We start from the raw sequence: 72,089 nt of genomic DNA on the forward strand, positions 1-72,089 counted from the left end.
TAAAAAAAATTATCCTCTTCTTGTCTATTCTAAGCTGTACTGAACTGTTTTTACTGTAGTTATCTGCTCCTTCTTCCACTTCCTATATGTCCCTTTTTCTTTTAAAATTCAATTTTTTAATATTTAAATGCTGGATAAATTAGCTGTGCTTCTACACACATATGTGAGAGATAGGAAAGAGAGAGAGAGAAGGGATGGATGGATGAATGGTTGGGAATGAAAGGTAGTATATTTTTGTTTTGGGGCACTTTTGAACAGATATTTGGAGCTTTCTTCAACATATACATTACATTAAGGAATGCAGGCCAGTTTCTTCTAGTTGCCTGAAAGTCTGACTAGTTTGATCAGTGTCATTATTCAATTCAGATCTTGTTTTAAACTACTATCAAATGTAGCTAAAATTTTATCAAGCTTGCTGAAATCAGACTGACTGCTACAGAATTACATTGAGGTAGATTGTATGAATATTTCCAATGCACTGCTTTACTGCATCAAAAATAATGCACAATGACATTATTTGGTCAGCTCGGTTTTATTTGCTGTGGAGGCCATTCATTCTCATGGATGCACAGGCAGAAATAAATAGCAACTGCTGCTCCAAATTTCTGCATTTTAATCATAAACTCATTCTGTAAACTTAGTGAACCTGAATCAAAAATCAAAATCAAACACATATTTGATTTAATGTTTACATCTCCCTCTTCTTTTACTGCATACTTAAATTAATTCCTGGAGTGGTTTAATGAAAACTGCTTGTCCCCCCCCAATTTCCTTGAAAAATAAATTTTATGGGATTAAATAGCAGCCAGGACAACAAACATCCATTTATTTTATTTTGTTTTGTTTGAAGAACACTGCATTTCCAAAGCAGCATAATCCCATGTAGTGGGATATATATTAAAAGTAAATGTTGATCAGTATTTTTTAAAATAATAAGTAACCTGTGATTTCTTAAAGTTTAGAAACTATAGATATTGTTTGTTCTGATCATATATAGCAAATATAGTAAATGCTACTAACATGTCACAACATGAGGAATCACTGACAGAGCAAATGAGATTTATTTGTAAATTAAGATTAGAACTGTTAGAGGGGCAGAAAAGCAAGCGCTTTCTAAAAAAATTCCTAACACCAATGTCATTTAATTAGAATGGAAATAAGATTACCATTCATACAGATTCAGACATAAACTTAAAATAGTGCCCCAGGTTTGCTAATGGTCCGTTTGAGAATGCCAAATGATCCAGCACAGCATAGTAGCATTACAAATGACTAAACAAACACTTTAGTGAATTTCAGAACTATTACTGCCTATCCTAGAGTTAATAGTTCCATCCATTTGATTTTTGAATTTGGTTGTTGAAATAATACCATCTATGGAAATGGAATTATAGTTCACATTTCTGAATATATATTAGAGTCAACCTTGTGCCCCCTTCATGGATCATTGCCTTGTCGCGGCGAAGGGGCTTGCGTAACTCAGTGAAGCCATGGTCTATACCGTGCAGGGCCACCCAAGACGGACAGGTCATGACAGAGAGTTCTGACAAAATGTGGTCCACTGGAGAAGGAAATGGCAACCCACTCCAGTATCCTTGCCAAGAAAACCCCATGGACAATGTTAAAAGGCTAAAAGATATGATGCCGGAAGATGAGCCCCTCAGGTCGGAAGGTGTCCAATATGCTACTGGGGAAGAGCGGAGGGCAATTCCAAGTAGCTCCAGAAAGAGTGAAGCGGCTGGGCCAAAGCCGAAAGGACGTTCAGCTGTGGATGTATCTGGAAGCGAAAAGAAGGTCCGATGCTGTAAAGAACAATATTGTATAGGTACCTGGAATGTAAGATCTATGAACCAAGGCAAGCTGGATGTGGTCAAACATGAGATGACAAGATTGAACATCGACATCTTGGGAATCAGCGAACTGAAATGGACAGGAATGGGTGAATTTAATTTGGGTGACCATTATATCTACTACTGTGGGCAAGAAACCCTTAGAAGAAATGGAGTTGCACTCATAGTCAATAAGAGAGTGGGAAAGGCAGTAATGGGGTACAACCTCAAAAACGACAGAATGATCTCAATGCGTATCCAAGGCAAACCATTCAATATCACAGTCATCCAAGTCTATGCCCCAACCACTGATGCTGAAGAAGCTGAAGTTGACCGCTTCTATGAAGACCTACAACACCTTCTAGAACTAGCACCAAAAAAAGATGTCCTTTTCATCATAGGGGATTGGAATGCTAAAGTAGGAAGTCAAGGAGTAATCGGAATAACAGGCAAGTTTGGCCTTGGAGTACAAAATGAAGCAGGGCAAAGGCTAATAGAGTTCTGTCAAGAGAACAAGCTAGTCATAGCAAACACTCTTTTCCAACAACACAAGAGACGACTCTACACATGGACATCACCAGATGGTCAATACCGAAACCAGATTGATTATATACTTTGCAGCCAAAGACGGAGAAGCTCTATACAGACAGCAAAAACAAGACCAGGAGCTGACTGTGGCTCAGATCATGAGCTTCTTACTGCAAAATTTAGGCTTAAATTGAAGAATGTAGGGAAAACCACTAGACCACTCAGGTATGACTTAGATCATATTCCTTGTGAGTACACAGTGAAGGTGATGAATAGATTTAGAGGATTAGATTTGGTAGACAGAGTGCCTGAAGAACTATGGACGGAGGTCCGTAACATTGTACAGGAGGCAGCAACTAAAACCATCCCAAAGAAAAAGAAATGCAAGAAAGCAAAATGGCTGTCTGATGAGGCTTTACAAATGTGGAAAGAAGGAATGCGAAAAGCAAGGGTGAAAGGGAAAGATATAAGCAACTGAATGCAGATTTCCAGAGAATAGCAAGGAGAGATAAGAAGGCCTTCTTAAATGAACAATGCAAAGAAATTGAGGAAAACAATAGAATGGGGAAGACTAGAGATCTCTACAAGAAAATTGGAGATATGAAAGGAACGTTTAGGGCAAAGATGGGCATGATAAAGGACAAAAAAGGCAGGGACCTAACAGAAGCAGAAGAGATTAAGAAGAGGTGGCAAGAATACACAGAAGAACTATACAAGAAAGATCTTAATGTCCCTGATGTCCACGCTGGTGTGATCACTGACCTTGAGACAGACATCCTAGAGAGTGAAGTCAAGTGGGCCTTAGGAAGCATTGCTAACAACAAAGCTAGTGGAGATGACAGTATTCCAGCTGAGTTATTTAAAATACTAAAAGATGATGGTGTTAAAGTGCTGCACTCAATATGCCAGCAAGTTTGGAAAATGCAACAGTGGCCACGGGATTGGAAAAGGTCAGTTTATGTTCCAATTCCAAAGAAGGGCAACGCCAAAGAATGCTCAAACTATCGCACAATTGCACTCATTTCACATGCTAGCAAGGTTATGCTGAAAATCCTACAAGCTAGGCTTCAGCAATACATGAACCGAGAACTACCGGATGTACAAGATGGGTTTCGAAGAGGCAGAGGAACTAGAGATCAAATCGCCAACATTCGCTGGATCATGGAGAAAGCACGAGAGTTCCAGAAAAATATCTACTTCTGCTTCATTGACTATGCAAAAGCCTTTGATTGTGTGGATCACAACAAACTGTGGCAAATTCTTAAAGAGATGGGAGTACCAGACCACCTTACCTGTCTCCTGAGAAATCTGTATGCGGGCCAAGAAGCAACAGTCAGAACCGGTCATGGAACAACCGATTGGTTCAAAATAGGGAAAGGAGTACGACAAGGCTGTATACTGTCACCCTGCTTATTTAACCTATATGCAGAGTACATCATGAGAAATGCCAGGCTGGAAGAATCACAAGCCGGAATTAAGATTGCAGGGAGAATCATCAACAACCTCAGATATGCGGACGATACCACCCTAATGGCAGAAAGTGAAGAAGAACTAAAGAGCCTCTTGATGAGGGTGAAAGAGGAGAGTGCAAAAGCTGGCTTGAAACTCAACATTAAAAAAACTAAGATCATGGCATCTGGACCCATCAATTCCTGGCAAATAGAAGGGGTAGAAATGGAAGCAGTAACAGACTTCATTTATTTGGGCTCCAAGATCACCGCAGACGGAGACTGCAGCCATGAAATTAAAAGACGCTTGCTCCTTGGGAGGAAAGCTATGGCAAGCCTAGATAGCATATTAAAAAGCAGAGACGTCACCTTGCCGACAAAGATCCGCATAGTCAAAGCTATGGTTTTTCCAGTAGTAATGTATGGCTGTGAGAGCTGGACCATAAAAAGGCCGAGCGCCGAAGAATTGATGCCTTTGAACTGTGGTGCTGGAGAAGACTCTTGAGAGTCCCCTGGACTGCTAGGAGGTCAAACCAGTCAATCTTAAAGGAAATCAACCCTGATTGCTCATTGGAAGGATCGATAATGAAGCTCAAGCTCAGATACTTTGGTCACCTAATGCGAAGAGAGATCTCTTTGGAGAAGACCCTGATGCTGGGAAAGATTGAAGGCAAAAGGAGAAGAGGACGGCAGAGGATGAGATGGTTAGATAGCATCACTGAAGCAATGAGCATGAAACTGAGCAAACTCAGGGAGGCAGTGAAGGACAGGAAGGCCTGGCGCAATATGGTTCATGGGGTCACGAAGAGTCGGACACGACTTAACGACTAAACAACAACCTTGTGCTGATTAGAGCCAAAATAAAGCCATTGAGAAGTAATTATTTGCAAAATACAGAGGGGGTAACCTGATTCAAGTCCACCTTCTGCCACAGAAATTCTCTGGGTGATTCTTTCTTTCAGCCCATCCTATCTCAGATGCTTGCTATGGTGGACCTAAAATGAAGGCTGATTCCCATGTAAATGGCCTTGAATATTAAGTTAAATATGGATCTTAAATGAGTAAACAACAACAACAAATTTGATAGGCAACCTGTATCACTTCAGATGCTGCTGATTACAGCTCTCAGGCATTCTTAGGAAACACGATCCATAGTGAGTAAGAGGGAACTGTAGCTCAGCAACATTAAGGATGTAGAGTCAATGTGCCTTTGATAGACATGGAATGTTGAATCTTGGACCTCTTAGAACATTTCAGAGGAAGATATGTAGATTTGTATTCAGGCACAATCCATGCTGCATTGTGGTGATTTTTGAACAGCAATTAGTTATTTCCCTTCCATGAAGTATCAGTGCCTCAGTTCATGGAACAATAGAATACTTCTTATAACGGAAGTTGCATCAAGGTTACAGTGACAGGATGCTTTTTCCCAATAGATAAAGCAGGATAATGGAGTATGACTTTTTTTGACTGGCCAGAGGAAATAAATAGGCTTGCATTGCCAAATCAAAAATGAAAAATGAGATAATCTCTTTTTATTGTTGTTACATAAAATGGTACTATAATCAATCAATATGATCAAATGATATTGTTAGTTGTAAACTGCATTATGAAATGTATAGTCACTTGGTCAACTAAATGTTTCAAGTTCCAAAAGGACAGTACTTTGTGATATGTAAATTTAATAGAGAGGATTTTTTTTGTCTTCTGCAAAATAAGAAAATGCAAGAAATTCTACCATAGCATAAAATACCAATAGTAAAATACATAGTTATAAAATGCCAATTATCTGTAGTTGTCTTACAGGTGGTGTAGCCATAACCTGTGGATATTGTTGGGAAAGAGCAATGTACCTGCTTAATGTTATTAAAATCAGGAGAATTTTAAAATGTTTGGGTCGTACTCAATGAAACCCATCCTATAAGCAGAATGGTTTCCCTCACTTTAATAAAGGGGAATCAATTAATTAATTAGATTAAGGCACTACCACCTCAACTCTGGGAGGCTCACAGCATTATTTCTCCCTCTCCAGTTCCTTGTATTCCAAGAGTCCACTGCATGATATTTATAGCAGATTGGATAGGAGAGGGATTGGAGGAAGAAAGACAGGAAATGTCTCATTGTGCAACAGAAATTCTTCTTGCCAAATCTTAAATTTTATCCAGCTTAGGGTTCTATAAGTACATATTTTTCACCATCCCAGGATTAAGCAACAGGAGCTCTACTTAGCTGTGTCAACAGAAAGCAGAAGGGTGAGGTGTTATCCAGAAGCAATAATGCTATGACTTAGAATGGTCCACTTCAGAATAATATCATTCCCAGCACCAAGTAAAGACAGTACAGTTTTATTCAGAATTGCTTTTTGAAATTCTCCAAGTTGTGGGCAGAGCAAAAATTGAGTAAATTATTTCTTCAAAGGAAGGAGAAATTCTCAAACAATTTATCAAGGGCAGATCCTTCGCTGTTACTGAAAAAGCTCTGTGGGAAGTGTTTTGCCTCTTGGCATTTATATGTAGCCTTGGAAGCCATGGAGGCTACAGACTGCTGGAAAGAGGGTGCTAAGTGAAAGATCTGACCTTCACACATACATACACGCACACACAATCAAACCCACTGTTGGCCACCTTGTAATTAAGGGCAACACCACATAGTGCCCCAAAGAATGTCACCCAAATTCTTTTCTCCTTTGAAAGAACTGTTAAAGCAAATCTGTGATTAAATTGGTTGAACTGGTTGAAAAAAAATAGATTTTCTCTGCCTGACATCAGATTAGATTGATTTTGCCAGTATAGATCCAAGACTGTGCATCACTGAAAAATAGCTGAGTGGGCCTGTATTTAGTTTAGCATCAGGAGAGACTGAGGGACTGGGAAGGAAAAGACAATTCTATTTTCCTCTCCTTGTAGAAGAAAATTGCCTAAGTTGATAGAGGAAGTTGTTTATTTCTAAGACTGAAGACCCTAAGATGATTGTCCAGGAGAGTATATTGCTCAGTAATACTTGTGTTCTGTAGAAATACCACAACTGTAGAGCTTTATTTCCCAAAAGTATTTCTCAGTAGATCCTGTTCAAGTCTGCTTTTTTTTTTCTTTTCCTGAAACAAAACATGTATCCATAAAAAGCTTGGGAGTAAATATTGTATTCCAAATCAGAGATCATTGTATGTCAGCAGTAAGTTGTTACATGCTGCTATTTTCATCCCCCCCCCCCCTCAAACTCTCCAGCCAGACAGATGGTCTGGGCTTATTATCTGCTGATGCCAGGGGTAGGGAAGACAGACAACTATCATCAGATTTCCAACCCTTAATTGATTTCATTTCAGGATACTGGATATGATGTTTCCTTTCCTGTGAGCAAGCACTCTTATTATATTGAGAGAACGTTTTCTAGAAAGCCAGGCTGAATAGATTGTTTATGTCATATAAACTGTTTTTGTGGCAAGATCAGACTTGCTGGTATAACTAAACAAACTTACATACCAACGATTGTGAAATATTAACTGGACGAAGGTCCAATCTCTTTCAAATATTATTTGGGGAATAAGTTCAGATTCAGAATATTCATATCCTACTCAGAAATTAGTTTTCCTCCTCCCATCCTCCGTCCCTCCATCCCTCTCCCCCCCCCCAAACCAATAGTCAAAAACGTAGCTATGGAAGGATGACCTGGAAGAACACTTTGAAGGGTTCAAAATTGGCTCCATTCTGACTCTAGATGAATGCATGTTCTAGCTTTGAATAGTAAGATGAACTTCTCAGCCTTGGTCTCTTCACCAAAGGAAACAAGGTTGGGAAAAGCATAAACTATCTCCAGGCTGTTTTTTGTTACATGAGATGCAGCCTCAGAATTTGAACACTGCCAGGATTCAGGAGGTGCTTAAGCACTGCTTTCTGGCCTGTATTTCCAGCCATCTCCCTTTTCCCAATACTGATTTCAGAAGTTCTTGTATCTTTCATCTTAGGTAAGAAAGGATTTAAGACTGTTGATTGGTAAACCTTCCAGCAGATAAAGCGTTGTTCTCCTTTATGTGTATGGGTAGGGCTACTAGATCTGCGCTGCAAATTATGGGCAACCGTTATATAAGAACAAAGAGATATAGAAAATTCTAATACTTTGATGCTATCTGGTAGTCATCCAGATTTTGCAGTCTAGCTCTGATTAGTCCTATGTATGGGCTTTTCTCCACTGCTAAATTTGAAATACCATCCACACATCCTTGAACTGGCAGAAAACGGCGGTGTAGTAGTTAAGGGACTACGTTAGAAACCAGGAGACCGAGACTTCTAGCTCCACCTTAGGCATGAAGCCAGTTGGAAGCCTTTGGACCAGTCACTCTCTCTCAGCCCTAAGAAGAAGGCATCCAGGCAGTCACCAGGAGTCAAGACTGACTTGAAGGCACCCTCACCCCTTTACTTTAGCACTGGTTCTGCTAAGGGTGACTGAAGCCTGTTGTAGTCATCGGATAGGCAATGACCTGGTGCTGTGGCATGAAGATGATATTAGGGCATGTTTGTGTTGCAGTTAGATACAGGTGAGAAAGATCTTATAGTATGTATATGCATAAAACCAATAGACAGATACAAACATATGTAATGAAAGATGCTAAAAAGACTTGTTCATAGATCTCCAGCATCTCATTTTGTACAATCCTGAATCAAACTGATCTTTTTTTCCCTGACACTACTGTATTGGACATGATCCAGAAAGAACCTGATCTTCTGTCCCTTGGTTCATTTCAGAAACAAATGTGGGAAAAAAACTTCTCAATAGACAGAATCTGGGAAGGGAAAACTAGGAAAGCAATACAATTTCTTGTTCATCTTCAGGGAAACTTTCTTATTCTTTCTCATTCAGCAGTACTCAAGATTCATGTCATATTTCTTTTATTTAGCTAGCTACTACTGCAATTCTAATGTAATTCCATTGCAAAGGGTCAGTCTGGATGACTATAACTTAGAATTTGATCATGGTTTCTCTAGGAACATCTGCTTGATGCTTCCATCTTTTAGGCTTCAAGTTAAATCTGTTTTACTTTACTAAGTCTGAAATGGTTGATTGTTTTATTGCTATTCTCTCACAGCTTTCCTTTTAGCATGCCTTTTATAGCTTGGTCCTGGGAGTATGTTTTCATTGTTTTATTGTTAATTTGATGTTATATTGGAACTCTTATGTGCTGACAAATGGAAGTACTGTACAACCTTTGGGGAATTAAGGGCAGCATGTGAGTCTTCTGGAAGGGAGAGGGGAGATCCATATTGGCAGTCCAAAGGGGATATAGTCAAAGCAGAAAGTGGCCATGCCATTTTTTTCTACTTTTATAATTGTATTGCCAATCATCCATGTTTTCCTATCATACCCAGTCTCTAATTGGCTATATTAATTGCAATCTACCAAAAGTTAGCAGTTACAAGGATGTAGTAGAGTTGTACAATCAAAAGTTAGCAGTAACAGAAGAGGGAGTAGAGTTGTACAAAAAAACATGCAGGGACACCTGGTGATGGCCCATGGATTACAGGTTGGTCACTCTTATCTTATAGCTATGTGACTCCAATTGTGAATGAATTAAAAGTAATGGGAAGCCAACAATGGATCAACAGTTTTAATCAGATAAATCCCCCATGTGTTAAATTAATATCTCTTTAGAAAGGGAAAGATCTTCTCACATTGAGCTTAACTCCTGACGCCTATAAGGGCATGTTGCTATAGTTTTCTTGACAATAATATGGAAATAATTTGCCGTTGCTTTCTTCCAGGATGTTTTTCTATATCCCAGCCTGGTCTACAACCTTGGGATTTCTTGATCATCTTCCATCTAAGAATTAACCAGGTCCAATTCTGCTTAGCTTTTCTGAGAACAGCCAAGGATAGCTGAGTGATGCCACTGACCAATAAATAGCTAAAGAGATGCTTTTTCTTTTATCTTCCAAGCAATGTGTTACATTTTACAAACGGCCATGTAAAAGACTCAGATGAAATCAGCCTGGGAGTAGGGAAGTTTTGGAAGCACTGTTTCAAGGAAACCGCAATCCTGAGGGAAGCTTGCTACTTGGAAGCAGAGTGTACGTAACCAGATATGGCATTAGAAGAGACTAAGTGTGGTCACTCTGTCAACATGGACATTGGATCACCAGAACTTCTCTGGCTTTGAATAAAAGACCATTTTCTAAAAAGGAGGGATTTGTGTGCTTCTTTCACTTCTTCCTTCAGAAGAACTCAGAACAGTGCATATAGAACAGTTTACACATGATGGTAACCTCCTGTCTTGGTAGTTTACACATTTATGCTTGCCTAGGTCTCTTAAGATTATATGGAGTGCACTTCCTTTCTATAGTCCTAAACTTGTTTTTATCTGTTCCTGACCTTTTGAAATGCCCACTCATGTTGGTTGTTTATCGCTGCGTTTGTTTTATGAGTGAGAGGTTTGGGAAGAAAGCTACTTTCTGATAAGACTCTGCAAAGCTGTAATGAAAGATCATTCCAGATATTACAATATTTGATGATTTAACTAGATGTGTTTATGTTTCAGTTTGGCTCACTTTATCCTAACGTGCTGTAGTAAAGGAAGTGTTTCTTTAAAAAAAAAAAGATTGGCCATTAAAGCCTCAATCTTGGTAACTATGATTTTTTCCCATTCTCTTCTCCTTTAATTTGCTTAAATTTAAGCTAGAATAATTACCTGCAGCAACTATATCTTACGTAGGCTTCAGCCATAGGATCGGTTTGCTCTATAGCACCTACCTCTGTTATTTCTTGCCTTAATAAATAACATGAGATCTAAGTAGGGAGTTAATGTAAATTATTGATAAAATATTGATATTTTGAATATTGATAAAAGTCAAGCTCAATCTTGATGTCTTCATGGTCCATATATTACAGAAAAAAGTTTGCCCTGCTCTCTTCCATAGGGGTAGACAATCTGGGGGGTTCCTGATATTGCTGAACTACAATTCCCAGCACTCTTAGGAAGCGTGGTTTATTGTGAAGTATGCTGGAAGCTATGGTTGCATAACACCTGGAGGACCACTGTTTGCCTATGCAGTGTGCTTGTAATTTGATTTGAAAAAAATCTTTAGCATTTAGGTATTGCTTTGTTATAATGGCCAAATATTTACTTGTCTTAATGTTTCTAGTAATCCACCTAACTAGAAACCAGAATATAGAGAGAGAGAGCATTCCAAAAAGTAGGGGTGAGGCTAGGACAAAAGCTAAATTTTATTTTATTTACATTTAAATTAATTTAAAATTATATTTAGTTGATATGATTGTTCTTCCATCCCGTATTTCTGAATTTTCTTGTTCCAAAATTATAACATGGTAACTATTTTTGGAAGTCTTGTCAGTGCTTTTCCCATGGCTAATGTGGCTCTGGGGAATCAAACTGAGAACAAGACAAGCTCTGAGCTAGCTGTTGTCCATCGTGTTTCACCCTTTTTGATTGGAACACATGCCAGATGTTGAAAATGTTTTGTCCGTTGGAAAATCTGGAATTTCTATTTCTTTTGAATCCATTAATATCAGAACATTGCAGCTGTGTTTGTGACATCATCTAGAAGTATTGTGCTGCGGAAGGAAAAAAAAAGTTGAGGGCTTAGCAGCGATCACCTTACATCATTACTACAGCCCATGTTTGAAGATGCAAAGAAGAGGTGGTAATTCCTTTTACATTTGTGCACCATAGTTAAACATACGTCGAGCACAATATGACTTATCTTGACATTCATTAATGCATGAGCTAAAGACACAGATATGAATATTTAATGACATTTGGAAAATTCAGTGCTTTACTCTCACCACCCTCCACTCCAAATATGGTAAAATACATACACCAGGTAAACATAATTAAGCTTACATTTATTGAAATGGTACCACCTTTCACATTTGAATTATATACAATATACTTCTGCATTCAGACGGGGGACAGGTAGTGAACTCAATTCCCTTTACATCTTTTTTAAAAACACCATGAATTAATACTGCCTGAAAATATGTAAGAGCCAATGGTAGTCATCATCTGCCTACACAGATTGAGACACCCACTTTGATTTTGATAATAATAATAATAATAATAATAATAATAATACTCTTCCACTTAATTACATGATTCTAAACATGTTTCATTAGAATTAGCTTTTTGAAGTGAATGCTGCTTACTTTCTTTAATACAGAAAGCAAAGAATAATGAATGTGTTTTCTTAAGCTTGTGTATGGACAAATGGAGATTCTATTATTTTACCAATAGAAGCTGAAAGACTGTAAATGTTTAGGATCTCAGTCCAAGGGAGAAGAATTATCTCTCACTGTATACGCTTACCTGTTACCTGAATGCAGGTGTATGGCATTGTTCTGCCTTGGCCTTTTGAGTTCTTCAATTTGTCCCGAGGCTCCCCAATGACCTTTTACTTCAGAAAGGGAACTTAAATACCAGTGCTGCACTAGAAGTGGGGAACCTAAGACGAAAGGTTCAGAAGACAAGGAAGAGAAGGGAGCAAAAAGCTGGCTTTGCACTGGACCCTGTGCTTGTTTTCTGTATATCACAGAGAACACAGTGAGGGACAGGCTCATTCCAGCAATAAATAAAAGTCCAAAGCTCCATATATCAAAAATAGCTTGTCTAAAATGATTTCCCTTCCACCATCTCTAACTGGTGCCCTTCAGATGTGTTTGATTCCAACTCCCAGCATTCTTGGCTTTGTGGAAATGCTGGATGTTGTGACCCCTACACATCTGGAAGATACCAGGCTGGAAACAGTGATCTACACAATGTGAATAAAAATGGATCAGCATGTTATAATGCAAAGCCATAAAAACAAAGGTCAAGTATGACCAGCCCTGCAACTCTGCATTAAACTTTTTTTACATGCTGCCAAGTTCATTGTCTGGTCACTAACCCATTTCTCTGTGTACATATGTACATTTCTTGCTGACTAGGACATACGAATAGGCAGCGGTGGCTAGAGAGCTCTTGCAGTGAGTGTTAATTTAGTGCATACTGTACATTTTCTTCATGGCAGTTGTGGTTGCCATTGATAAAACTGAAGGTGATCATGGACTGATGGTTGGTGCTCTTGAAAGATGTCATCGGTGTGGTACTTCTGCCTGTACTCTGGGATCGAATTAGAAGACGGGCTTTGTAACAGGACAGCTGGTGGTTAAACTGTTTCCGAAAACTTTTGCTGAGCAAGTACAAGGCAAAAGGGTTTATGCAAGAGTTAATAAATGCCAGGATTCGAGCACAAAGAGAAGTGATAAAGTGCAGGACAGATGTATCCACCTCTGAATAATGGTATGACCGATATAAGTAGATGATATGGTTAGGGAGCCAACAGAAAGCAAAGATACAAACAAAAACTAGCACTGTCTTGGCGAGGCGTTTCCGAGATTCCATCTGAAAAGAGAAAAGGAGATGTTAGGTCAACAACACCGAAGATAAGATGGGACCCTATGTTTAGTTTTAGTTATCTAGACAACAATACATGAATGTTCACATTGGCTTCCACTTCATGGAAAAGTACTCCTGATTCATTCATTTATTTTCTTAAAGAATAGCTTCTTTTCTTTTGAAACTGATCATTCTAAATATATTTGCAAACTAATCCTATTTCAATTTAATGATAAGACCATGAATTGGATGGGATGCATAGAACAGCAGCGTTATGGTCCTTCAGATCATCCCATTTAATGATGCAGTTTGTGAAATTCTTTGTTGCTATCCTATCACAAAGATAAAATCCAATGAAAGAATAAATCTTGGCTGAATATGCACAGTCTGTCCTCATTTAGTGACCGCAATTGATTCCAGTGAAATGGTCGCTAAGTGAACCATGTGACAGAGAGATAAAGAGAGAAAGAGATGCTGCAAAGATGGTTGCTGTCATCTCATTTAGATAAAGTTCTCTCATGCAGCAACCCCAGAGTTACTCTCACTCCCGTGTATGTTGTTGTTAGGCGCAGAAATTTGGTCGTAAGTGTACACATTGGTTGGGAAATGATTTTTTTACTACCATTTATTATTGTCATATTTGTGAATGGTCGCTAACTGAGGTAGTCCCTAAGCGAGGATTGGCTGTATTCATGGTTCACATATAAGAGACTCCACAAACATTTGATCTTCTGTAACAAGAGCAAATAAATATTTTGCCCCATGATATTAGTTCTAAGCAAGCTTTGTTAGTCTAATATTTGTGCTTGCCTACCCACAATACTCATTTTTTTCTTCTCCTTTCCCCACTGCATGCAGCTGCTACCAATTGCCCTCAACTTGAGACCAATGTTGGGTTCCTGGATTGCATGCATTTGCATGGCCACTCCAGGCTGTCCAACCACAGCTGCCTGGTTCATACTTCAGCTCAAGTCCTGTGCTACTATGTGGTCCAGCCACATCAGAAAATAGGAGGAGCTGAAAAACTAGAAGGGAAGTTCTGCAGGTTTGATTGGGGAAGCAAAAGCAGAATGCCTGAGGCTGCTCTACAGAGATGTCTCCTCCTTGCTTCTCAGTCAGATGAGCAGGGAAAGGGAATCCTAGGAAAGGGGGTTTAAAGAATTTTTTTTATATATCTACTACTCTTAGTTAGTTCTAGTTCTTAGCTAGATGTGTACAAATATCACTTTGGTGTGTTAATGAATGCCACAGCCACTTTTGCCTCCAGCCCCATTCACCACTACTTAAAAGTATTATCTCAGCACAGCCTTTTTTGTAGAGCTCTTAGGGAAAGAAGGACGGCTACATACCCATCTTTTCCCCTTGTCTGCTCATTGGGCTATTTAAAACAGATCTTTTGGTAGCAGAAAGCAATCACTAGGACTAGAGTACTTCCACCATGATGTCTTGTGCTACTTTGGGATTAGCTCTGGATCCAGCTGTTCCCATGATATTGTCTGTGTTTGGGCACTGAGTCAATTTTCTTCTGGCTCTGAACTAGTTTACCTGAAGTGACACAATAAAGGCCCTGCAGTGGAGGCTACATCACTCCTTGCCACGACAATCCTGGGTGATCACTACAAGGAAGAACCCAAAACAAGCTGCAGTGGAACTACAGAAACATCATCTTCACCCAGGGCTACTAGAGCATAGCATTAAGTGCCAGTCATAGTTGAAGTACTGTGAGCTACTGAATCCATAGGTAATTTCACAGAACTCTCATGTGGGAGCAAGTGTGAACCCTGCCCACTCACTGCATTCTAATGCTAGTATCTCTCCAAATGATTGCTCATGTGCTGCTTCACTGATCACAGCCGTCTGAAGTCCCATCCAAGTATTCATGTTGTATAGGAATGTGGCTTTTATCACCTCTGTCTTTTTTGTAGGACCACTCTGTAGTGTAATTATGTAGGCAGAGGCCATCATCTGACCCATGCTACCTTTTGAAATTAAGGCTCCATTTTTAAGTTTGCTAGTTAGGCATGAGAAGCAGCCATGTTTTCTGCATTAAATCTCATTTTATGCTACAAGACCAAATTCTAACCCTCATGTCAGTCCCTTATTGGCTTTTATTATACAGTATGCTAAGCTATTCTGCAAGGGGCAGGATAAGTGTAGATCAGCATGTTTAGTGATGGCAACCTTTGTCAACCTGACACAAACTAGACCGTTATATCAAACCATAATATGATTTAGTATCTTTTCCACCTACGCTTAGAGTGTCCTGTGTGGTGGCAGCTTACCCAGCCAGTGTGCTCCCAATCATGTTTTCATAATGAAGAAACTGTGAAAAAGCCACCCTGGTCACTTACAAGTCTTTGCTAGCCATTTCCCAACATACAGTATGCTAGCTATTTCTTGAAGTCAAGCACTCAAAACTATTTTTACATATGGCTTTTATGGTATTTATAGGCACCATGAGCAATTACTGCCATAAATGGTTCTACCTTTGCCCTGTATCCACTCAAGTACATACGATGCAATCATGGTAATTTTGATCTTCATCTCCCTCTTGTTTTAATCTGCTATTAAAGGCCTAACAGCTTTCTTTTGTTCAAGGTTGCATTTCCTACTCGTCATTGTATACTGCACTGCCCTGGACAGTACTTTGTGGTCTTGAACAAAAGAATGCTATTGGGGATGGGGTCAGCACTGAATACTAAAGAGGCTCCCTTTCAGCAATTCAGAGTCACTTCAAAGGATGAGTGCTACATGAAAAGATCTCTATCGTCATAAATTTCAGGGCTGCAAAAATCTCCCTTTTCCTTTTAAATTTCAAGTGGTACTGATCTGAGATATTATATCCTCTTCTGCTAGCCATCGAAATATAACTATTTCTGAAAATGGTCTCATGTGAGAGGGAAGTACTATATACAATTATGTAAATATCCCTGGATATGTTACAGGATGACAATTTCATCATTGCACAAGAGAGACCTCGCTCTTTCTCGTCCCACCATCATCAAACTGGCCTCTTCTCTTCATGCGTGAAGTATTAACAGAAATGAATATTTGTGAATTTGGTGCCTTTACAGCATGATCAGCAGTAGACTTATGTAGCTGTAAAGAAATAAAGATTCTTCAGTAAAATGGGCAAAAAACCCCACACCTTCCATTGAAAGCATTTCTGAATGGTAAGTTGACTCTCTTAACCTATGTGCACTCTCCCCCTTAACTAAGAACAATACCTGGAACCAGCTGGTTAAACAAATAGGTATAGAAAGAAACAATTTTTAAATTGTTTTAAGCAGGCCAAAAATATGTAAGTAAGAAAAGAAAACATGCTAGGGATTAGCCATCATTGGTAGAAATAACAATGTAGAAAATCTGTAGCAGCCTACAGTATCCAACTTTTTGTAATTTTTTTTTTAATTAACACCTACATGAAGTTATGGAATAATAAGGTTGTTATGTGTGGGAAGTTCACAGCTCAAAACATGCTCCCTAGTCTCATATACATTGTATAGAATGGCACATTAGCTTTTTACTACAGCTATATCTTTCTCTGCAATTGGCCACCATGCTGTCAAACATTGTCACAGACTTTTAGTCTTCCAAATGCATGTTCCACCACATATTTATAGCAGTTAAAAACAGGGTGATAGATGATCTAATTCCGTATTATCCATATAGCTATCAAAGGGCTTCATAAGCCAAACATATATTGTTTAAATAATACCGGACAATATGATGGGGGAATATGTGCATGCTACTAAATGTGATGGCCATATTTATAGACACAGAAGCACTGAAATTCATTAGTTCATATGGAAGGACATATTGAAGATGAAAGCATTGTGGTGTTTCCCACTCCAGTATTTGCGAAGTGACTGGAATGACCCACAGCCTTTTGTTTAGAGGAAAAATTAGAAAAATCTTTCTAATTAATGCACACTTAACTCTTCCATATAAATGATACATGGCAATCAGTCCAATGCAAGTGGAAAACTAATTCGTTTACAGTCATCAATGAAATGTAAAGTAAAAAAGCAATGTAAAAGGGAGGGAGGGAGGGAGGAAGGAAGAGAATTTAGCAAGGAATGCAAATGTGATTTTTCTGCAATTGCAAGTATAGTTCTTGGTGGTAACTTCAGGATTTATGCCTGGAGGGTTGCAAGAATTTATGCCTTGCAACTCCACCATTAGTAGAGATGAGAACAGAAGAAAGGGCTGTGATGATAGCTTACAGACTCATCACCCTCAGACAGAAAAATGCTGGGAAGCTGCCAAGATAGTATTGTTCATTCTAGTTTCCCCCAACACTGGACAACTCATGATTGTCCGCCTGGAAATAGTGGTAACCCATTTTCCAATAATCACTCAAGGATATTGGATATTGGCCGTTACATCACTATAAATTGCCACTGGAATGTTGGACAGACAAAATCAGCAATATCAAACAGTATTTTCCTTGTCATTCTAAAGTTCTTCTTCCACATCTCATCATCCCATGCATCCATAATGAAAACCTGGTAGAAGTACCAGAACCATAGAACAAAGAAGACAGTGCCCATCCCCATTCTCACTGAATGAATGGCTTGCTGGTCTCCAGAACCATTCTATCTTGATTGTTGCATGACTGTTCAACCACACAAGGAAAATATGAGCATGCTTCTTCTGCTTCTCATCTGTCTCTCCAAATGGCTCAAAGCGTTTTGGAAAACTGCTAGAAACATCACAAACTACCTAGAGTCTCTGGGAGTAGGCAGCATATAAATGTAATATGTTGTTGTTGTTATTATTATTATTGACAGCAATGTGAGTCACAGTTTTGAAGGATGCATGGCTAAGTGCAAATGACAAATGCAGAACTGTTTTAAAAAATGGAGGGAGAATTAGATGAAGTGGTGGGAAGGAAGAGGATCAATGATTAATCATTGGACTGTACCCACATTTTCATCCATTTTCCATATTAAAATCCTCTGGGGGGAATGAAACCAAGGATAATACTATGAGAAATGTATATATCCACTAGATAGGTAAACTATACCTAGCTTAGAGCAATCCAAATAGGTTAAGAATCAAGCATAGGAAGCATATTGTGGTAAAACTCTATATCCATTTGGAAGTGACCTTGTTCTTTATTGAAGGCTTGTGCCCTGAAAATAGGACACTGTCTTCCCCAAAATGGTGCCTCCCAGTGTGTTGGGTGGTTACCTATGCTGGCTGGAATAGTCCACATTAGGAAGACAGTTCAGAACCCCAGTGGAGATGAATAAACTATGCTGAGTTTCTGGATGCAGCACACAGTTTTCATATTATGCCATTCTCAGTTTGGAGTTGGGTAGTTTTGATTGTGTGTATACCATGTGTCCTTGTAAATCAAATAGGACATACCTGCTTTCTAACCTGAATAGTTCCTTCCACTGGTAGATTGTAAGCACTCCGAATCAGATTTTTTGCGATGAAATAATAGTATACTGAAATAACAGATAGGGGGATTATGTAAAAGATGAGAAAGGAAGCCATGGACTGAATTTTTGGATGAAGTTCATTGGTAAGCGGGTAAGGCGTGCAACTAATAAACGTTTTATTAGTGCCCCTGTCATAGAAAGGACGCAAGTCTGAAAACACAGCCTCTGGAATGGCAAGCAGCATGGAGAAAATCCAGATCGTGGCAGCTTTCAAACAAATCTTCAGCAGGGCATGTGAAGCTTGGATGTCCATTGGTCTCACTATAGCTTTATACCTAAAGACAAGAGAAACAGTCCTGTTACTGACCAGAAAGGAGGATTTTTACTAGGACAGATTCATGTTGAGTAGTGTTTTTTTGGCGGGGGGGATGAGTACTATTTTTGCAGGAAGAAGGTGGTTCCTTGTTAAAACAGCATTGCATCTTGTGCTGGTTTCCTCTCCCATGGCTCTGAATCAACGCTGGATTGTAGTATCTTGTCTGTTGGACATGAATGGTGGCCATTCATTTAGAAAAGTACTAAATCTCCCCATGGAAACTCTGCAGAAGTCAAACTAGAGATGATGATAGTATCTCTAAAAGTAATTAATACACATATTTTTCGAAAAGTAAATTAAAAACTGCAGGAAACTCCTGAGCTGCAAGAATGAGGAGGGAGAGTTACTCCTTTCCTTTGCCATAACTATTTGCTTTGGAAGGAAAGCTTCTGCTCTTGTCAGTGGAACTTTCCTTCCATCTGCATACAGCAGTTTAGCATTTCCTGACAAGAGAAAAAAATGTTTCTACTCTATTCTTGCTCTTTGAGTTCTGCAGCTGATATTACATTTTGCTAAATGTGCATATTTATTGTATGTATGTTTAATTTTGCATCTGCATTTAATCCCCAGGTATGCCAGCTAACACTTTTCTGTTTCTCACCCAGTTTCCTTTCATGTTTGAGTTACAGTACCATATACTGCATTGTAACTGTTGTTTCCTCAATTATTTAGAAGTACTTAATTTTGCTAATGACTTAAGTAAAGGAGAAGTTCCCTAGGGAATTGGTCCCAATTATGACACCAGTTAATCAAAACTTCACTGAGGAATTTTGTGAAAAACGTAAGCTGTTGGTGGCAAATGAAGCAATTTGCTCTTTGCAACAAAATTCTCCAGTATTTATATATTTATGTTTAATCAATTCAAGTTGATGAAGGAGCATTAGCTTTAGGAAATACTTACAGAGAGTTCCAGGTAAATTTTCATGGATGAAGTGCACTTATGTTTTTATAACATAGCTAGAAGTTGGGTATGAATGTTCTCCAGCAATCTGCAGTTCCCTGGTCTTCCACACTTAAATTAAATTCCATTCCATTTTTTAATGTCAATATTACAGTCACTGCTAAAGGGGGGTTTGGCTATCCTAGTTCTCTGCCCACAAATTTGGTAAAGAATTTTGAAAAGTCATTTTTTGTGTTCAAAATTAATTTAGAACTGCCAGTTGATGTTTGGAGACCAAAGAGAAAGAAAGAAGCCTGCTTCTCTATTTTGCTCTTAATGCTACTGTCATATTTTTGGTAGATTCATGTATCTAATGGTTATGATAACTACTTTCATTGCTTGAGGTTGGAATCTATTCTCTTTCTTCACAAATTGATAAAACACTGTATGGCTATCATGTTCACAGTTGTTAATCAATGATATATAGTGCCTCAAAATGTAATTTTCAGGGTCTGTGATTATAAACACCTGGTGTTGTCAACTCAGTTCATTAGGCAAATAGTTTTTCATAATGAAATGTGGCATGCACTATATAAAAAATGCATTACTGTGGAATTCAAGGTAGCTAATTTAAGTCAAAATGAATCTGTGATGTTGGAACAAGTTTGTGTTGAGCACATCTTGGTCATTGTCAAACCACAGATTCATTTATGTTTGTTCTACATGGCCATTCTTTGATAAGAAAATCCAATATTCTTAAAATGAATGTCAGTAGAAAATTAATCCATCCTGTTGGAACCAATAGCACGTGAAAGGCTTATCTGTGATTTTATTTTGCTCATTTTCATTAATCCAGAATGTTAGTAAAGAAAAACATGCAGCAACTCAGATAAAGCTATTTTTAAAAAGTATACAGTGAGCAATAACTTTAATTAAAATTATTTATAAGGAGGCTCTTGTTGTTAGAAAGAGAATGCCCTTCTGTCCCATCACTAAGGTAAGAAGAGAACATGACTGTATGAGAACAAAAATATTTTTTTCCTATGAAAACACAGAAATTATTACAATGGCTTTTATTTATACACATTTATAGCAACATCTGAGTAAGAGTAATCTTGTCATTTGAAGTTTGGAGGAACGTGGGTACAAACTGAAAGTTATGAGATCTGTACGCAGACATCTGTTTATGCGGTTCTTTAAGATTAATTTAAAAAATAAGATGCCAATGCTCTGGAAAGCAGCAACCAAAAATTAGAGATCTCTTTCTCTTCAACCATCCAGAGACTGAACTTGTTGACCCTTAGCTAGATCTTTGCTTTAGATCAGTTCATGGCTCTTCTTTTTCAGGACTAACATTATTCTTGGCTCTGTTTCTTCTTCACATTGGTTTAGAAAATGGGAAAAAGAAACAGAGGCAAGAATAATTTAGCAACTGGATGATCTACCACCAGATGAAAACAAGAAGCTTTTATATCCATAAAAATGAAAAAGACTATCTACAGCAGCAGCATATCTGTATCTGCACATCTCAGGATTTACTATAACTTGTTTTGTAATGAATCTCAGATCTATGTTTGAGAGATGTCAGTGGGTAGATTGAAGATGATGAAAGAGAAGCAGCTAGCCAAACTCCTCATGAACTCTCACCGAACCAAAATAACCTATGTTAGTGTTTATATGGACATTCCAGATTAATTTAGAAAAGACCAAGCATTTTCCTAAAATAAAATAAAATAAAATAAAATAAAATAAAATAAAATAAAATAAAATAAAATAAAATAAAATGCCACCTATGGCAAATTATTCATTTCTTTAGTCTAATACAGCCTAGATGGAAGGACAGAGTTTTCCATTTGCAGGATTCTCTTGTCTTTATCTGTGCATCTATACCTTTAACTCTCAATCTCACTCTCTCAGTCACACACTCTCACATGCATACGTGTACACATACATACACACACACATTTACACTCAATAAAAGCTCAGTGGTTTAGGAATTGGGTTTTATCACATGTAATTGCTGTTGACACATCTAAATTAGGCCTATGTGCCCAAGCTTTACAACTAGCTGTAATCCGATCCCCATCTACTGGTTTCATTTCTTCTGATTGCTGACATCTCTTCAGGGTTTCAGGCAATTTTTTTTCCTATTACCTAATGTATTCAGGGATTGAATGTGGGATCTTCCACTTTGGGTTCTCTGAGCTTGGTTCTTTGCTTGCAAATGTTTCATTACCTGGCTAGGTAACATCTTCAGTTCTGGAATGGGATGGGGTTTGCTCGCTATTTATGTGCTGTGGCCTGCCTTGCCAGTGCTGGTGGGGTGGGGGTTTTGTTTTGCTCTTCTGGTAGTTCTTTGATTGGCATGTGTTTGCTGCTTGATTGTGTGCCTGGTGGTAACTTTTGCTGATCTGGGTGATGATTGCTGGTGAGGCAATCTTCTGGTCTTTTGTCTCTTTTGAATGGTATGAGAATTCTTGGAAGCTTGGTATTCAGACAAGGCAGCAATTAACAGACACATAAACAGCATCTACACACTATTCAAACGAGACAAAAGACCAGCACTGGCAAAGCAGGCCACAGCAGATAAATAGAGAGCAAACCTCATCCCACTTTAGCACTGAAGATGTTACCTAGCCGGGTAATGAAATGTTTGCAAGAAAAAAACCAAGCTCAGAGAACCCCAAGGACTCCACAGTTCAACCCTGAGCTATACATATTCACCTCTATTGATCTTCCACTTGTCAGCACATGCTAAACCACTGAACCATAGTCTGTTCACCCCAGCCACGTGGGCCCATTATACCTCTTGCTTTTTGTGCTGGGGTGGAACTTTCATGGAATTGAGAACTTGGGCAACTGAAGATGCACAGGAACTGGAGATTCTTGTTCTTTGTTTGAGGTATCTGTCTTTAGATAAACAATCATACCTGAATTGTTTTCCATGAAATTACCTGCAAAATGTTTTTTGGATCAGTCAGATCAAGCTGGAATTAAAGGATGCTTGAGGCAGAAGATGCCTGCTGAAATCTTGAACATGACCATCAACTTATTTTTTCATTTATGTGATGGATAATTTATCCTAGCAATGAAATTCTTGTTTTGTACTGCCTGTTCCCCCTCAACTATATTATTTAACTATCTGTATTAAATACAGATTAACTCATACAAAGAACAGAGGAGTAGACATGCTCAAATCTATAGGATTAATTTACTTGATGCTAATTTAAATCCTATGGTTTCTATTGAGTTACTGTAAATATAAGTAAGCCTGAATGTAGTTCTTTGTCCAAGAAGATTTTTTGGGGATATTTCTATTTATTTCTTCAACTAGTTCTTTATTTTGGTTAATATCGAATCATACATTATTTTAATGGTCACTTTTTAGGTGACCATCAGCAATTTTTTCAGATACCTAGAAACTCCTAAGTTTTTTTTATAATACTTCTGAAAAATATTTTTTGAAAAATAGAACACAGAATTTTCAGCAAGCAATTACTGTTTGTCTTGAAATAAATCTTAGGTGGATTCACATGGCTGCAATGTAATATAGCCTGAATGCATATTCTTCCATTTGCTTCCTACAGTAAAATGATGCAATCGCTTTAAAGAGGAAACCTTAAGAATTGGTTAAATCAGTTTGTGCTAAATCAGTTTGTGCACACTCTTGTGCCAGAGTGTGATGTCATAAGTGAGTTGTTATTTGCCTGAACCAAGATAAGAAGTTGCTACAGCAACCATTAGTTCAGAAAACAACACAAAACATCCAGAGTAACGAATGATCAGTACTGAGTATCAAGTTTAGCAGTGACAGAGAAGTATAGTTTTTAGATTCTCTTCCTAGACCAGCAAACTGTCAGAAATATACAATAAATGTAATTATTTCAATTTAATCTTTGAAGTTCATACAGTATCACATTTTTCCAATTATTTCATAGTCTTGATTGTATGGTATGATTAATGTAATTACACTTCTGTTACTGTTCTCCACTGCTGTTACTGTTCTCCAATCAACTTTATCAAAATATTTTCTCTCAAAAGTGATAACTTTTAAAGCCATTTGATAATGAGGTTGTAGATAGCCAGACACTTTGCCTCTCAAACTATCCATTAAATTGGTTGTAATTAAATCACAGCAGAGTTTCAGCACCCAGCCTATGGTAACTGATCTTGGAAAATAAAGCAGAAATAATGATTTTCTAAAAAAAAAAATTCAGAAGAATGATCAACAATTTCTGTACTTTTTTTTCATGACGACAACACCGAAGTGTTTGTGTAGTCATCAAAAGTTGAATACAGCTTGAAAGGGACCTTATTTTTTAACAAATCAGTGGGATTTACTTCCAAAATATGCTTAGTCTTAGGAACTTTCTGAAGGCCATCTAATGTGATACCATATTTATTGGGGGTGGGGATCCAATAGCACTCCCTCTTTAGTGCCTCATGACCCACTGATCACAAGTATCAGTGGGCTGCAGATGCAGAGTTCAACATCTATTCTCTTTCTCTTCTTTGTCATTCCCTTTGCCAGCTCTTTGTCTAAGAGACTTCTAATATCAAGTTGCTTACTTCTGCCTTTCCTCCAGGCATGCAGACTTCTTGATTCTCCTCTTGGTAAGATGTACTTAGCTAGTGTTAGGCTTTGTCTGTTATGCATTTCTTATAAATAAATCTCTCTGTTATAAAGCTTGCATCATTAAATGTTGCTCAGGTCAGATTCTTGTTTTCAGGATTGCTCATGTATCCCACAGGATGCTTCCTCCTCCAGCAATATTTTAGCTCAGATTCTTTCCCCTTCCCCACTTGACATCACACAATATGTAGACGTTGTCAACATTACATGGATTTTATTTATTTATTTGAAACCACGAACCTTTTTTATTTTTGATTTATAAATCTCACTGGATCCATAAATTTTACCATATCTCTAAGAATAGTGAGATATGAGACACAAGAGATAAATAATTTTTATCACACAACACTAGATTTTTTCCCAACAAGATGGAACAGAAATGCTAACAAGCACAGTCCAGAGTTCAAAGGGACATCACACTTGCTGGGCCACAACTGACTATGAACTCCATTTTATGCTTATCCCTGTACATGTAGACACATATCCACGTAATATTTTTTGTTCTTATTTTAAAAGAAACTGACCACATATTTTCTTTACAGTAAAATGGCAGGCACATAAGGGCTCCATCATGGTATGTTTTTCTCAGCATAAAAAATACAATGAATCAGCAAAAATTCTGAATACAAAACTAAAATATATATTTTAGAAAGCTAAATGAAAGAATAGATGCTTTTTCAAAACCAAACAGAGTGAGGAAAATTCAGAACAGATTGGTTTTATGTGAGAAAATTGTATAGAAGATGCCTAATAAATTTGTAGGTTAGGAAACAATGGTAGAGTTCTTAGCATGTTAAAAATTATTTGTGGAAAATGTGATGGACTTAAATAATAACTGGACATGTGTGACACCAATATGGAACAGATTTAGATTGAACAGCACTGCTATGCCAGAATAATCTGTTTGCTGCAAGAACATCATTTAACAAGGCCTTTGCCCTCTCAGTCTAATGAGTAATTTAATCACTGTGACAAGCCACATGAGCTAATAAATTCAGCATTGTTCTCCAGCAAATAACACACAAAAAAGGTCTCCCTAAAGTAAAATTCTTAGTATATGGATGTTCTCTTATCCTACCCAATATTCCAATTTGCATCGCTCATGGATGGCAGGACATTATCTCAATTAAAATAAAAGAGTCAGATTTCTAAAAGAAATCAAATTGTTACCATAGGTATATAAATATAACATTTAGAAAAGCAGGATTTCGTTTGGGTAACATATGCAACCAAGAAATACCTTTACTAAGCTGGAGCATTTATTCATGAGGTGGGAGTTGGGAGGGGGGCATTTTTAATTAAAGAATGAAACTATAGATTGCAACAAAAATAAATATGATATCCTGCAATTGGAAATTTCATAGTGGCAAATGCTTTTCCCGGGTTATCATTACTTGGAAAGTAGTTAAAAGGACCCAGGTATACTGATATAAACATTACATCTCCTAGAACAGGAGATTGCAGCAAATATTTGCATTACTGGAGACAAATGCCTTTTTGACTGATGCCTCTAATGAAAATATCCCTGCACTTGGATAAGCACTATTTGTAACTGGGTAAGATTCCTTATTTATGGTTGTTACAGTCACTTTACACCCTCTGCTTAGGAGATGGGATGACCTTAAGAGGCTGGAGAGTAGGGACTGAGCAGATTAACCAATCTAATTATAACACCACTAATGGGTATGGTGTGTTATAAAGTTCAAAAGGATGAGTGTCTGCCCCAAGGAGTTTTACAGCTTCAAATTCGATACAAGGAGAACTACAGAGGAAGGAGAAGGAAAGAGAAAGAGGCAAAGCAATATGTGGCCTGCTTACAGGATGAGTTAAAGTTAGGCAAAAAGGGATAGGGAGTGTAAGGCTGCTAGGAAAATGTAGATTTTGTAGGAAGGAAGGAAGACAAGAGGGACCACACGGGATTCCTAAGAGGCCATCTAGCAGCAGAAGCAAAGGTGATGGCAGTCCTTGCTCCTTCCTTCCTTCCACATGGCTCTGCTATTACAGCTCCTATTGGAGCCCTCCCCATGTGTCTTGCTCTCCTAAAGGAGCAACCTCCCATGCCTGTGGCCCCCAAGGTGGCTGCCTCTGCTTTCACTCTTTGCACACAGCTGAGGGCAAGAGAGAGCAATAGCTGTGCGCAAAGCTGTGTTTGTGGACAGCATGTTGATTGATTATGTGCCATCAAGTTGTTTTCAACTCCTAGCAACCACAAAGATAGATTTTTCTCCACCTATCTTTGTGGTTGCTAGGAGTCTATCCCTAGCCTGTTCTTTCAAGTTTCCCAACATTGCACTCATCCCAGCGTAATTGAGTCCATCCACCTTGCTGCTGGTCATCCTCTTCTTTCTTCTTCCACCTTTCCAAGCTTTACAGCCTTTTCCAGAGAGCTATGTCTTCACATAATGTGTCCAAAGTAGGATAATTTGAGCCTGGTCATTTGTGTCTCAAGTGAGAACTCTGAGTTGATTTGTCTGATGATCCATTGGTTTGTTTTCTTGGCTGTCCGTGGTATTCTCAAGAGTCTTCTCCAATACCAGCATTCAGAAATGTCAATACTCTTGCTATCCTGCTTCTTCAAAGTACAACTTTCATTTCCATGGAGTGTCACAGGGAATACCATGCCTTGCACAATTCTAATCTTTGTAGGTATAGACACATCACAGCATTTGAATGTTTTCCAAGGCCTTCATGGCTGCTTTACGAAGTGCTAGTTTGTGACATATTTCTTGACTGCTTATCCTTTACTGTTGATGGTTGATCCTAAAAGGCAGAAGCCATCCACCACTTTAATATCTTAATTGTCAATTCTAAGGCTGGTTGTTCTACCTGTTGTCATTAGTTTGGTCGTCTTTATATTTAATTTTAGTCCCATTTTTTTGACTGTGCTCTTTGACTTTTAATACTAGGGCTTGTAGATCCTGTGTGTTTTCAGCTATCAGAGTAGTGTCATCAGCATAGCACAGGTTATTGATGTTTCTTCCTCCAGTTTTAAAACCACGCTCATCTTTTTCCAACCCAGCTTCCCGTAATATATATTCAGCATATTGGTTGAATAAATAAGGTGAGAGTATGCAGCCTTGTCCCACTCCTTTGCCAACCTGGAGTCAGTCTGTTTCACCATATTCTATTGCACTGTGACTTCCTGGCCTGCATATAGGTTTCTTGTGAGGACATTGATATTCTGGGATTCCCATTTTTCTGAGCACTTTCCACATCTGGGGAGCAGAAGGCTTTGAAAAGCTGATGATGGTGGAGTTGGAAAAGCCAAGAGGACAGGCAGGGATGTATCATGGTAGAGAACAGAAAACTAAGATGACACATCTTTGCACTTAGTAGATTTATCTATTTATCTAGTAGTAGTAGTTGGAATGGCATCCCTTTCCAGTTCTATGATTCTATGAGATTAGTAGGCTTTGAAGAGAAAGTCAAAGACCTTGTGCTAGAAAGCAGTATAGAGACATAAGGAAGGCTGTCACTGAGAGTAAAAAGACAGATGGAGACTGCTGAATAGATATGAGAAGGTCCCAGCAGTCCTGGATGAAACATTAGATTAAGGGGGCTGCAGCTCCTTCCCTGGTAATTAGCCGACATTGCTACATAATTACATAGAAATTAAAGGCTGAAATAAGGCAAGGAAACATAGCTTAAACTAGTTTACACAACTCACTACGCTTCTCCACACCTTTCTATCCTTGCAAATTGTTCTTGCTTGCACCACAACTAGACAACTCTTCATACATTCCCTTTGTTCTTTAACCTTCTCATATCTCTCCTTTTCAAAATGTTAGCAACTCCATCCATCTACTTTCTTGTTCTTTTTCTTCCTCTTGACCCATTTATTTTTCCTTCATATATTTGTTCTGCAGTTGAATTCTCATTCATTCTTTTTCAGTGATCAACCAACTCAATGTACTCATTCTGTACGTACAGCTTTCAGACAATAAAACAGAGAGTCTAGAACAAAAAATAAATGGCAAAATATACAAGTAAAATTCTGCACAACTATTTAGTGAGGGAATAAAGCCTGTCTTCTGCTATTTTTATATTATGTTTTTAATTATTTTTTCTTTTTTTTAAGTATTTATACTTAGCTTTATAGCCTGAAAAGCTACCCCAAAGTGTTTACAACATAATAAAATGGGTCTTGTATTCAGGCTTAAAATCTAAATAAAAGATGATATAAAGTGAAAAGCAGATGGAAAAGGAAAACATGTACACTCAGGCACTAATTCTGAATGTCTGGATGCTCTAATGACTAGCTAGGATAAAAAAGAAGCTGCTCAGAATAACCTAGATGTGTGAAGCACTCATAAAATATGTATTATTGTTTGTGCAGCTGTTGGGTTGATTCTAATTCCTATTGTCACAGATATGGACTGATCATTATTACCATAGCAGCAATATTCATTGGCTATTATGGTTATTACTGTTTCATATTCAAAGGCCTAGGGATGATTTGGAGCAGGTATGGGTGTGAGTGTAGCATCTCTGTGCAACTTGCTAAACCAGCACAGATGCTTGAAGATGCAGTTTTAAGGAGCTGCAGACATGCAGTGAGTTCACTTTCCAGTGGACTCTGAAGCACCCTTTTGCCTTTGAACCCAAAGCACTGTACAGCCCTATTGATTTTATCTGCACTAACTATTCCTAGTACAATCTGCACAATGCATCGTAGGCATTTTACAGTATGAACTGAGAACAAGTGAGAAAGGCTACAAATGGTAGAAGAATGGGCATGAGTGAAAGGTCATAAAGTTGCAAAGAAAGGGAAAATGGGGGGAACCCAGTGAAATCAAAAGAATTTGTCATCTGTAGGGAGGCATCATATAAGCCCCAGAATATTATTTCTCAGTAATATTTGGATTCTAAAAACTTAAAATCAAAACATTACTGATAAATAATAATCTCTTCAATGAAATTTAGTTAGGTGTTGCAGTGATCCTGCAGTGCAGGGAACTTATCACTGCCTTATATGGGGAGTAAAGTAAGTTTAAAAAAAACTTTTTTGTTGTTGTATTTTTTTCACTTTTATGTGAAAGCACCTTTATGTATTTTCTCCTTTTTTTGGTAATAAAAAATAATAAAAATGTAATAAATAAGTGCAGATGGCAAACGATTGACTGTTTATAAGTTGTCAGCTTTGCTAACTTTGGGGTCTACTCTCCTGCAGCCATGATTACGATGCGCCCAGCCATTGCTGAAGTAGTATAAAGCCTATTCTCATTACTGTTATACTGGCACAGTGATGGTTGGGTGACTCTAGAAGATACTATAAGTTGTTATTGGGGAAATGACTTTATATACATGACTGGAGAATAATCATATTCATTGTATTTAATTTTAATTATATTTCAGTGTAGTTGAAAAGAAATTAGACACAGCTTCTGCTCTGGCCATGCTCACTATTTTTTGGCATAAAGCCACAAGCAAATCTCCTTGGCCCTGGTCTGTGAGATACTTACTGGGTGACAGTCCAGTCTGCTATCCGATTTGTTGATACAAATAAATACATAAGGTAACGTTAAAGGCTACAGGGCAACTCTAAGAAAGAAGATAGAAGGGACAAATAGAAGAAAAGACATATTTAGACTGCAGTTGTATATAAATGAGGAGACACACTGCCCACATTGAGCTAGTCTATAAGTACAGAGGGAGTAAACACCTCTACCTCAAATCAAATGCAGTGCCACTTACAATACGTCTAAGGTCATAAGCATAAGGTTAGTATTAATACTGTGTCTGTATTGCTTTTCTAATTTTCCAAAGTTTTCTGTCCTTCAGCTACACAAGAGTGCTTTGAATGTATTTTGCTGGAATTCTTAAGCTTTCTTTCTTTCATTTTCTTTACTTTTTTTTTTAATTCCAGGGAGCAGAAAGTGTTTTCAATGCACCCCTCCTAACTTCTCATGCCTTCTGACTAGGAAAAGCAAAAATTCAACTGGAGAAGTTCCTTCATGGTGGCTTCCCTTGAGATTTAACAGACACAAGGGAAACCGTGAGGCTTAAGAACCTTGGAAAGATATTAGCACCCGGGGAAAACAACCATGCCCACTCTTTTCTACTTTGAATTTAAGAAGTTGAGAAGGTTCACTTTCCATGAGAATTTCACTGAAATCCTCTTCACAAAAAAAGACCAACAAGCTATAATCCTAGCTGCTACAACGTTAATTTGTAATGATGATCATACAGAAGCAGAAGTCACTAGTCAATTTAATTTTTAGAGTGAGCTACAGGAACCAGTGTCCATCTTCAGAAATGAAATGTCCCCTTCAGATTATTTATAGGATCAGTTTTTAAATGGTTCTGGGTGTATCTTATGTCTTTTTCACAAAGACATCAGCATGGACTGAAAGAAATAGGTAATTGATCAGCAGTGGATCCCAATATGCTCACATATCTTCCCTTTATATCTGCCTGTCTTTCTGAGCCAGGCCTCCACTCAAATTTCAGTTTATTTAAGTCCAAAAGAGGCCCCATAGACGTTACTTCAAAATAAATGTGGGTGGTTGCAGCCCCACCCCTGCTCAGAAAAAAAAAAAAAAAAGGACAAAGATGAGCTGGGCTGCTAAGAGCATCCTTGGGAGTTAGTGGTAGCAATGGGGGCTGCTGGGGAGAATGTCAACAGTTTGCCTTCTAATATTTGAGAGATTTGTGACTCTCCGTGTCCTTGAATATCTGGGCATGATCAGGTATTATTTGCCACGTCACTACCTATGTTATGCTCTCTGAAATTCAGGTATGAAAAGAGTTGTCTACAACTAATTTTAATCTCTATTATAGCCTTACAGGAGAAAAACAGACATCATCCATTGCACTACTCCCATTTCTATTTTACACATTGAGAAACAAGTGCATAGAAAACGTACTATTCTAGGAACAGAATGTTCTAAGGAATGGGGGTAGAATTTACTGATTTCCCCCATCCCCTGGGAAAAATGCTTATACCTACATGTCTGGGTGTCTCTATTACCTTTGGATCATTTTATCCAAAGCAGTGTATCAGGTTATGTGTCTTTCTTTTTCAATGTGTATGTGTGTGTGAGCGTTTATGTCTCCTGAGTGCTATTTATTTGCTCTAAAAGTGAAGTGATAAACAAGATCTTAAGCAGGTATGTTAGTTTCCTCTCACAGACAAAAGAATGGCTTTTGCTTCTCAAGAGTATAGAATATGATTTTCATTGAAATAATAGTATGAAAACTATCTCTGCATAACAGATGCATAAAATAGCTTCCTTCTCTTTCTGTACATCTTTAGAGTTGAGAGCTAGATAAGAGAGATCATCATGGTCCACCAGGGCCCTTTATGACCTTGATTCAGCCACGGTTCAAAGTGAGATTTCCAAAGACAAGAAAGGAGAAGTGGTAAGATGTACATGTTCAATTCAAGCTCTGTCATGCTATGGTTTTGTGGAGAAGCCTGAATTTCCATGATTCTTCATAGGTTTTGCCTGAATGGCCATCTCATTCCCTGTTAGTCAAAGAAAACACCTGGCTGCTTTGGCTCTCTGAAATTCCAATCATTCATGTGAACTGTCTGGCATGTCCAAGATTTGGCTTGGCAAACCAAGGCTGATATATCATTTTTACCACTAGCTTGTTAAAAGATTACTTCTGCATCTAATGGTGGGTGCATCTGCTTGAAGCCGAGTTTCTTGCAGTTGCTAGAAACTTAGATGCCTGCTAGAAACTTAGACAGCCACAAATGTAAACTCTGGTTTCACCGCTTTTCTTTTCTACTTAAAACTGTCTTATTCTAGAAACTATTCCTTTCTCTAATTACAAGATTGTTGTACTTAATTTAATTTTCAGCACAGGAACCATAATATCCAACAGCCTGATGACTTTTTATTCAGCCCACCTATAGGGCTGCTAAATATCTTTGGTATTATTTAAAGCCCTTCCCCCAAAAGAATATAGCTTCCGGGAATTATTTAATTGCTTGCACTTTATTTAATCATTTTTATGCACATGCACAAAAAAGAACATTCATCCTACTTCCCTAGTTTGAATCAGATGGAATAATATAGATAACTGTTTAGTGCTGGAGAGTTAAATAGAATCAGAATTAAGAATCAGAAATAATTCTACACCAATGGGAGGCATATGGTTGCTTCTGTGTGAAAGTCACCTTTGTGGTATGAGAAGAAAAATTGCTTTCCTTTTGCTCTGCTCCAGTTAGGAGCCATGTAGTCCAGTAGCTTAAGTGTGGAGTTAAGCCAGCTTGAAATCCCTCTTGCAGGTCCACGCTAGCCTAAAATGTGGTTGACTTCTTTATCTGACTTGTTGTATAAACCCAGCCAGTGTGGTTACCGGAAATGCGGGCAGTAGAGAAATCTGCTATGTCACATTCAGTTAACCAAAGTTTACCTTGTTCTGTTGTGTTCTTATCCTCATGTATTTCTTAATAAATCTATTTTTTTTTTACTACAAATATAATGAAGCTCTCAATGGTTTTTTTTGGGGGGGGGGTTGCCACTTTTGGGAGAACATTCAGTATAAAGATAAAAATTTAAATTCAACAAAGAATGCACATTATAAGAGTAACTGAATTTACTTTAAAAAAAATAAACATGCAACTATCTAAAATAACAACAAACTAAACAGTCAAATAAAGCATCAGCTTCCTTGGGAGGGTGACTGAGGGAATTCTGTGTTGAATGTTGGTACTCATTTTGCACTGATGCCTGCTCTGTGTTTGTTATTTGCTTATGTATTTGTTTGTGTTATTTATCTGTAATTTAGATTTCTAAGGCCATCCAACTCAACACAGTGACTCAGGGCAGCTCACAAAGTAAACGAACACCATCGTACATTAAACCAGAAAAAAAGATAAAAAGGGGTCATAACAGGGGATCAGAGATATACCATAAACTAATCCACATAGTACAATCCAGATGGTCACACATTCCAGGCTGTGCCAGGGCCTGTGAAAAAGCCAGATCTTCAAGCCCCATTTAAAGAATATCAGGGTGGAAGCAGCTTGATCCTCTGAGGGAGATGCTCTTCTAGAGGGCAGGTGCTGCAACACTGGTTTCAGAATTCACTTGTTTCCTTTATTTCCTTCTCCTGTGGGCCTCTGACTTTGCTCTTGTATGAGCAATTCTTTTCCTTTAGCTTTCTTTCCAGATCTTTTTGCTTTTTCTTAATCATCACATCAGAGTGATGGCTGGTGTCCAATGGCCATGACACAGAAAGATTGTTTTAAGCTTGAAAAAAGATACTTGCACTTTCGTATATTCTACCCAATCCTTCCTGATTTTTTCTCTTTCTGCTAAGCAGATAATGGAACAGTTGTGAATGACGAAGCTTGGGAAACCAAGGGTAAATCAACATGAATATGACAGGCATCGTTACAAGAATTATGCCACAACAGTTATGGAAAAAAGGCATTGGGTCTTATTCCTGATATGGAAAACTGCATGGCCAAGTTATCTGTGGGACTGCCTCCCCCTGAGGGTACCTGCTCCTTCCACCAGGTCAGATAGGGTGGGCATGCTCCAGGTCCCTTCCCTTAAATGTTGTCATCTAATGGGACCAAGGAAGTATACCTTCTCAGTAGTGGCCTCTCCTGTGGAACACCCTCCCCTAAGATTTGGCAGGGTCCCACCCTTCTGTGCTTCCAGAAGGCCATAAAAAGCTGGCTTTTCCCCCAGGCACAGAGATAGGGTGAGGCTGGACAGCTGTTTTTTGGATTTTGGATATGGGTTTTTTTAATTGTGTCTCTCATGTTTTATTGCCGTTGCTGTGAGGTACCCAGAATGGTACATAGGATGGGTGGCCATAAATAAATAAGAAAAGAAATTGCAGCAAAATTTCAGAGTTTTGGAAAATACACAGCACACCAAATCCAGCACATAGTTCATGGATTACCCATTCCTGCCTAAATTATCAAAGGCTTTTAATCCCATCACAAGCACCATGAATTGGGCTAGAAAGATGATTGGTATAGCAATTTCACCCCTTCATGGATCATTGCCTTGTCATGGCGAAGGGGCTTGCGTAACTCAGTGAAGTCATGAGCTTTACCATGCAGGGCCACCCAAGACGGACAGGTCATGACAGAGAGTTCTGACAAAATGTGGTCCACTGGAGAAGGAAATGGCAACCCACTCCAGTATCCTTGCCAAGAAAACCCCATGGACAATGTCAAAAGGCTAAAAGATATGACACCGGAAGATGAGCCCCTCAGGTCGGAAGGTGTCCAATATGCTACTGGGGAAGAGCGGAGGGCAATTCCAAGTAGCTCCAGAAAGAGTGAAGCGGCTGGGCCAAAGCCGAAAGGACATTCAGCTGTGGATGCATCTGGAAGCGAAAATAAGGTCCAATGCTGTAAAGAACAGTATTGTATAGGTACCTGGAAGGTAAGATCTATGAACCAAGGCAAGCTGGATGTGGTCAAACATGAGATGACAAGATTGAACATCAACATCTTGGGAATCAGCGAATTGAAATGGACGGGAATGGGTGAATTTAATTCGGGTGACCATTATATCTACTACTGTGGCCAAGAAACCCTTAGAAGAAATGGAGTAGCACTCATAGTCAATAAGAGAGTGGGAAAGGCAGTAATGGGGTACAACCTCAAAAACGACAGAATGATCTCAGTGCGTATCCAAGGCAAACCATTCAACATCACAGTAATCCAAGTCTATGCCCCAACCACTGATGCCGAAGAAGCTGAAGTTGACCGGTTCTATGAAGACCTACAACACCTTCTAGAACTAGCACCAAAAAAAGATGTCCTTTTTATCATAGGGGATTGGAATGCTAAAGTAGGAAGTCAAGGAATAATCGGAATAACAGGCAAGTTTGGCCTTGGAGTACAAAATGAAGCAGGGCAAAGGCTAATAGAGTTCTGTCAAGAGAACAAGCTAGTCATAGCAAACACTCTTTTCCAACAACACAAGAGACGACTCTACACATGGACATCACCAGATGGTCAATACCGAAACCAGATTGATTATATACTTTGCAGCCAAAGATGGAGAAGCTCTATACAGACAGCAAAAACAAGACCAGGAGCTGACTGTGGCTCAGATCATGAGCTTCTTACTGCAAAATTTAGGCTTAAATTGAAGAATGTAGGGAAAACCACTAGAGCACTCAGGTATGACTTAGATCATATTCCTTGTGAGTACACAGTGAAGGTGATGAATAGATTTAGAGGATTAGATTTGGTAGAGAGAGTGCCTGAAGAACTATGGACGGAGGTCCATAACATTGCACAGGAGGCAGCAACTAAAACCATCTCAAAGAAAAAGAAATGCAAGAAAGCAAAATGGCTGTCTGATGAGGCTTTACAAATAGCTGTGGAAAGAAGGAATGCGAAAAGCAAGGGTGAAAGGGAAAGATATAAGCAACTGAATGCAGATTTCCAGAGAATAGCAAAAAGAGATAAGAAGGCCTTCTTAAATGAACAATGCAAAGAAATCAAGGAAAACAATAGAATGGGGAAGACTAGAGATCTCTTCAAGAAAATTGGAGATACCAAAGGAACGTTTAGTGCAAAGATGGGCATGATAAAGGACAAAAAAGGCAGGGACCTATCAGAAGCAGAAGAGATAAGAAGAGGTGGCAAGAAGAACTATACAAGAAAGATCTTAATGTCCCTGATGTCCATGCTGGTGTGGTCACTGACCTTGAGTCAGACATCCTAGAGAATGAAGTCAAGTGGGCCTTAGGAAGCATTGCTGACAACAAAGCTAGTGGAGATGACAGTATTCCAGCTGAGTTATTTAAAATACTAAAAGATGATGCTGTTAAAGTGCTGCACTCAATATGCCAGCAAGTTTGGAAAACGCAACAGTGGCCACGGGATTGGAAAAGGTCAGTTTACGTTCCAATTCCAAAGAAGGGCAATGCCAAAGAATGCTCAAACTATCGCACAATTGCACTCATTTCACATGCTAGCAAGGTTATGCTCAAAATCCTACAAGCTAGGCTTCAGCAGTACATGAACCGAGAACTACCGGATGTACAAGGTGGGTTTCGAAGAGGCAGAGGAACTAGAGATCAAATTGCCAACATTTGATGGATCATGGAGAAAGCACGAGAGTTCCAGAAAAACATCTACTTCTGCTTCATTGACTATGCAAAAGCCTTCGATTGTGTGGATCACAACAAACTGTGGCAAATTCTTAAAGAGATGGGGGTACCAGACCATCTTACCTGTCTCCTGAGAAATCTGTATGCGGGCCAAGAAGCAACAGTTAGAACCGGTCACGGAACAACCGATTGGTTCAAAATAGGGAAAGGAGTACGACAAGGCTGTATACTGTCACCCTGCTTATTTAACCTATATGCAGAGTACATCATGAGAAATGCCAGGCTGGAAGAATCACAAGCCAGAATTAAGATTGCAGGGAGAAACATCAACAACCTCAGATATGCAGACGATACCACCCTAATGGCAGAAAGTGAAGAAGAACTAAAGAGCCTCTTGATGAGGGTAAAAGAGGAGAGTGCAAAAGCTGGCTTGAAACTCAATATTAAAAAAAAACTAAGATCATGGCATCTGGACCCATCAATTCCTGGCAAATAGAAGGGGTAGAAATGGAAGCAGTAACAGACTTCATTTATTTGGGCTCCAAGATCACCGCAGATGGAGACTGCAGCCATGAAATTAAAAGACGCTTGCTCCTTGGGAGGAAAGCTATGGCAAACCTAGATAGCATATTAAAAAGCAGAGATGTTGCCTTGCCGACAAAGATCTGCATAGTCAAAGCTATGATTTTTCCAGTAGTAATGTATGGCTGTGAGAGCTGGACCATAAAGAAGGCTGAGCACCGAAGAATTGATGCCTTTGAACTGTGGTGTTGGAGAAGACTCTTAAGAGTCCCCTGGACTGCTAGGAGGTCAAACCAGTCAATCTTAAAGGAAATCAACCCTGATTGCTCATTGGAAAGATTGATAATGAAGCTCAAGCTCAGACACTTTGGTCACCTAATGCGAAGAGAGGACTCTTTGGAGAAGACCCTGATGCTGGGAAAAATTGAAGGCAAAAGGAGAAGGGGAACGGCAGAGGATGAGATGGTTAGATAGCATTACTGAAGCAATGAGCATGAAACTGAGCAAACTCAGGGAAGCAGTGAAGGACAGAAAGGCCTGGCACGATATGGTTCATGGGGTCACGAAGAGTCGGACACGACTTAACGACTGAACAACAAAATAGCAATTTCAACATGGATACATGCGGGAACTCCTATATGCACCACTCACACCACCACTTCTGGCCAGCCGCAATTTTCAGATTTCCTTCAAGGGATACCCCATGAAAAGTGCATAACAGTAATCTAACCATAAAATCACTAGCACCCTATATCATTGCAGCCAGGTCTCCTTCAGGCAGGAATGCAAAGCAGATGAAAAGTTCTCTTTGTCACCAATGTTATACTGCTGTCCAATGACCAGTTGAGGAGGATCCTTAGGCCACAAATATGACCCATAAGGGGGAGATGCAACTGCCTTCAGAACATATATCCTATCAAATCCCAAAGTTCCCAAAACTATGAACAGTTCCATCTTCTCTTTGTTAGGTTTAGAGCCTGTTATTGTTCAGCCTGTGAGACTAGGCTAAAGCTGCCGTAACTAAAGATGAAGCAGGCACGTAAGCAGAGGGGACAAAAGCCAGGAATCTGGTCTATGGGATCCCTTCGGGGAGGCAGATAAGAAGGAAACAAGTTCTGAAGGAAACAAGGAAAAATGTCACCTGGACCAGGCAAAGGAAGCTGGGCCTGAGCACATGGAAAAAACCCTAATCCCAGCTAATCAGCAAAACAAGGATAAAAAGGGGGATTTGGGGATAAAAAGGGGTCCTGAAGTCCTCTGCTCCTTGAGTGGTCTTTGGTTACAGAATTGGCGTCTTCCGTCCCTCTAGCTAGTGCCTGCCAGTTTAGCTGAGAAGTGTGGGTGAGTGTGTGTGTGTGTGTGCATGCGAGAAAGAGCAAATGTACATTGTAGCCAGTAAAGTTTTGCTGTTACTTTAAATTCACCGGGTCTCTGCATATTCCGAAGAACCTGATGTGCCTCAGTGTTTGGTTGAAAATTATTTGTGCATGTTTGTTATTATTTTCTCGCTGTTGAAAAGGGTTGTGTGTCTGTCTGCTCTAACCACCCCTATCTGGAAACCCCAGGGAGAAAGCAAGGGGGGCTTACAAGATCTGCATGCCTCAACAGGCTGTGAATGTGTGAGTGAGTGACCATAAGTTGAACCTGGGAGCACGTGTAACAACATTCACTCCTTTACTTCCTGTCTCACTTCATTACCATATTCAGAATTAAATATCATCAACATATTAATGACAGTTCATTCCAAAGCTGCAAATAATCCTTCCCAAATCTGCATGTGCCGCTGCATTCTGGAGCAGTTCTAGTTTCCAGATGGTCTTCAAGGGTAGCCCCATATAGAGTGCATTGCAGCCATCCAATCGGGAAGAGACCAAGATGTAGGAGACTGTGAGCAAGGCTACCTGATCCAGGAATGGGCATAATTGGCACAAGATGGATCTGTGCAAAGGCCCCCCTAGCTACAGCTGCCACCTGCTCTTGAATGGGAGCCGCAATTCCAAGAGGACCCCCAAATTGTGCACCAGTTCTGTCTGGGGAAGTACAACTCCATCACAAGTCAAATATGACACCTCTGGATTCAAAGGGGCTGAAAACCCCAAACCACTCCATCTTGCTAGAGTTGAGTCAGAGTTGGTTCCTCCCCCATCCAGACTGGGATCACGCCTAAATGACCTGCTCTGCCAGGGGTGAAAATCTATAACTGTATAGCTTTTGGCCTGTAGGACTTAATGAGTGTTATAGCTTATTCCTATAGAACAGTCTTCCCCAAGCTGATGCCCTCCAAGCTTTTAGACTACAGCTGCTATCATTGTTAGCCAGTATGGCCAATAGGTATCCTTTCTCAGGATTATTTCAGCTCAGGGCACCTGTTTGGGGAATATTGGTATAGAATCAAAATAAAATGACTGCATATCCATGAATTGAAGTATAATGTAGGTTTCTTAGGCTTCAGTATTTTGGCTCTTGAGGAGATATCTCAGAGGCAACAGAAAATAATAAATCTCTTTCTGTTACACGAAGGAAATAAAAACTCAAAGAGAAAATTCAGCTTTAGAATTAAGTCCTTGAAGACTGTTCAATTCTTATATTACTGATGTTGGAACATTAACAGCAGAAATGGAAGCAGGGAAAGTGACGGGCCAGTCATGATGTGTTTCTCAGCTCCTTTGATATAAACCAAACAATTATAATTTATAACAGTCCTGGAGCTTATTAAATTAATTCCTATTCATTGGTTTTAAATGAATGAAATTAAATAAAAATTAACACATACACATACCTAGCTTATTATAGCCTCCAAATTGCAGGGCTAAGAGAAGAAACAACTAGTTTTGTTTCATACACCATGGTAAACAACAATAGATTTCAAGGTAAATGATGAATACAAAATACACATTTTACTTATGATGAAGTTGACAAAGCTGTCTAGCCCTTAAAATGACCCAACCAACTAAGTATGTAGTTTGATGTTACATACAGCTACTTGGGTGTATATATGTTACTTTGGTAGATAGATAGATAGATAGATAGATAGATAGATAGATAGATAGATAGATAGATAGATAGATAGATAGATAGATAGATAGATAGATAGATAGGCAGGCAGGCAGGCAGGCAGGCAGGCAGGCAGGCAGGCAGGCAGGCAGGCAGGCAGGCAGGCAGGCAGGCAGGCAGGCAGGCAGGCAGGCAGACACCTCTTGACATCCTTTATTCTGGTTTTGATTCTTTGGACTGAAAATAGTACCCAGGAATAAATAATGATAATGCCTTTCTCAAATGAGGCTAATTCTATCCACAGCCCTCTCCAATTGTTCTGTTTTACGGGAGCGGGACTTGGTGTTATAATTCCATTCCATATTTATTTTGTTCTGACAGTGGAGATCTGGTTTGCTCTTGGGATTGGTAGGAATTTTGGATAAACACTCAATACATCCATTCCTGTTTTGTCGACATAAATATTTATCTTTCCTCGCACAGTGCAGGCAATGAGCCCTTTGGCCTACACCCACAAATGCCATTTACTTTGCAGAAGGATAAATGTGTAATTCAAAATAGGTCTGGGATCTGTAGCCCTTACCCCCTGCTTTCAGTTCAGAGCGCTCTGGTGTTTGTGCTGAGTCTCTTAGTCAGAGAGAGGAAGCAGTGCAAACCCCAAAGCCTCAGCCACTGGCGGCTATGCAAGCAATGGAGGATGTCAGTTTCTGCAAGTCAATCACATCTAGCTGTACTTAGGCCAAGCATGGAATGTAATAAATCCTATTAAGCAACAATCACTGGGAAACAACTTTCTAAGAACTTAGTCCAACAGCTTTTACTGTTGGGGGAAGTCTTTGTTTTTATTCAAAGCTTTAGGGAAGTTGTTTCTTGGTGACCAGTCACAAACACATATGGATTCAGGATTTATTTTAAAGGCAAAACAAAATATAACAAATGTATTACATTTATATTCAAAACAACCCAGTAAGATAGGATGAGCAGAGTGAAGGACTAGCCCATGGATCACCCAGTGAACTTAATGGATGAGTGAGGATTTGTTTGCAATGCCCAGCTTCTAAGCTCTGATCACTTGTAGAGAACCACAGAGAAGATCTTGGAGAAACTATGCAGAGACATTTTCAATAATGGTTTCATTCTGAGCCACCCAGAGTTACCCAATGGGGGACATGGGCAGCATACAAATGTAACAAACAAACAAACAAACAAACAACATGTACAAAAACATGCCTTAAGCTTGGGAAACAAGGAAAACATTGGGAAGAAAGTCAGTCTGGCTCCATCCTAAATCTCTGGGGTATAAGTGGGAGGGAAGAAAAAAACGTAGCCAGTCTTTCAAGATTCTGTTACCATGGCCTGTATCAATAAAGTAGAATTCCAGTCAAATGTGTAGAGTCAGTTCTGGTCTGTCCTACCTTGAAGGGCTGATATCACTACACTATATGGGCTATAAACAATGAGGTGTAATAGGAAGATTTGCCCTGCTGGTCTGCCTATCAAGGTCATTCTTTGAAAGATTTTAGCTCTAGACCTAAAAGTTCTTCAGATTGCAATAAACCCAATTCACATTTTCTGGACTAAGGTGCAGACTGGAAAACAATTATTTTATGAATTTCACTCATCTTGAATTTTGCCATGGATCAAAAACTGCACACAGAAATGAGTGTGCTAGGAAAGACATGTTCAGAGAGACCTGAGTACAAGTCTAAATGGATGTTTTTGTGCATTTTGAAAAATCAGAGACAGAACACCCGTAAACACCTGTACAACTGACACAGAATGATTTTTTTTTTTTTTACCCATAGTAGGCTCATTCTGTATTTCACTGCTTTTTATTATCTGATTTGGCAGGTAATAATCTAGGTGCTGCATGTGCATTAAGTTCTCCATAGATAGCAGGTTTGCAATGGAGACCTTAAAAGCACTCAGTAGTGCTTTTACAATGAAGTCAATAAAGTAGCTTAGAAGCAGGAAGTAATCAAACTGAGATATGTTTGAAGAGGCAAACTCCTAGACATTTTTACAGCTTCACAATATTGATTCTGTTCTGTGTGTCCACTACCAAACAGATGCTTTCAACACCGATCTTTGGTTGAGAGGAGAAGAGAGTGACTGATTTCTGGCATTCTGCCTCTCTCCTCAACAGGTAATTGTTTTCCCTTTCAAGTGATTATTTCTCTTGTGCACTCCTGTGGATTCATAGCCCACAGCCAAATCACTGGATGACAGAGTTACTGTCTTCCTAAATATTGATCAGTACCATTTTTTCCCCAAAATAAATTCCTTGCTTTTTCTCCTCCTTCTTCTCTATCACCTGGCACAATATGGCATGTCATACTAAGATACTGGCAATGCCATATCAAGATTCTGGCAAGAACACTCTGCTGTAATATTGAAGTTTTAAACATCTTAATGTGTAAATTAATAACCTTTCTTCAAGCATAAGAAATGTGTTGTTGGACTCTTACTGCTAATCTAGTTTAGTATCCCAGACCCTAAACACTGTACTAGTGGCTGGGTGTTGGCCGAGGACTCATCTACCCTCAACCATGGAAACTCATTAACGGTCAATCACCGTCTCTCAGTTCAGTTTACCTTATCAGGTTGTTATGAAGTAGAGAGGAAGGTACTAGATGTATACCACATTGTGCTCTCAGAGGAAAAGTAGGATATAATATAAATAAATAATCACTTTTAAAGTATTTCAATTGGAAGTGAGTACGTATGGGGCAGTGAAACTATTGTGTGATTACTGTAATCTTGTGTTTCATTCTTTCCCATCTCCATTTCCTTTGGGTAATATCTTTTTAGACTGTGAATCTGAGGGCAGGGCCTGTTCATTGTTTGCTGACAACTCAGAAGTGAAGTATAGGTACTCCTCGGTTAACAGCCACAACTGAGACTCGCAACTCCATCACTAAGCAATGCAGTTGTGAAGTGAAACATCATGTGACAACACCCAACTTACAAGTCAGTTCCACTGCAATCATTAGGCAAATCACCCATGGTCATTAAGGGAGACGTGACCACGACTTGTGGCTTCTTGCCTCTCCATTGACTTTGCTTGTTGGAAGCCAGCTGTGAAGCTCACAAATGGTGATCATGTGACTGTGGGATGCTGTGGCCATCATAAATGTGTGCTGGTTGCTATTCTATTAATTGGTCCAAATCAGAATTGATGCCAGTAGGTAAAAATTTAGTTACCCATCTGTTTAAGAAATATCAATCTACTTCTTATAGATTGATCTGTACCAAATCTATTAAATATTTAGGTATGTGCATACTAAAAGATATAACTCAGTTAGTAACATCTAATATAAAGAAAATATGTAATGGAGTTTCTTTAGATATGGATAGATGGGAGTCATTAAACCTCACCCTTTGGAGAAAGGTGAATGCTCTCAAAATGAATTTCATTCCCAGATTAATTTATCTTCTGAGAGGAATTCCTGTTCAAATATCTGGAAAATATTTTCAGAAAATAAATTCTTTGCTTAGAAAAATGTTATGAGGCTCTTTGAATTCTGAGAATATCTTTACAGAAAATGCAACTACCGATTAATGAGGGAGGATTCAGTTTTCCAAATCTGAAGCTATATCATCAAGCTTACCTATCGTCAAGTATTAAATAGTAGAATCCAACAATGGTGTTAATTTTCCAATTTGGGCAACATATATAGGACCTTTGGTTGGATGGACAGTACAGGATCTAAATACAACAGAACTCTAATATCTCTGGAAATGATTATGTCAGTTAGAAAGCTATGGTGTGTAATGTCTAATAAAAAAAAAGATTTGATCCTTTTTCCCATGCTAAACTGACTTTATGGGGAAACCCAACATTAAAAACTGGGAAAAAGATGGTGATATGGAAAAATTGGATGGAAGCAGGGATATTGACTTTGGATCAATTGATAGATGATGAAGATGAATTAATTTTGCTAAGAGATAAATATCATCAGATGTATCCCAATGGCAATATTTACAGCTACAACATTTGTTAACAACATTGTTTGGACCAGCAGCATTTTCAGCTTCTGAGACATCTGAACAATGCGTTAAATCCTTTAGAACTAAAAAGCCTACTATTAGCTTTTATAGATGTTTGTCATCAATAAATCAATTTGATATGCAAATGTTAAGGGGTGAGCGGAATAAAGAATTAAAGGTTTCTATATTGCCTAGACAATAGGAGAGAGACTTAACGTTAAACTATGACTTATACAACAAAAAATAATATTTAGAATTTACTGGACTCCATTACATTTGTATAGAAAAGGATTGTCAAAAACAGCTTTTTGTTGGACATAAAATAAGGACAATGCCTCTTTAAAGCAAAAAATTTTACAATGTCCTATACTTATTAAGTTTTGGGAGAAAGTAGGGGACTATATAAATAAAATTGCGCAAAACTTTTCAGAGGATAATATTATTTTGAACTATATACCTAGTACATGGAATTTGACATCTGGACAATGTAAATGGATTCTCCATGCCCTTACTATGGCCAAAAGACTGATATTGCAGCATTGGAAAGAGAACTCTATGGCCTCTTTCACACAATTCTGAAGACCTGATTGCACTTGCCACCTATGAGCGGATTGCCTATAGATGTAGGCTTTGTATGGACAAGTATAATGAAATATGGGACTCATTTATACAAAATACAGTAGGTTAAAAAAAAAAAGATAGTCACATAAATGTATTGGAAATATATATGCATCTGAATAATATTTGCATTAGATAAATATATATAGATTTGTAACTATTTACTGTTATTTATTTATTGTTTATTTATTAAATTTGTATGCCGCCCATCTCCCCTGGAGGGTGACTATTATAATGATACAACAAAAGAAAAAAAACATAGCACAGTGTATTTTTGTCACTTTTTTGGAATAGCACTTTTCAATGTTTTTTTCTTGTTCTTGACAGTGAATTATTATTTTTATGTTTTATGTTTTGTGTTTTGTTTTTCTTTTGTTTTTCTTTTTTGTTATTAATTAAAAAGCAATAAAAAAATTATTTAAAAAATGTGTGCTGGTTGCAAAGTGCCTGAATCACAATCATGTGACTGCAGGAACACTGAGATGGCCGTAAGTTCAAGGACCGATCATAACTCTGCTTTTTCACCACTGTCGTAAGTTTGAATAGGCTCTGAATGAGGCAGTCGTTAACCAAGGACTACCTGTACTTAAAATGCTTTAAATAATATCTATATTGCCTTATCTGAGCCACAGCAGTCAAATTTCAGGAGAGATCTATGGTAAAGGACTGTATGCTCTGTTTACTTTACTGAATGCCTAGCAATATTTCCATCATCTGTGGCTGGGACCTCGTAATCTTGGTGTTTAACATGCAAGAATATTTGTGTTTCCCTTGATAATTAGGGAAATGTTAAGGACACGTGGATATTGTTCTCTGCACGATTTCTATCTAGATGGCAATGTTTAAGTTTAATCATACCTCTTAATTCTGTTTAGCTTTATCTTTAAATTCCCAGAGTTAAATTTCCTTTTAATTATAAGCTTACTTATGTTGAACACTGATTTTTCTTGAGTTCTAATGTTACGCTTTTTATGACTCATATCAATATATGATTCATGATATTTTTCATTTTTTCTAATTGATCTCCTATATTTCTCTTGCTTGCTTCTTGCAAAAGAATTCAATATTTTTGGTTTTGAGGTGGTAGTGGTGGTTTGCATATTCTGTCCTCATTTGTTTGAATCCTAGTACGATTTATGCACAAAAATATGCTTTAGTGCACCCTGTCATTATTCTCTGTATACTCAGTGAAGTATTTGCAAAAGGAAAATATTTAGCTCCCATTGCCTATGCAGTAGTTCTCAAACATTTTGGTCTTAGGACCCCTTTACATTCCTAAAAATGATTGAGGACCCCAAAGAGCTTTGGTTTATGTGGATTATATCTACTGATATTTATTACATTAGAAATTAAAACTTAGAAATGTTAAAAGATTTATTTATTAGACTGAAAGTCTCTCGGAGGCCTCCAGGGGCCCCTAGACCACACTGAGAACCACTGGCCTATTGTTATGCATGGATGTTTATTATGATTTTATGATTTTTATTTCCTTGGCAGATTCATTATTCTATCAATAGCAAATTCACATCTGACTCACAATATGGATTTTAAAGTAGACACGATGCTTTGTATTACGCCTTAACATGTCTAAGATGGGGGGGGGTGGTAAGAACTTTGTAATAGCAGTAATATAATTGACCTGATATCTTCAAGGAAGTAAATAAAGATAACTTTTTCACAATCTCTCTATCTTTCTGATAAGCGACAATAACTCAGAACTCAGTCTGTACAGCAGATTTTATCTTTCAATTTTGAAGTCAACATAACAAATGTTCAGCTATTGGGGAATACAGCTTGCCATCGACCTATTAATTGGAAAATATTTAGATTAAATGTCTCTGGCAAAGGGTTAGCATACACACATCTGCAGCACATCCCCTCCCTCATTATACTTTAGCAATTTTTGAAAAATAAGTTCCATGATTAAAAATAAATATATAATTATGTTAATTCAAATCCATTTTAATTTAACTTTTCACTTCTTTTTATGTCCAAAGTGTACATGTTAATTTATTTTTTGCTTATAACATCCATTTTACTCTCTGATACCAGAATGCCTGCTATTTTCAGTCACCCCCTTCACCAGCACTGTCATTTATAATTACTTGTCTTCCTTTTAATTTTATAGAATGCTTTATCTTGAAAAATGTGTCTGAACTTTATTCTTAGTTCCAATTCCCTGGCGGCCTCAGTTTATTCACAGTAGTTTATAATACAATCTCGGACTCAAGGGAATCTTCCTTTTCCATATGAGATCCAGAACCACCTTTCATCAAGTTCCAACTAATATTTTCAAGGATGTTTAATTTCCAGAAATAGAAGACTCAATTCTATTCATAAATCCTTTTTAAGTTAACACTGAGACTGCCTCTCCAGGTTAATAAATACATTTTGAAATCAGCCTATAGAAAAGGTCAGAATCTTCCAAATGTTTCTGAGGGCTTTTCTGCATTTGAACGTTCAGGCGTTAGTCTCCTAGGTGTAGACCAGCTGGAAATGAAGCTGGCTTAAGAAATCCTTTCCCAGATTTCAATTCTTTCCTCCATTCTGGCCATTGTGATAGCCAGGTGGTTGTTATTTTATTTGTTTGTTTGTTAATTTATTTTTGGGTGGCTGTTCACCTGGCTCCCAATGCATGGATTCCTCTGCTTCTTTCCCCCTCCTGTCCACACCAGAAAAGCAAGCAGCAATTGCTTCCCCTACAGTGGGCATGTCTTTTGAGGGCTGGTTAAAAACAAACAAAAAACCCCAGAACATGTTTACAGTTCTTCTTCTCACTTGGATTACAAAGTCCAGCTTTTCCTGGCAGGCAGCCCAGTACAAAATGGCCACTGAAGGCTGAGAGCACTAGAGCATACACCAGCCAACTGGTACAAGGGCATTTATTTAAGATAAAAGGTACTGCAGCAGGTGGACTGGGTTGCTCCAGTTGTGCCAGCAAAACTTTGCTGAGAGGACAAAACTCAGTGGAGATCACCTTTCCGGCATGATGAAGGTAGGGAGAACATGATGTTATCCATTCCTGCCTTCTGACTGTGGTGGATGGCCCATCCTGGAGCTGGGGCAAGCACAAAGTGCAGATTACTCCTAACTCTTCCTTACTAGCTGCCTTGCACACAAAATCCAACCCAGCATATTCAATGAGCAAGAGAATGTGGCTCCAGTTGAATAACTGAGTGAATGTTCATTACAATAAAGTAAGACAAACAATGGATAAACAGGAGACCTAGGACTGGGTAGCTTAGAAGGTTTTTGGGGATGTCTTCTGATAAGACCTTCTCATTCATGGATTTTTTTATGGAGACATGGGCAGATGATGTTATCTTCCTTTTGAAACATTCCCATATCTTTTCATGATTTCTTCCATCCTTTTATGGGCATACAGTGACACATACAAGCCATTCAGGAAGAGCTACAATATTTGCAAATCCCTTTAGCAGGTAGTGCTAAGATCCAGGCATCTGAAATCCTCCTTGAACCAGGCCCCATATAGAGAGCACTGAACCTTTGGACAGCCTTTGCTATAGGTGCTTTCCATACGGGTACCATTCCCATCAGCCCCAGTCAGATAGCCAGTAGTGAGGGGGAATGGAAGTTTTAGTCTGAAAAGCACCATGTTGGAGAAGCTTGATCAGCTGATCCCTAACTTCTATGTATAGATAGATTTTCAGCCCATATATGGAAGCCCTATATATCATGCACAGAAGTTCCTTTTAGTAGCTCCAAGGAAACTTTAGTGTACCTAATTCTGTTTTGGATTGATACAGAAACAGGTCTATTTCTTCACGTGACTGGAGAGTATAAGGTTATCAGAATTTATTTCAATCAAAAATAAGTGCATTTGTTTTTCCTTCATAACTGAACAGCGTTCCTCATATATCAATACTAAATATTAATTTTTATAAACTTCTGTACCCCATTTTTACAAGTTACTGAAAATCCATGCACACATTTATCATTTTCTACAAGGTGTACTGCTACACTCATCTTCTATTGTGACCGTGGTAAACTCCTACTACCTGATCGTCATATTTGTAGAAGCCGCTCAGATTTATTGTGCATGTTAGAAGCTGCCTATGGTCAGCTAGCTGGGTGTGGCTGTTTTTCATATTTTTAGAAGCGTGACAACTTGCCTGTAGAGATATTTTTTTAAATCAGCATTTCTAAAGAAGATATTTCACCTTCCAAAGGAAATAGTACAGTCCAGAATTCTTTCAGTTCATTCTAGATAATGTGTGGAATTGCTTTGTGACAGCTGTGTGTGTGTTATGTGTGTCCTTTTAAAGGACTTCATTATTACAAAAAAAATAATATACTGGCTTTGAAACACTGAGGCTTTGAATCACAAATTCATTCCTCATGTAGTCAGATGACCAGATGATGGGATTAAGTAGAAAGGATTTTAAACATGTTTTGTTTATGAATCTCTTTGAAACAACTCTGTAGCTAATACTAAATTAAGTGTCTCTTTGGTGTAACCCAAGATAATAATATTTCATTACAGGCTTAATACCAGTCCTTACATTGTCTGAGCCAGTTCTACCTCCTGGGCATGCAATTGAATTATTGAGTTGGATGAAAAGGTTTCATAGAGATCTACAGATCTGGCACAAAATCACAGCTTTGGAGAAACACCTATAGCTGCTCATTTCAGTTTTCTTCCCTAAATTAGAATAGTTAGTTGTTTACATACTGCTCAGTAAACAAAAACAAACCCAAAATAATCCCATACTTACTTTGAAAGGGTACCAATGTGATTTCTTTGTCATATTTGTTTTGGACCAAGAATTCTAGATTTTAGACAATTAATATATTGATAAAAGGACATCATGTTTTGAAAAAAATAATTTTAAAGAAAAATCAATTTAATCACGAAGAGGTACTACTTTATGGTTGAATCTCATTAGTTTTGGTAGCAATGAGCTTATTTATCTATCTTATATATAACTAAATGGGAAAACTACTAGACAGACTATTCATTTTCTTTTCTAAATAGATGCCCAGTGAGTTGGTTAATATGAATTATTTTTGTTCATACAGTTAACCTTATCTTAAGAGATTTGTTAACTAAAGAGACCGTGCAAAGCTCCCCAAAGTTCTGTCCACTGTTCTCCCTGCTCCAGATACACACCAACCATTTTTTAGGAAATCTTTTATAAAAATAGCTTAAGAACTTTTTAAATTCTGCAGAAAGAAGATTAATGCACAACATCTGCTTCCTTTTGTTCTACACTATTCATTCGAAATATCTGAATAAAAAGCATTTAGCACTAAATAAAGCTGTTCCTTCTATGACCATGAGTTTCATTAAACACCCAAGATTTGCAGAAAAATAGATGAATGCAGGCTTTAACTCAATTCATCACAACAGGGAAATATAATTTACCAACTTGTTAATTGTAATTTATCTTAAATTGGTTTATCTGTAAGGAAACCTTACTTTTTTCAACACAATACATTTTAAATGCTACAAACATATTTAGAATATTTCTTAGATTTTTAGTTAAAAATGAAATGGGTAAATAATAATCTTCCACCTCTTGGCTTATCAAGTGTTAGTGAAAGTTGTTTGCACTGGCTTAAAAATGTTAAAAGCAATTTAAAGTTGCAACTCTACATCTATACATTTAGAGATGTAAATCCCATTAACCTCAGGGAATTTACTTTTAATAAACTTGTATCAAATTGCATTATAATGATAGTTCAGCACAAAAAAAAAGCATTAAAGTGAAAAGATATAGCAGCTATCTCACTTGGAAAGTTAACTAACTCATCCTGTTTCACTTGTAGCTTTAAGTGATGATTCTAAGCAATCAAGGGTGATTTCCTTGGCTTGTCACTGTAAATTAGTCATAATCTTTTCCTTGATTACATTTCAGTCACTTTAAAACAACTGCAGCCCATGTTTGGCTTCAGATCATACAACTGAATCTCTAGAGATGTTCAGAAAGGCACTTACCTGTCCGCAGAGAGAGCCATGAGGGTGAAGACTGACACCCCCACTGAAGTAAGCTGGATAAAAGGGATAAGTTTACATCCAACTCGACCAAAGAGCCATTCAGGAGACAAGAATCTACTAGCATCCACAGGAACACAGGTGATCAAAAGAAGCAAGTCTCCAAAAGCCAGACTGGAAATGAACAAATTAGGGACATTTCTCATAGACTTTACTGTACAAAAGATTTTGATCAGGGTGATATTGCCAACCAGCCCAATCAAAATGATGATCCCATAAATAGCAGGAATTGCATATAGGAATCTGTAATAAAACAAGTCCTCACCCGAGAGAGAGAAATTAGTATGTTGATCAGTAGAGACATTACAAAGAATAAAGTCACTGAATTCCGTATCTAGAAAAATGCAATCCTCAGCCATTCTCGGGATTTGGCTAGAAAATGGATGCTCAGTTTAAACGGAAAAAGCATGTGCAAATTATTTTGAGTTGTTTTTCTTCTTCCTCAATAATTATTGGTAGAAGCGATATATGTGATGTCGCTTATAATGAAAGGAAAGACACTCATAATAAATATGCTCATTCGAATGAGCAAGTATCAACATAGTATCATTTCTAAAACTCTTCTCTTTCTGTATGAGGATGGTGAATAAATATTTTCTTAGTTTGTCAAGAGCAAGAGATGCCATTGATGCAAAGCGATCCAGGTCCAAGATCTATGCAGTTTTCACTGCCAAAATATACAGATCATATTTTGCAAGAACAGGTGGTTCTTGCTGCCTTCCTCATCTTTTCAGCCTGCACTGTAGGCTGCCTTTACAGCAAAAGTAAGGAGCAGCTCTTTTAAACACACAAATGCTAGAGGCAGGATCTTTGGAACGTCAGCAGTGCTTGCTCGACTTTGCACAATATTGCAAGCTTCCTTGAATGGGTACAATAGATGTTGGAAATTTGCTGCCTGTTTTTTGGGGCATGCCAGCCACCTACTGGAGAACTTCATCACTGCCCCACCAAATAGAGTCCTGAATCTGTTGGAAATATTTTTGTTTTACTGTTTCTCTGTAGGATGTATACATGAAAAAAGCCTCACAATCTTTATAGCTTAAGGGAAAAGAAAGAAAGAAGAAATAAGGTGATGCTTTACAAGTGTGATTTAGCCAAAGGCTCAGACTGTTCAGTTGAAGGATGCAGATGATATATAGCTGGGTAAATCCATGGAAGGAAAACTGATTTTCCTGATATTGTTGACTTCTAGTTCCTATCAGCTTTATCTAACAGAGTCAATGGCCAGAAATGATGAGAACAGGAGCAATTTATGAAGGAGTAAGCCCCACTGAATAGGAGGTAACTCCTTTCCAGCAAACAAGCTGAATTTCACATCTGTTTATTTGCCTAGTGTTATTTTGGGGGAGGGCATTATTTACTGCAATTACTGCATCTGGTGCCCCAAATAGGATTGCTTCTGAAATTATTTCTCTCAGGATTGCATTACGGATACAATTATTTCTAAAAACTGCAGATGGTAAGCAGGTACTAAAAAGCAGCAACTTAAGAACTCCTCCAAAATTAAATCAGAAAAGATCAATATCAGGAAGAATTTGAATTATTTTTCTCAGATGACAGGAGACTCATAAATATTAAGTTTTGCCAGACTCGGTGGCTCCACATCACCGAAAATGCCTATAAACTCCCCATTGCAAAAACACCACCTCTTGTAAGTGACAATAGAAAGAAGAAAGGGAGTTTTGTCTTTTTCCAGGTGCAAAGAATATTTTTTTGCAGTAACCCTTTGAGAAGTTAATCTTCTATGTCATGTCATTCAAGCATTTTCACTGAAAGTCCCAGTGAAGCAAAGGAATGGCAGTCCTCTTTCTTTCTTTCCATGTGTGCTGGGGTCTGCTCTTACTGTTGCTTTTAGGGAGAGGCAGAGCTGGGGAGTTGAAGGATTGCTGGTGAGCAGACGAAGCAGGAAAACCGGCAGTTTTCTTGCAGTTAGATTTTAACTTCAGCCCAAAAGTACAGTCAAAGCACTGATACATCTGTATAAGAATGTCAGCAGATCTTGAATTTAAAAAAAAAAAAAATCACCAGGAGACCAAAAGGAAACCATTTGTCAATGTTGCTTTACCTATTTGGTCACAAATGCATTTTACCAGCTGTTACTTGACTAACACTGCAACATTTACTCTGCTATTAAAGTTGCAGGTTGAGTTACCATTTATATTCTGCTCTGATTCTCAACAATGTTGGTTTTAGGACAAAAGATCTTATGACATAAATAGCTTCGTAGAAGATTTTAAACATTTCTTTTCATGGGATCTTTGATCCAAAAACGGATTGTTCTCAAGAGGACTTTAAAGTCTCTCTTTTGGGAACTGAATTTGTAGAAATACAGTGTATGTCACAGAGGCAGCCGTAAACAACAATTGCACAACTCAGAAGTGCAGAGCTAAGACATTACAGAAAAACAGTGTATTAGTATCAGTTTGGATACAGCTCTGACTTGGAACCAAAAGGAATTTAACATATTGCAAGGAACATACTATTATTCCTCATGACATGAGTAAGTTTTTAGTAAATATCAGCCTCCTCACTATTCCCAAGATTTCCATACCATGAAAATTTCAGTATGGGGAAAAGAGGATGTAGCTTTAATGCAGGCAGCTTTACCTTCAATGCACAGTGAATTATATTAGCAGGACTTTCCAATCAAACTGCTTTAGGAGGGATGTTGAATTAATGCAATACATTATTTTTCTAGAATTTGGTGGGTTTTGTTAGTTTTGTTTTCCAGAAATAATGGTTTGGTGGAGTTTATGGGATCTTGGAGTACAGTTTTGGATGTTGGGAAAATGCTGAGTAATTCTCTGTCTTCTACCAAATCCCTGCATATTGTACTAGCCATGACTAGGTGCTAATTAAATTTTAAACTGTGTTCAGTTTACATTAATCTGTTCAGTTCTTGTCTGTGTCTGTGTCTCTTTCTCTCTTTGGTGCCTTCGAGTCAGTGTTGACTTAGGGCGACTGTCTGGACAAGTCCCTGCAGTTTTCTTGGCAGGTTTTTTTGGAAGTGGTTTGCCATTGCCTTCTTCCTAGGGCTGATAGAGAGTGACTGGCCCAAGGTCACCCAGCTGGCTTTGCGCTTAAGGCGGGACTAGAACTCATGATCTCCCAATTCCTAGACTGATGCCTTAACCACTATGCCAAACTGGCTGTCTTGTGTCATTACCACCTCATAAATGAGCAACAGGAAGGATGGCATCGGTTCTTGCAGAAGGACTGTGTGTCAACCTGCTGCATCTGTGCTAAATAAGCTTCAGAAGGCCTTCATTTGAAGTGGATACAATCTACTTCAGAATAATCCTACTTAGATTCAAGTATAATTCTAATGGATATATCTGAATCAATTCAAATTAAATTGGAGTTTGTCTGAATCCACTGCACACTTTTATTATAACCCATCATTCTGTTCTCGCCAAGGACAAATACCTATGAGAAGGTGATAAACAGGATGAGTGTCATAGCATCAAGCTGTTCATGTTCCCTAGAAATAGCATAGACACATTACGTTTCCTGCTACCCTGCATTTTCCAGCATAAATATTTTCATTTATAAAACAAGTCTTTGCTTTCAAAAAGAAGTGAGCCTATAAAGGCTGCCATGGATGATTTCAATTCAGTTCAGAAAATAATTGAGGTCTGGCCAGTCACAAAGATCCCTTTTATAGGAAGCAAATTCACCAGTCTAATCTAGGCTGTCTCAGCGTGAGTGCTTCTTGAAGGCAGGAATGCCCTGTGTTGTCCTCTATATCAAAAGTAGTGTTGTACTGGCACTAGCAGAGCTGTCCAGTTTCCCTGTTGTGCTTCAATTCATTGTACGTAAACACCTTCACTCCAACTGTCACTCCTGTGTACTGGGACAGGAATGCTCCGTCCCCTACGATGATTGACCATTGCCCTCAAAGTCCATTTTGTTCTGTCCCACTGAGCTTCTGTACTGCCTGCCCACTTCTGAAGGGACCTCAGCTACTGAACCTATATTATCTTTTTCCTCCTTTTTTCAGTGGACCTTTTTATTTCCCTTGCTAAGTTAACTAATGAAACGGTGGACCTTTCCTTTGTTTTAAACCAGGTGAAACTGACAAAAATTCTGCCATGTTCTTCTTTTAGCTCAGGGAACAGTAAGAATGGTAAAAAGGAGGTAGAGAAGATAGAGGAGGAAAGGTTCAAGTACATGGAAGAATCAGCAGACAGCAGCTCATTAAAAAAAAGTCTATCAATGGAAACCGCATGTCCTCAAAGACCAGCCCATGGAAATGAAGGATACTTCCTTTCCTGGCATGGGTGGATCAGTGGCAAAGTGTTCTGAATTTCGGGGAGATATTAGTTTCTCCCCTGCCATGGACAGATCATTCCCTGGTGAGCCTCCAATTCCCTGGTGAGCCTCCCTTTCCACAGGGAGGCAGGGCTTAGTCAAACTAATGGACCCAATTGGGTTCCAGAGGGAGCTTGGATGTTCTGGAAAGTCTGCTACTTGGTCCAACCGAAGCCTTGGTGGCTGCTTGGAATGGTAGAGTGGTTGTGGCTTTGGATCAGATGGCACATGAGCAGGCTTTCTGTGCCCATGGTTCCTGACACACTCCATGCTATACAGAAGAGTTGAGAGAACTTAAAAGGTCTAAGAAATGCCTAGAGTGCCACTGGCAAAAGACAAGGAGCAAAGACGACCAAGCACGAGCTCGTGGTGGTGAAGGCGGTGAAATGTAATTATTTCTCTGCCCTTATTGCATCCGCAGATAGTCATCCAGTGGCCCTATTTCGGGTGACTTGGTCCCTCCTTGGAGGAAATAATACTGAGGTTTACCTACAGGGTCATTGTGAAGAATATGCTGTACATCTAGCAGATAAAATCGCTCTTTTTGCTCTATGTTGGACTCTGGCCTTAAAGCAGAGTCTGTGGAGGTTATGGGGGCTAAGTGTTGTACAGTTATCTGGGAGGAGTTTGAGGCCATTAAACCAGAGGAAGTGGACAGGGACCTTGCAGCTGCTAGTTCATCTGCTTGTGTATTAGATTTGTTCTTAGAGCTGCGCAGGAGGGGATGCCTGATTGGGTCTGGGTGGTGGTTCATTCCTCCTTGAGAGAAGGGATGGTTCTGCTGGCTCTTAAGGAGACGGTCGTGCGCCCTCTCCTCAAGGGGCCATCGCTCAATCCAACCAACCTGGACAGTTTTTGTCCACTTTCCAACTTTCCCTTTTTAGGGAAGGTTGTGGAGAGGTCAGTTGCATGGCAGCTTCAGAGGATCCTGGATGAAGTGGATTATCTGGACCCCTTTCAGTCAGGGTTCAGGCCAGGGTTTGGGACTGAGATGGCACTGATCACACTCTTGGATGACCTCTGGCAGAAAGGGGATGGGGGTAGTGCATCCATCCTTGCTCCTCTTGACCTTTCAGTGGCTTTCGATACCATCAATCATCGTATCCTTCTGGACACACTTTGGGAATTGGGGGTGGGTGGCACTGTGTTGTGCTGGTTCTCCTCTTTCCTCCAGGGTCAGTTCCAGTCAGTGTTGATGGGAGGGAGAGATCCAGCCCGCAGCCTCTATTTTGTGGGGTAACTCAGGGCTCGGTTCTCTTGCCTCTCCTGTTAAACATCTACATGAGGCTGCTGGGTGAGGTGATCCATCAATTTGGGGTGAGGTATTATCATTATGCTGATGATACTCAGCATTATATCTCTACCCAAGCCCTCTGTGTGATGCCATGGATGTCCTGTCCCAGTGCCTGAGGGCTGTAGGGGTCTGGATGGGGTGCAATGGGCTTCGGCTCAGCCCAAGCAAGACTGAGTGGCTCTGGGTATTTGGACCTGCTAGAGACAAGGTTTTTCCACCTTTGGTTATGGATGGGGTAGCACTGCCCCAGACAGACCTGGTATGCAATCTGCGGTTCCTTCTGGACTCAGAGCTCCTGCTTGAAGATCAGGTGGCAGCTGTGGCTAGGAGGGCCTTTGCACACCTTTGGGTGGTGCATCAGTTGTGTCCATCCCTGGATTGGGAGGCTCTGTTACAGCCACCTACACCCTTGTGACCTCTTGCTTGAACTATTGCAATGTGCTGTACATGGGGCTGCCCTTGAAGGGCATTTGGAAGCTTCTACTGGGCTACATGGGTAGTAAATGGTGTCAGATATGCGACACATATTACACCACTACTGCGTGAGCTGCATTGGTTGCTGGTGTGTTTCCAGGTGCAACTCAAGGTGCTGGTTGTCACCTTTAAGGCCCTGCATGGCTTGGGACTGGGTTACCTGAGGGACTGTCTTTTCCCAAGTTTTTACCCGCCCAGTCTGGTTCAGCAGATTGGGCATGCTGTGGGTCCTGTCAGCCGAGGAATGTCGGCTGGCAGGGACCAAGAAATGTGTCTTCTATGCTGTAGCCCCTGCCCTTTGGAATATCCTCCCTTCAGAGATTAGAAATGGCCCCAATCCTGTTGGCCTTTCGTAAAGCTTTAAAGACCAGTGCTCAGGCCTGGGGCCCCAAATGTGTTAAGGGCCCTGTCTCTTGGCTCTATTGATAATTATTTTGATAACTTTCTCGGCTGCTGTATATATTATTTTTTGTATTATTTTTAATTGTTTTTATTGTTTTAGCATTGTTCGCCACCCAGAGTCACTTGGTTGAGATGGCGGCTTTAGAAAATAAATAAATAAACAAATAAATAAATAAGCAGGGGCTGTGGCAAGCACAGTCTGTAAAGAACAGCAGACTATTACCATGGCCAAAACAGAGGAAAGAGGTGAAATCCAGAAAGGGATTTCTAAAGCAGGTTTCATTTCCAGCTAATTTATGCATAGTAGTCAAGTAGCATAAGGCTACAGTGTGAAAAAGCCCTAAGTGACAGTTATTTTCCATTTTCCCCCCATTTTTAAATGCAAAACAGAAGTGGATCTGAACCTCAAAACTCCACATTTTTGCTTGCTATATTTTTAATGTGGTTCTATTCTGTGGTTTGTGTTATACAACATTAGGGTTTGCAAATGAGAATGAGCTGTCTCATGTTATGGCCACTAACAAATCTGAAGCACAGAAATAAAATCCACTATTGATCAAATTAATTCCGGAGGTAATTGCAAAATTGATATTACAGTTAATCTAGGTAATCAAACAATACTCTAAATAAACAAATAGTGTATTTTGGTACTCTGTTTATATTTTTAAACTTCTAAAAAATAAAGAATAAAATAAAATAAAAAATACTAGGTAAAAAAAACACCCTTAAGGACTTTCAGAGTTATTGATTAAAATATTATTATCAAACTAAGATATACGCTTATCAACTTAATTAAGCAATATTTATTTTTATGGATGCCTGTAATATTGTTATAGAAGCATTTCATGGAAGAGTGTATTAATACTAAAATTGATTGTACTGAAGGGCATTATTTTAGTACACAATTTTATATTCTATATATATTTTATAGAGATATAGATATGTTTCACATAATGTATAACTATACCTGTAAGAGTGCACTCTATTCTAAAGGGTTAACTTACTTTATAAAGAGCACACCATTCTCCTACCCCATCTCCCTTAAAAGCAATTAACCAGAGGCCTGTAGCCATAAATTAATTCCGTACCAGGCTGGTGTTAGGCCGATGTCCGGAGAGAAAGGTTTGGGATTCCAAAGGATAGATAAGAAGGAAAAAAGTTAAACTTAGATTCAACTTTCAGGGACCACCTCAACCCCTCCTTAGACCATTCCCAAAACCCCATGTATGGATATAGGGGAATGTATCACCTGCATACATTAATGGATGTCTATAAAACTCTGCTGTTTGCTTTGTGAGGTGTGATTCCCTCAACATTCCTTTCTAATGGGTGTTGATTGGAGTCACCCAGCTGTGTCTTGATCAGTATACATCTGTTATCTTAAAGAAGCCTCGTCTCAAGTCTCTTTATTTGGCTTTACTGGAACTTGGGAAATAAAAGGTGCCATACAGTACGCTCAACTATACTTGTATCCATAAACAGAATAATGAAGGTTGGGATGGCTTTATAAGACTTTTATGCCAGCACAATGAATTGTGCTAAGAAAGTCATTACAGTTCTTTTTAAACCACCAAAATGCATTATAAATCATTTGTGTCAGATAGCAGCCTTGCACAACGTGTTTTGCATCTTCTGACGAGATCGTCAAAGGCTGTACATTGTAGAGCAGTAGTAAGCTTGGAGGTTACTTGTTGAGACTCAGGAGGAGTTGCAGCTGAAACATCAGCCTGGCAAACGTACTTTAACTTATCAGAGATGCCAACTCAGCTTCAAATTAAGTGATAGATTTAAGAGCACTTCAAAATGATAAAACATGCCTTTAAGCAGAAGTGAAGTCCAGGCTATCTTGAACTGTAACGGTACAGTGAGAGGGACTACTTGTTTGGAGGGTCAGTATATTGTTTGTCCTGAGACTGGATGGAAGGAAACTGATCAGGATGTGCACAACCATCTTTGCATTCTTTATGGAATAGCCTATGGCAGTGTTGTCCAAACTTGGCCACTTTAAGATGATGCTGGCTGGGGAATTCTGGGAGTTGAAGTCCACTCATCTTAAAGTGGCCAAGTTTGGACAACACTGGCCTGTGGTAATACAAACCCATATTTTGGGGTACGACACAACACTGACACATAAAGCATCTGATAAATTAATCACCCAGATTAGACAGAATTCATGCTGCCACCACTACCACTCTAGTGTTTCTCGTATAATCCCATGTATATAAAGGCAGAATGATTTGTGATATTAGCATTCAATTTCAGGACTGCTAGGAAAGTAAGTTCAACCATTAGATGATTTTCTGGCTTAACCCCATTTGGGAGCTGTCTTAGAATCATGGAGCATTTGGTTTATTTGTGGAAAAGCCACATAATAAATCTCCCCATTGAGGCTGTCTTTCACTTATACTCCATATTATATAAGGAGGATAGAACTAAGAGAGGAAGTGAAAGTAGGAAAAATAGCTTTTTCTCTTAATCCATCCTCAAGCCTTGGTAGTCCATGGACAAATTCCATCTAGTGCTAACCAGATGTAATGGTATGTGGGAATGGCCTTGGAAGACAGGGGAAGAGCCACAACCAGGTCAACGGTTGGATAAGAGACAGCTTAGCCCGCATAAGAAATGTGGACATGGCAAACATCTCAGAAGGGGCCTTCCTCAGTTTCTTGGGCTGTAAAGGTGATGGGGGAGAAATTAACAGAATCTTGCAATTCTGAAAGTACATTTCCCCTTGACTCCTTTACAGCCCAAGAAAGTAGGAAGGTCCCTTCTGAGATGTTTGCCATGTCCATGTTCCTCTTACAGACTAAGATGCCTCTTATCTGACCATTCCCTGGCTGTGGCTCTTCCCCTTGTCTCCTAAGGTCATTCCCACGCATCATTACACCAGACCCAAACCAGTGAAAGTTGACTAGGTGCTACACTCTCAATTTTTTCTTTATAAACTAATCTAGGAATAGGCCATGAAACTGAATGGGATTTACTTCCTGTAGGAATATGTCAGATGCTGCTGCTAAATGACTTCTAAATGACTCTTAGAAACACATATAACATCAACAGTAAAATAATATTTAAGATTGGTTGCCAAATACATTGCAGCTTTAAAAACATTTTAAAGACTGCTCACCTCTCTTTTTCCTGTTTTATCATCACCATCTCCATTTCAATTTATGCAAAGATTTTTGAGCCTTAAATTTGTTATGTAACCTAGTATTCCCTATTTCTGTTCTTAATTAGAGTTTACAGAGCATCAGTGTAATCTTCATGGAGATTGATAGTTTGGCAGAGAAATGGAAGCTAAATGAGGTAATTAAATTCCTGTTGCTATTCTTTAAGTAACAGGGGAGAATGGAATCAGTTAAGTATATAGTGTTTGGGACAATAAACACATGTATGCAAATTGGCCAAACTGGTGTTGGCCAACTGCTATTGGCCAAACTGGTGTTGGTATCCTATGATGAAAATAAGGAAAATGCTTGTTGCAAAATCATTATAGGAGTCTGAAAGATTATAGTTTCCACAAAATATTGCATTCATATTTAGTGACTCATGCTAAGGAAAAATAATGTCTTCATTAGAAGTGTGAGACTAGAAATTCTGGATTTGTAAATACTCAAGTTTGTATTAAACTGAAAGACATATTTAGGGTCAGAATTGCCTTAGTCAAAACAAAAGATGTACGGTGGAGACCTTGGTGCTCTCTGAGCTTGATTGTTTGCTTGCAGACATTTCATTACCTGACTAGGTAACATCATGAGTGCTGAGCACCAAGGACTCCACAGTTCAACCCTGAGCTACATATATTCTCTTCTGTTAACAAGATGTATGTCTGTGTGTTTATTTTCATGGCTCTTCCATTGCCCTTCACACTTTTTCCAGATATTCAAAATAAGCTCCACTCAAAGCAATGCAAGAACCCCATTTTCTATTTTATTGGCTTTATTTATTTTCTTACACATGGAATTTACAGTTTTAGGCCACGATGATCAGGACTTCTGGAAAATGAAATCTAATACTTATGGAGCTCACCAGATTGGGAAGGGCTGGTCTGCAAATCTTTCAGACTTGCAAGATTGATGTTAGCCTTACTAGGTAGACCAGACAGGAAACACGACCAGATGAGCTAATTCTACTGTTTTGTAAAGCTATATTAACATAATCTTGCAAGTCTGAAAATACAGTTCTCCCCGTCTCTTTACAGCCTGAGAAACAAGCGAGAGCTCCTTCTGAGCCTCTTGCTCTCCCCACTATCCAGCTGCGGCTATGCTGTCTCTTATCTGACCACTCCTAGGCAGCGTCTCTTGGCCCAGTCTCCCAAGGTTTTTCCTGCATACCATTACACAGGCTCATGCAATAACCTGAAAAATAGAGGCTTCTTTAATTAGAATCAGAGAGATGTGCAAAATCCAAAGAACCTCTTCCAAATCATTTTCACCCAGGTTTATTAAGAAGCCCAGTAACTCATGGGATATTAAGATAAGGTTGTTTTAATAAATAACTTCATCTTTTTTCAGTTTTGGACATGTAAAAGTTTCAGAAAAATAAGACTGCCTGTATCTCAGACTCTGTGATAATGATGAAAACATACCATGGCTCAATTGAATATAGAAAAGGAAAAGGTGAGGAGATTGAAACTCGCATTAGGATGTAAGTAGGACAAGAAGATAAAACAGAACAGCCAAGACTATGGCATGCTGAGGCACTTCAAGCTGTCTCCTTTCTGCTGATCAGGAGTAGATTTTCTGTGGTTTGCTTTAGTACTGAAACTTCTAGATGAACTACTAGGCGAACACTGCCCCAGTGAGTCTGCAAGAATTACAACAGGGAATCCAAGATAATCAAGTAACAATGCAACATCACAGACATATTTAATCAATAATAGCAATAATAACATATGTGGGAAGGACTGTAGATCTGGCCTTGAGAAGGGGGAAGCATAAATGAATGAAGCATTACGTTCTGAGAAAGTGGAAAGCATGAGAAAGAAACTCAAAATAATCCCACCGTGATTTGGTTTGATATAAGTTTGGGTAGAGAAAAACTGCTATTCTACCCTATAACAATGAACAGCATTCCTGGAATGCTTGTTGCAGATGTCTTATGGTGAGGTCTCCGGGTGCTGCGATGGCTTTCATGCGCAAATGAAACAATGCCTGTTACCAGAAACAGGAATGCTCAGCTGGTCTGATGAAACTGGTGACTGTGGAGCAGCCACCAGTTATATGTCCATGTTGGGAATAGTTATTATGGGTAGTAACACAGGAATTACAACTGAGTCTCCAGTAATGTATGCCACAATTTTTTTTCTGTTCCTCTGTTCACTTCAGCTCATCAGCTAGTCTCCAAAAGTCATTAGAAGCAATTTCTACAATATAAGAGGTCCAGTTTTTTCTTTGATCTTTCCAGTTGTTCACTTACATTTCCTTCTATAGATTCTTGCAGTTCAGTTAAAAGTGTCATATTTCAATATAAGCAGTTCATTCAACTTGTTTCAACATTTACATTTTGTCTAAAATTAAGTGTGAGAAGGTCCAGCCTTGAATACGGGGTACAAGTGAAGAATAACACCACTGGCATTTGATTAGGGAAGCATGCAGTGAAATATCTTGGGGTTCTGTTCTGGGCCCAGTACTCTTCAACATCTTCATAAATGACTTGGATGAAGAGATTATCATAAAATTTGCAGATGACACAAAGCTGGGGTTGATGGTGGTGGAATTGCTAGTAGTTCACAAGACAGGCTCAGGGTTTAAAAAGATCTTGATAGACTTGAACATTGGGCCTCCCCCACAAAAAGTTGTTCAAAGGTGAGAAATGTAAGGTTCTGCATTTATGCAGGAAAAACCAATGGACAGGTACACAGTAGGTGGTACCTGGGTCAGCATTAGTACCCGAAGGATCTGGGAGTCTTGGTAGACCACAATTTAAGCATGAGTCAGAAGTGTGCCACAACTGCCAAGAGCCAATGCAGTTTTTGGCTGCATCAACAGGGTATAGTGTCAAGAGCCTGGGAAATGATAATACTACTCTATGCTGCCCTTGTCAGGCCACACCTGGAAAATGGAATACAGAATACTTGTCCAGTTCTATTTGCCACAATATAAAAAAGGATTCTGAGGAACTGGAAAGAGTGCAGAGAAGAGTGATAAAGATGCTAAGGAGCTTAGAAGATAAATCCTACAAAGAGCAGTAAAAGGAACTTGGTATGTTTAGCTGAAAGAAGAAAAGGCTAAAGGAAGACACGACAGTGGTTTTCCAATGCATGAAGGGATGTCACAGGGCAGAGGGTATGGATTCATTCTTCATAGCACCGAAAGGTAGGACAAGAACCAATGGGTGGAAGCTTTAAAGAAAAGATCTAAGCTTGAAATAAGGAGGAATTTCTGGACTATGAATACCATTAAGCAGTGGAACAGCCTCCCTCCTGAAGTCACAGATGTCCCATCATTCATGGTTTTCAAGGAAAGACTGGACAGCCGTTTGTCAAGGATGGTCTGAGGATTCCTGCACCGGGCAGGAGGTTGGACTAGATGACCTTGAAGATCCTTCAAAAGCTATGATTCTGATTAGTTGTTGCGTGACCTGTGCAACATGCAAAGACAACATGTGCACATTTTTGAGAATAAATGTGATGTTTTCTCCAGTCATTGCTCACAAAGCTTTCCTGAAATTTTGAACAACACTTTCAGCTGATCCATTAATAGCTGGTTACGGGGTACAAATTTTATAAGCCTGATTCTATTCTTCTTCAGGAATATCAGAAACTATTGTGATTTGTTGTCACTCACTAGTTATTGGGGGGGGGGGGGTTGAACACCTATTCTTGCAAAACAGTTCTCTCATACATCTATGATATGTGCAACTTCTGCTGAAGCCATTATAGAACATCTGGTCACTTTGAACATGTATCTACAACTAAAAAGGATTCTGTTGATAAATGGACTTTCAAAGTCTGTATGAATATTTTGCCACAGGGTGAAATGGTGCTGTTTTTGGCATCTTTTGTACATATTGTCAACCTGAACAACTCATTGTAAGCTGTTTGATTTTGTTGGTCTATTCCTGGTAATCAAATAAAACTACCAGAAAGTGCCTTTAACTTTTCTTGCCTAAAATATCTAACATATCGTCTTCTAACACTTGATTATTAGCTTGGACAGTCTGTTGTCATATAATACAACAGTTATGAAGCGCAAATTCATCACAATGCTGATAAAACTCCATAAACTGATATTTTTCCTTAATCCAGCTATTCTGTGTTGTGCTATAGACCAGGGGCAGGCTTGGTTTCCCCCTAGTTTCTCTTTGAATCATTTCGGTTGTGGAGGAAAGACTTCAATCTCTGTGAGAGAAAATATGTCAAATAAATCCTAATATAATGTGGATTTTTCAAAGTGTTTACCTTGTTCAGATGAAACAATCTGCTCATATTTGCATTATTATGTGTTTTTTTAAATTCTATTTTATATCTGTGCCCTCCAAGAAACAAAGCCCATTGTTGCATTCAAGCAGCTGCTATAAGTGGAATCCCTTTTTCCCTCTTACATGATATCTAACAATTGTAGACCTTCCCCTGTTTCCACATTTATTAATAACAACATAAGTTCTTCTAGAAGGTTGCATCCCACAGTATTTCATTTCATTTGCAATGTCTTGTTTAATTATCATTCAATATATGTTAGAGCCACTGTATTTAAACTACAGAAATTGAGACTACTAAATATAACACTTTGTTCCCATCTTGCGATCATCTGGATTTTTGTAGTCCAGATATAATCAGTTGAATATGCATGCAACCTCAGAAAATAGGTTAACTCAGTAACCAAGTTAAATTGCTTATGTAAGCATGGTCTTTATGTGCCTTACCTAGGTTTATCCCTATATATTGGTTGGTATTATATAAAGCTTTCTTAACAATGCCATGAAATTCATTGTACTAGTCATGAAAAAACAAAATTTAGGATTAGATAGACTTTTTATCGTGACTTTTCTTATGTATTAATACAGAATACAGAAATAGCAGAAAACACGAGATTGCTTATTTATAGTCTCTTTATTGGTATCCTTTCAAGTTCAAAAGAATTGCTTTGAATGCTCTGATCCAGGTGGGATGATAATTATAAGGACTCGTGTATCAGCAAATCTCTAACACAGAAATACTTCCCGGCTGAGTTTGACTGATCTAATTTTGGATTGCTTTTAGTTGAATGTACATCATTCTTTAATGATATGTCCCTTTTTAAACAAATGATTAAGAGAGCAACCTGCTGTACCTGTTATGAAAGAATATAAACACCTCTTTGGGACATGAGAAAAGTTATGTGTAGAATTCATTGCTTAAAAGCTTGCTTGTCTTTTTTAAAAAAACAAATAAAGGACTATTTCTGTACTGTTCCTAATTTGTCCATTTGTTATTTGTTATACTCATACAGATTTCTCTTAAAACCATATGGAATGTAGGGCACCGTGATTTTTTTTAAACATTCAAACAGTAAACAGCCTTCTACAAAACTCCTGAACCTACTTGTTTGAAATCTGAACTGTATATGTACCAGTTTAAAATAAGCTGGCTAATCCACAGAGTCTGCAAAAGAAAAGCATGGCACTGTTGCTTAAAGAATCTTATGACTGTTCATTGTTAACATGATAATAAAAGTGTCTTCTCACGTCAGGTCCTTTCAATACATGTCTGTAAGCAGGGGTATGCTCTATAGCATCCTTGTCCAAGATCTTCTGGGTTCCAACTCCTGGAATTGTATAATTCCTACAATGAGAAACCAAATTCTATAATTCCTACAATGAGAAACCAAATTCTATAATTCCTACAATGAGAAGCTAAAATATCCAAGTTGCCTCCAGGACATTTGTTTATAAACAATGCTATAGATTGAATTCAGTGTTACAATACTGGATTTCTGTCCATACAACAGAACATCTCTTCACTCTTCTTACTCTTGAAATCTACCTGCTGTACATACATCCATGTCCTCCAAGTGTTCCCTTGGAGGAGTGCTATTCCCTGAGTGGACATCTATCATTTATACAAGCCCATATTAATAAGAAATCATCTTTATGTTTCATAGCTTTTGTAATACTCTTTTGCAATTGTGAAAACTTTTAATCCATTCTATTTAGATATGCTTATAGCATCATCTGGGAGAAAAATGCAATAGTATATTTCAGCTTGTTTTCCCTCTTTTGTTCCATTACCTTCCAGAGATATTATTTGATAACACCCAGAATTACTACACAGTTCTATGAGAGAGTTCTACTCTGAGATATCTGAAGAGCACTATGTTGGAGGAAAGTTGGTTTGGCCCATTAGCACAGAGAGAGATGTTGATCAAAACTGGAAAAGGATTGTGTCATTTATTTTTAAATCTTATTCTAGTCAACAAACAGAAATTTTGTTGGAATAATATATTGGGAAAGAAGAATTATTAATAGTACGTAATTATTATGGAAGAAAATAAGATTGGCCAAATGAACTACTTCAATCACCAAGATTCTACTTAAATCTCAACTAGCTCATTCCACTGCATTAAATGATAATAAAAGCACATAACTAAATATTGGACAAGTATAACAGTACCAAGAGGTATTAGTTTTGATACAAAATTCTCCCTTTTTTCATTTTCTTTTGGACTTTAAGTGGAAAGTACATTTTGTGGTTAATCACATTACACCATTAATTTTTGTCTTTCACTAATTTGTGTAGCTGAGATTAGCTCATTTGCCAAGTAAATATTTTGGAGCACATCAAGGCTCTTGAGATCCCTTCTCATTCTTGTGTTGAACAGTGTAGACACCCAGGGCTTCTGTACTAACTGCTATATCTAAAGCTATACTGTACACAAAGCATTATGAACTTTTTGGTGTGAAAGCTTGAAAAACATATAGCAGATAGCTTATTTGGATTGGGGATGCAGCTCTTTCTGAAAAGGCTTAGGAAAAATCCCAATCAGGGTAATATCATAATTGAATCCAGTAGCAGAATCAGTACCTAAAACACCTTCATAAATTTGAACTGAATTTCATTTTCTACCTCATCATGGTGTTTTGATACCTGTAGATTCAGGAAATTTGAATAATGCTGAAGCAGCAACATGTAGCAGACTGTTTTTTATGGAGAAGAACCCTGTCTAAGTTGGATTGATTCAGCTCATTTGCATTGAGACTTGGAGAAAATTCATTCTGATATTTTGGAAAAGAAAGTATTTTGCCACTCTTTCTGCATCTCCTGAATGCTGAACAGCACTCCTATTCAAGGTAACTTGCTCCATTTTAGTAAAAGATGGTCGCCAAAATCTGAAGAGCTGCTGTGAAGAATTCATCCAGCATTTGGCAGATAAAAGCACTCAGATTTTGGACTCTAGCTGGACAGTGCTGATGGAAGTGATTGGGGCTTTGTCCTGTGAAGTAATCTGGATTCAGTTTGAGTCTGAAGTGGAAAGGGTTCTCTGTTGGGCCAGGTCTGCTACCTCCCAGTTGGATCCCTCCTTCATGGTTGTGCTTCTCCTCCCAGTGAGTCAGGGAGGGGCCAATCTGAGTCTCTTCTTAATATTATCTGTGTTCCTAGAATTTAAGGAATGCCTTTGTCCATTTTGCTTACATAGTGGTTTCTGCATTTTTGCTTCAAGGCCACCTCTCTGGTGAGCCCTTCTGGACTTTTGGCTCCTGCTTGTACAGAAGGTAGAAGCCCAGCTTTCATATGGTCCGGTGCCCAGCTTTGGCTGGTGCACCAACTGCAGTCATACCTGGGGCAGGAGGATCCGGCTACACTACCTCATACCCACATTACCACTCAGTTAGACTACTGCAATGCATTTTATATGGGGTAATCCTGGTCTAGAACAGAGTCACCTGCTGATTACTGGCTCTCATTGCGAGGAGCGTGTAACACTTATTCTGAGGACCCTATGCTGGCTACCAGTTGGTTTCCTGGTACAATTTAAAGTGCTAGGTTTTGACCTATAAAGCTCTTTATGGCTTGGCACCTGAATACTATAGGATTGTCTACTCCAAATGGCTTCAGCCTCATCTATTAGAACTTCTAGGGAGCAACTACTTATAATCCAGAGTTTGGGAGGCTAAAACTAGAAGACATACTTTTCTGTGGCAGCGCCAGTGTTTTGGAAGAGTTTTCTAATGATCAGGCTGGCCCCCTCCTTGCTGGCTTTATGGAAAATGTTAAAAATTGAATCATTCAGAGGGCATTTTCTTAAATTTCTGCTTGCTTTATTACTGAACTCTGCATTTTTCTTCTTTTATATTTATATCCTGTTTTTCAATGTTTGGTGTTGGAGTTTTGTGTGGTTATTGTTATGGTAATTAGAATTGTTTTTAACATGATCACAGATGTTTTAATTCTTGTTTTATTTATTTATTTATTTAAATTTATCCTCGCCCATCTTCCCCTAATGGGGGACTCTGGATGGTTTACAACTCATTAAAACAGTAAATAAAAATACAATTACATAAAACCTAAAAGCTATATAAATCAATTGCTAAAAAAGAGAGTCCAGGAAGCCGATGGTTCAGAGCAGCAAACGCCAGGGCTCTAAGCGGCTAGCCAACCCCATACCTGATGTCTTCCCTCCCTACCCTAGGCCAGGTGGCAGTGGCAGGTATTCAAATCCCTCCGGAAGGCCAGAAATGAGGGGGCCAATCTCACCTCCAGGGGCAAGATATTCCAAAGAGCAGGGGCTACAGCAGAGAAGGCCTGCCTTCTGGACCCCGCTAGTCAGAGCTCCTTTGCCGAGGGGGTCCGGAGCATGCCCTGTGTGATCAGGTGGGACGGGTTGAAGTCATGGGGAACAGGCGGTCCCTCAGGTAACCTGATCCCATGCCATGTAGGGCTTTAAAGGTGATAACCAACACCTTGAATTGGACCCAGAAGCAAACTGGTACCCAATGCAGCTTGCGGAGCAATGGTGTTATATAGGTCCTTCTTGGGGCTCCAAAAATAGCCTGCGCGGGTGCATTCTGAACCAGTTGTAACTTCCGGATACTCTTCATGGGTTGGGTAGCCCCATATATACTAAGTAGCTGAGAGTCACTTTGATTGTAATGGGGTAGAAGTTTGTTGAATATATAACACATGTATTTGTAACAGCCTCATTCTTAAAAGCTGGATTCCAGAGCAAGATGTAGCCAGGTACTATTTTAAAAGAAACTCTTTCTTCTTTCTTTGTGCTTTTGTTTTAATCTTCTGCACTCCAGGCTTTTTTTTTAAAACCGCTAAATCTGGTGGAATATATTAAACCTTGGGTTACTTGAAAGATCAATCACATTATTTATTAATTTCTATCAAATATAAAGGAAATGAAATAACAGTTTAAAGGTAGGGATGCTATTAATGACCTGAAGATATTTATAAACTTTTAACTATAGCAATTATAATTATTCAACCAGTTTACTGTCTCAGTTATGCCAACATCAAAACTTGCCAGTTTGATGTTATGTTCTTACCCCCCCCCACCCCCACCCAGTGAAAGTGATGGAGCACTTCTTACTGCATAGCCATGTAATGTATTGATTACTTATACTGGACCCTCTAAGAAATACTGAAAAGAAAGAATAATTTTTGTGTACGTGGGTAGATAAATACAAAAACATAAATTTGATTTTGTATTCATGCCAATGTCACTTAACTGCTAGTATATGTTCAAGGACTTGATGCTGAAGTGGGCATCTTAAGAATCAATCAAGTGCTCGCCGTCATTCCAGGGCTTCCTCTCCCCTTACACCAAGGACAACACCATACAGGATTGTTGGGGATGTTTTCTCATTAAATCACACAGCATTGTGTTCTAAGAGTTCAGGCAATAGTTGCAGTTGTTTCTTACTTTAAACAGAAATTCCTTCCATTATAAAAAAAAGTACAACCCTTGATCCAAAATAGGTAAAAGTGAATTCTGCTTAAAAAGAGACAAGGTAGATTTCACCAAAATTCTCATTCAAACAGAGCAGCCACAATGTTGTGATGGTGTTAAGAATATTTTAAAATAAAATAGTCAGTTTTTGTATTTTCTTACCAGCAATACTGCAGAACCAATTGATGGTCTATGATTTTGCGGAATGATTCTGAGACTCTGTTGAAATACTAGTTAATGTTTTAGTCTTGCAGCAATCTGCTGCTTTTCATGTCTTATAGAGAAGAGATACATGACATTAAACACTCCTGCTGAACAGGCCCACTCATTTTTCTGAGGCTTAAAGAAAAACAAGCAAACAAACAGCCACTGCCTAATGAACCGAGTCTATCTTTCCCAGAATACTCACTGGTGCCAATTATCTTTTCTTTTCAGCATCCAGTGAAGGCAATATTCTTCCGCCTGCCTCTAAGGTGAAGATAATATTATTCTCTCAGCAAAAATTGTCCTAATGAATAATTTGTGCTTCTGCTGATCCCTGTTTTAGTCACTGTTTTGTTGTGGTTATTTTTTTTTTTTAATTTTTATTTTTAAGTGACTGCTGTGGATTGTGTTTTTGTTGTTGATTACTGAAGTTTCAACTGTTATGGATGGGATGGGATCGGATGGGGATGCTGGGCCCAAAAGCCTCCCACTTGTATCCAAAATGAACATTTAGACAAAAAGACGGTGCAAAAACTTTGGAAGTGGTTGATAATTCATTCCCTCTGATATCTCAACAGATGGCAAAAGGTTCTGTCTTCATAACGATACTCTGTGCTAAGAGATCTACCCTTTAAAATTAAATTTCCCTCCTATATCTTACCATATAGAAAAAGTATTTTCACTATAACTCCTATCACATTATTTAATTCATCATCTCTCTCTCTCTCTTTCACAGGTTACAAACCGTATGTACAACTCGACACAATACATAAAGTTTCTGATTCTGCCATCACAGAAATAAGGTTTAAAAGCATAGATCACTAACATGCAATATTCTATTTCTATATAAATTGAACTCATTGGCTTTAAATTTTTACAATAATTCAAAACAAATTTCATACTGATACACCATACACTATGGTCATGCCACTCCAATGCAATGCGTAGGCTGCATATTCTCTTGCTTAGTCTGGAATAAGAGCACACTTGGCTTTTCCTGCAGCAGAAGCAGTAACTGAATAAATGAATAAAACAACCCTGTGTTGGAAGCCCTGTCTTCTTGACATCCAACATGGACCTGGCCTGGATCAGAGGTCCTGATTAGAATATGAACAGGAACAAAACTTTGGCTTTTCTGTGGCTTGTTTGTTGCTCCCCATTGCTGAAAACTGAACAAAAGCCGTTACTGTAATACATTAAAGATAAAAGTAGGATACTTTTATACATTACTGTAATACATTAAAGATAAAAGTAGGATTAAAATAATATTGATAGCGTGGAAACACATGCATTTTAACAGTTACAATTTTTTAAAAAAATTTGGTGTTTAGGTAGGGGGGAAAGCAGATGTTCAAATATACAATGATTACACCTAGTTTGATAGGTTGCACGTAATATAAAAAAGATACTGCCCCCTTAGTAAATCCATATTTTAACTGAATCAACTTTCAACCTTTTATTTATGTAGCCAAAATATTTAACTGTCTGCAAAACCATCTTGATTTCAGCAGTGTCTGTAGCTGAAGCAAGAGAAGCCACACTGATGAAAGCACTACCATGGGTTTCGCCTTTTCTGTGTGTGTTGTGGCCTCATATTTACTTCCAAAAGGAACAGAACTTGTAGTGTGATGCTACAGCATTGCTTTCATCATTCTGACAAAAGAAGCAAGATCCTGTGGACACATTCCACTGCTTTTCATTCTTTGTTATGACCATGATCAAAGATCTGCATATGGTTTCCACAGTATCTATTAGAAGCTACAATGATGGCATGTGTGTCATTACTTTATCAATGACATCATGGAATATATGACATCACATAGTTCCACTGATTCTCCCCCCAGATGCCCACAATCCTTTTCTATACACCAAATCTCT

At 38.6% G+C, this 72,089-nt stretch overlaps 1 protein-coding gene across 2 annotated transcripts; it reads right to left on the reverse strand.

Annotated features, from left to right (window-relative positions):
* Positions 1-11,074: 11,074 nt before the first annotated feature.
* GRPR (gastrin releasing peptide receptor) lies at positions 11,075-51,419 on the reverse strand. 2 transcript variants are annotated; one of them, XR_015796828.1, is made up of 4 exons: positions 50,595-51,419; positions 18,561-18,912; positions 12,117-13,190; positions 11,075-11,365 (listed from the first exon to the last, which is right to left on the reverse strand). XR_015796828.1 is itself a non-coding variant. In XM_088144907.1 (3 exons), the coding sequence occupies exons 1-3, from the start codon at positions 51,008-51,010 to the stop codon at positions 12,780-12,782; spliced, it is 1,179 nt and encodes a 392-aa protein (XP_088001033.1). In that variant the 5' UTR covers positions 51,011-51,419; the 3' UTR covers positions 11,372-12,779. The 2 variants fall into 2 exon arrangements, 1 of the variants encoding a protein (XP_088001033.1); XM_088144907.1 differs by lacking the exon at positions 11,075-11,365 and having other exon boundaries at positions 11,372-13,190.
* Between the last annotated feature and the right edge of the window lie 20,670 nt (positions 51,420-72,089).

Source organism: Python bivittatus, unplaced genomic scaffold, assembly GCF_059951505.1.
Source record: "Python bivittatus isolate LINGU-HERP-01145 unplaced genomic scaffold, Pbiv_v1 ctg000350_np1212, whole genome shotgun sequence".
Lineage (NCBI taxonomy): Eukaryota > Metazoa > Chordata > Lepidosauria > Squamata > Pythonidae > Python > Python bivittatus.

Bases quoted from the DNA above. Each gene is read 5' to 3' on its own strand.
- GRPR (XM_088144907.1), bottom strand. From the start codon at position 51,010: ATGGCTGAGGATTGCATTTTTCTAGATACGGAATTCAGTGACTTTATT. The intron at 18,913-50,594 runs GTAAGTGCCTTT...TCTTGTCTTTAG, and splicing joins ATGGCTCTCTCTGCGGACAG to GTATAAAGCTATAGTGAGAC. The intron at 13,191-18,560 runs GTATGTCCTATT...TTCTCTTTTCAG, and splicing joins CTATTCAGGTTAGAAAGCAG to ATGGAATCTCGGAAACGCCT.